This window comes from Papaver somniferum, chromosome 6 (genome assembly GCF_003573695.1).
Source record: "Papaver somniferum cultivar HN1 chromosome 6, ASM357369v1, whole genome shotgun sequence".
Taxonomy (NCBI): Eukaryota; Viridiplantae; Streptophyta; class Magnoliopsida; order Ranunculales; family Papaveraceae; genus Papaver; species Papaver somniferum.
In genome coordinates, this window is record NC_039363.1 from 70,711,031 (window position 1) to 70,774,784 (window position 63,754).

Genomic DNA, 63,754 nt, shown 5'->3' on the forward strand with positions numbered 1-63,754 from the left:
AAATGGGCTTAGGCCTTACAGTGAGTTCAGGCTTTTGGGTTAAGCCCACAATTAATTGAATTGGATTGGGCCTTAATGAATTTGGGCTTTGGTCTTAAACAACTGGGCTTTGGTTAAGCCTACAGATGACTGAATTGGGTTTCAGTTTGAAGTGAGCCTTGGGCTTGAGATGTATTGGGCTTTAGCTATTGAACTAGGTCTTTTGGGCTTTGGACTCAGTTGTTGAACTAGGCCTTTGCTTGGCTGCAGGAGTAGCAAGAACTGGACTTGGCTTGGCAGGAGAAGAAGTGGCAGCAACAACAGCAGCAGCAACCTTGGCAGCTACCTTGGCAGCAACAACAGCAGCTGCAACAAGAGAGTTGCAGCAATGCAATAGAATGTACAAGATGAGCAGTGAATGATGCAGCAGGAACTGCAAGAAGGCAGCAGCAGCAGCTGTAGCAAAACTGCACAAGCACAGCAGCTGCAGAGAGAGACAGCAGGGGAAAGCAATGTAGCAGTGCAGCAGTAGAAATGCAGCAGCAAAAGTGCAGCAGCAACTGCAGCACAGGTGCAGCAGAAAAAGGCAGTGCACAACAGAAAACAACAAACAAAATGAAAGATACAGCAGGTCAATAGCAAAAGCAAAGAACAAAACAAAGAATGAACCAAGGCCTAAGGCCAAGGGCAGGGTGGTGGTGAAGAAACTGAAATGAAGCAATACTAAGGCAGCATACAGGCAAACAGGAGGTATACTAAAAGAATGGAAGAGAACTAGCTTGCTATAAGCACTAGTTTCTCCCAATGCACAACCAACACTACCACCTAAGCATACACAGGGAATGGCAAGAAAATCAGCTTGCTTTAAGCACTGATTTCTTCCATTACACAATTAGCACAAAGCTTCAAAGATGTATCTAGCCTAGCATTCCCTCAAATGTAACAGCACAGTAAACACAACAGTGAACATGTAACAAGCATCAACAGGAATGAAATGCATTAACAGGACACAAGTATTAACAATGAACATTTAACTAACAGCAAGTTTAACAGCAAGTTTAGCAAGTTTAACATAACAGTGAACATAAACATCAACAATGAACACAAACAATGAACAGAATTGAAATTAAACAGGACATGAAATTGAAAAGTTAAAACTACTGAAATTGAGCTGTAACATGAAAATTAACAGTTTAACAGAACTTTGAGAGCTCTGGATGTTGGCTACTCCAAACATAACTATTACAACACACACATAAGGCTATTTATAGTCACAGACCCAAATTTCTCAAAATTATAAAATTAGGGTTTATAGAAAAATCCCCAAATTCCAACAGTGAAATTAGCTCACCTAATCGTCAAATTGACGTCGACCCATCCTTTCTCTGACTCTCCTGTATCACTCCATGCCTTCAATTTCACTCTAGCTCAACCTAATTTACCAATTTTGCACGCCTAGGGTTTCTGATAGAGAACGTGCAAAAATTGAGAAAATAGGTGGCTAAGGAGAAGGGAACAGATGGTATTGGTTGTTGGGTGATGGGGTGATGATGGTGGAGGAGTGGTGGTGGCAGTGGAGTTGGTGGTGATGATGGTGGTGCGGCAGTTGCAGGGTGATGGCTCTGCAGAGGGGGTTGGTGGAGGAGATGGCTCGACTGTTTGGGAGAAGGGGGGTGTTTGGGTAGGTGGTATAGGTTCGGTTGCTAGAGTGTGAGGCGGCTTCATCAAATTTGATGTTCTGCGACGCTTAGTCATTGGATGCGAAGCTGGTAGGTAGATCGGACGGTGATTCGGAGGCAAGCGATGATCGACCGTTGGATTATATGATACAACAAAATGAACGGTACTTGATGGGGTTAGGTACTGTAGTGTAAGGCGGAGATATCAAACGTTGATGAACAGCAAGGGAGCGACCGTTGGATTCAACTACCATCTAATCTGAAGGCTTGGAATTTCAGCGCTGTGGTGCTTGGCAGAGACTTCAGATTTTGATGCTCTATGAAGGAGCGACCATCGGATGCTTCTGGGAACTGATCTGACGGCTGAGAACGGAGGCGCTTTTGTGTGTAGAAAATGAGGTTGTGCGCACCATTCTTCGCGGCTTCCTTGCGTAATTTCTCCCGGCTTTTCACTACTTTTCTGCTCTTTTCGCTCCGCGACTCATCCGAACTTTATTTATTACCTAAAAATGCAAAATTAATTAATAAAAATATTTATTCTTGAAAACAATGAAAATACAGAATATGGGGTAAAATGTAGAATTACTGCACAAAAGATGAGTAAATGCCAACAAAAAGGGATAAAAATATACAATATTTGGCACTCATCAGATGACATTGAAAAGAAGAGGGTACCCAAATACACCGCAATCTTTTATTTTTCAACCTATAAGTCATTTACCAAGTGTGATCGTCTATGGACAGAGTCGAGACAATACAACAACTTTGGTACACACTTCGTTTAATCAGATTTATAATCAATCAATATAGATCTCAAAGAGAAACTATAAGGTGACGCCGATCTCACACAACTAGTCAATCAAGTCTATCAAAGATATACACGATTCTAGTTAGATCCCAGCCGATCAAGGTTTGTGCACTAAATCCACAAGATACGAAAACTAATAAGAATTCTTCTTCGTCTTCGAATCTTCTATTTCCTTCAATAACCTGCACAACACAACTTGAATCCTCCTGTGATCAATCACAAACAAAAAAAAGCATGTTAACAATGGATTATCACAAGATGTCTTTAGATCCGAAAATGGTTTTAAAGATCCCGTCAATATTTTGATCTAGTTTGAGTGAGCCTTATATCAGAAGAGAAGGTTCTCAAGAATAAACAAACTAGGTGCAATGGAAGTTTCAACAACCGTTAGTCAATCAAATCAATAATTGAAAACTACAATAATAATGCAATTATCTAGTTTCCCACCAACGGTACTCGTAAAGCTCCTTGATCCCACAGAAGTCTTTAAACGAACGGTCGTAAGATATTTCGCCTAATTATGGTACTTTCCTCTCCAAATAGACAGCTCCACCAGAAACAACAAGAATGAAGTTTTCCTCTAAGGATAGTTTGCAAGAAATGCAAACTCAAGTATTTATATACCAAGGTTGTTTGGACAATAAGGAAATTCCAAAACCGAAAATATTCTCAAGATATTCACATTAAAATACCTGATTTCGGTTTTCCTATTTCCACTTAAATGCCAAACCATATTTCCGAAAACTCTCGTAGAAAACTTCTATTATTAGTCTAGCACATTAACTAATAATATTTTTCAGAGGATATGCTTTAATTGCTGGTACTTAAAACATATATGATGAAAATCATAATTAAATGCTTTTCACTTTTTTCGGACCTGGGATCACCTTGAGTATTAAGGAATATCTTTGAACAATTAATGGTAAGAGTTATGTACATGTTCAAATAATGTCGACATCCAGAAGCTTCTCATCTTAGCAAACCCAAAACCCTAATTCACACACATCATGGAGAAATATGTGAACCATAGAAACTTGGTTTTGCTCATGGAACCGATTATACCATCACTCCAAAACATGTTATGACCGGATATAACATGATTCCTAAGATAGGCTGTAATCGGTTACACCTTACTCCGCAAAGTAGCTTGTGACCAGTTACACCTTGCTTCCCAAAGGTAGCTTGTGACCGATTACAAATAACTTCCCTTGTGACCGGTATACCTTGAATCCCAAAGTAACTTGTGATCGGTTACAACTTGCATTCCAATATAGATTTTGATTAGTTACACCTTGATTTCCAAAGTAACTTGTGACCGATTATAACTAGCTATATATATCATAGGCTATGACTGGTTATACCATAAATCTCAACAAGTTAAGATAGGTTCTACCTTGTCATCTTATATTGGTCATTCAAAATATATTCAATAAAGAACCTGACCAATCATGATTTCCTTTCGATTATGAAACAAGTTCATATATATACTTCCTTTAAACAAATGTTATAAAATATTGTTTTCTAGGGTGAAATCATACTCATGTACAGTACACATAATCAAGTAACTAAATATAATAGATTATGTCGATGTCTTATTTACAAAGTTCAAAATATAAGCGTTATACTTCATAATATAATTCCTTAATACTTTGATCATACTATATGACCAAGTCTAACACTAGATTATTATATATATACAGCTTCGCATGTTATGTTTTTAATATGATCCGATTTGAAAGTTACGTTAGGAATGGAAACAAGATCAAGTCAATATTACTAACCTCGAGAGGAAGGATGATGTTGTCGTTGCAGTCGTTACTTCTTCAGTTTCTTAGGGTCTTCGGAATAATACTTGTGCGTCTCAACATTCCTAAACTTTCTAGTCTAACCTAAACAAAGTTGACTATAGTATTTAATCAAGCGACTCTAGATGAGTTTTGATACTAAAATATGACAACCAAACTTGACATACCAACGCTTGGTGGGTTCAACCGAGCTATGCTCTAACAGACATAAATGTTATTTAATGCTTTTCACAATGAGATATTCATTAAGGACAACATTCTTAAGATATGATCGCATCTTACTTTTCAAATAAACCAACAAGCACAAGCCAAATTTGAATTTCCATGTCTTTTATTAGTGTTACTGAACCAGGAATTGAACCACTCCACGAAAATAGTATAGTTTAGGAATTTGCAGAGATGGCGAAGGTGTAAAAAGGAATTCTCCTTTTTCTAGGGGTGCAAATCAGGCTTTGACAACCATTTTTTTTTACCAAAAACATTCCCGGCATATAAATAACTGGTTTGGGAGCCAGCTGGGCAGGGTGTGCAACTGCACACCCATATTCTAAACCGGCTCCATCCATGGTAAGGTTTCCAAATTCAGTATTGTTTATTCCCAATAGTATTATCATACATCAAAGGCAAAGGGACAACTCATAAGAATGTGTCATCGTTTCCTCCCTACATTTGGATGACTTATATAGAGAGGATTAGCGATCTTGGCATTTGTTGGAAAATACCATGCGCATATTTCCACAAGAAAAGACTAATGAAGGAAGCCCGTTATCAAAACCATGTTCCAGTCAAAAATTTGGATATCATTCCTATATTTCTTGTTCGATTTATCCTGACATAGAGATCCGACAGAAAAAACGAACCTCGAAATTACTGCATGCTTAAATCGAAAAGAGTAATTCTCACTACAAAATACAGTTTGGTTTATTCATGTGGTAATTTTCCCTACAAAATTCTTACGACTACATCAAATATCAGTTTGGTTTATTCATGTAGTGGTTCTCCCTAAAAAATTCTGACGACTACATCAAATATCAATGGACAAAGATAACAAAATCACACTTCTTCAACCGGCCGCAACAAACTTTACAGCATCAGGTTTAACATCAACACTACCAAGATAAAGAAGACTAAAAGCAGATATCAACAGGATTTATTTAAGAAAAAATTACTAACCATTTTCAAGCTTTTTTTAAAAGACTTTATCCTTAAATCCCATTGATATCCCAGAAGAGGACTGCTCTAATCCTCTTCATCGTAGCTTTCCCAGTATTCTTCTCATAACTAATACTATTATTACTACCATACGGTGCAGGACTTACATCCTCGATAATACTGCTATCTTTAGTACCGCTTTCTATTTCCTTAGCATCCTCACCTGTCTATTCTTCCAACATCTTCTCCTCATCCTCATCAGTTGATTCACCCTCATGCATGGTCCTGGCGAAGATTGAAGAATTTGCTTTTTCACTTTCATACCTTTCATACAACTTATTTTCATAATACCTTTCCAAACGTATCTCCTCTTCATCAACATCTGAATCTTTCTCACTTGACTCTATTTCCTCAACATAGTAATCATACCCATCCCATGATGTTTCTGAATCGCTCTCAGTTGCACTGCCATACTTCTTCCACTGTTTTTTCTCAAGTCTCTTCTCTCTCTTGCGTGCTACCCTTGACGATATCTTCTCCCTCCATGCAGCAAATTCTGCAGCAGTCTCCTCTAAACTTATCTTTTTTGCAGCCTCTTTGTCGTCTATCCATCTCAATCTATATCTCATTCCTCAACCTTTTAAGTTCCCGATCATTCAATGAAAAAGACAAGTCTTTTGCTTGATCGTAATTTTCAGATAGAGATGGTGTTGGATTTGCATTTATATTGTTTGCCATATTTTGATGTTTTCTGTCTAATCTCTCTTCTTTCCTTTTTTGGTTTAATTCTCTGGTTTATTCGTATTCTGTCTCTAAACCTTTTTTATATAGATCTAATCAATAAAATTAATATTCGTTTATGGCATTGGGTAAAGGGTCGTGTCTCTAGGCCATGCTCTCCTATTCAACACACTATACACGACATCCAAAACTATCACGACGCTTTGGAAATTACCATTCATAATCAATTACATATAATCCTTCACTTATGGTTTAATTACACCTTCTCCAACCCGACACACAATATCCTATTTCTCATTTTCTTTTAAACCTACTCACGTCGGTTCCACCATTATGAGGGACATTGGTAAACCACCAAACTTAGATTTAGTTCCTTGGATATTAATTACTGCCTTTGATTTTATGCAGGTCCAGATAATGCAATACTTGTTGGGAGACACCATTGGCACTTTGAGTACTTTGAGTAGATACTTGAATATCCTAACCCTCAGTTCGACCTTGATCAAAACCAAGGTTATTATACCCACACCTATTTTAAACCTCATCAAGCCTAATCACGATTCTAATCCAACCCTCATAAATCGACCCCATCTTCTATTTCATACCACTTACCAGTACACCCCAGCTACCATTATCACCCTTGGACGTATCCAACCTTTGTTGTTCTCCTCTATAGGAAAAAACAAGAGAAGTAATAACTATAATATCTACTTAGATGACGCTTCATTGCACGTGCTACACGTCACACATTTTTTTAAGGACTCTAGCATTATTAACATTGTCTTATTCAACTATCTGTACCAGTTGTATATGACAATAAACTATCATCGTTAAAAAGATATCACGGGCCATGCAGATACTATTGATACTCTTTCCAATATCGTTGTAACTAAACTCCCCCAAAACATATCCCATTTGAAACTTTCACAAATTCATTCTCACTTTTTCAGCAAACGTTATATTCAACCTGTTAGAGCACTGCTGGGTCGAACTCGCAAGCGTTGCTATCTCAAGATTGTTTGTCAATGTTAGTGATCATAACTATAAGTCTTGATTTCTAGTCTACTTATAGTGATGTCTCATACTAAGATAGATTGTGTGGTTGAGCATTAGACTTCACGACGTTCATCAATTGAAGACGAAGAACTACTAAGGCGAGCTTGTGGAACTTCATCAACAAAAGGTATATGGAGAGTAAAACTAATCTATCACTCGAAAAGTCTATTTCTACTCTATCTCCTATATTGAGACATAAGTCGTATTATTATAGTTTTCGATTATGCACATTTGAGTCGAGCTGAGTTTAACTCTCTTACATATTTCTCGAAATATGTGTTGGTAAGCTTTCTCTTCAACCAAGTTCATCTTATATTATTGACGAAAGTCAAAATATGATCATGTGAAAATCGCCGAGTAACATCTTACATGGTTTGTGTGATACAATCATTTGGTGTAGACTTGGAATGTTTCGTTATGATTATTTCAATAACTTGAAAATTGCTTTGATGCTAATAGTGTGTGAAAACGAATATTTTCATCCTCTAAGAAAGTTTCAATGATTGAAATAATAGTTTAGAACACTTAACCAACATTGGATTATAAACATGTTGTGCACTCTTGCATATATGTGATCCATGTCTGGGAACCATAGTATGCATACCCGTATGTGCACCTGTTGGTTTGAGAAGTTCGGGAACCTAAGTGCGCGTACCCGTACGCATACTGGCGTAGGTTTATGCTGGGTTTGGAGGTATGCGTACCCGTTCGCATACTGGCGAAAACCAAACTTGGTCCGGCTATTCAAGTAAGCGTACCCGTTTGCATACTTAAGTGGTTAAAGTTCTAAAATCGGTTGTGATATGAACAAATACATTTATTTAGTAAGGAATGCATTCTTTGCGAACCGTGGCTATAATGTTCACGAACTGATTCAAGTGAATCAAACCTAGTTTGCTTCAACTGTGTTCTTATATACTTCTATGAGAATATAGCAATTGAACAACTCTTTAACTAGTTTCATTTGAGTCATTTGAACTAGTTATGGTTAAGATGAATAAGGTTGATATGAGAGTGTTCATATAGCTAACCTCCATTAACTACGATTGAGCCACACATGGTGTATACGTTTAGGTACAGTTACATAAACCTAAATGAGGGTACATTTCATTTGTGTATAACAAGCTAAGTTCAATCTAACAATTGAAAGATATTAGCTTGAATCTAATCAGGATTTCATCTAACGGTGAATCCAAAAGATGAGCGAGATGCTTCATGGTATCGTGAGGATGTTATTCGTCGTTCTCACCCGCAACTTTTTAATAACGAGGTAAATATAATTCCGGGGATGGAATCCTTTTTCTAGTGGGGTAGACTGTAATACTGATAAGCACGTAAGTGTGATACATTTACACCCATAACTGCATTAGCTAGGATTCATTATTTTACTAATAATATTGTTTTAAGGCTTTTGTAGGAAATACAAGTAAATCTGGTAACCCGAAGAATAAAACTGCTGAAATTAGACTTATGCGCGTATTTGACCAATCAGAGCTTGTCAAAGAAATATGGACGGTCGTGGCTAATGGAATGATATTAGGCTTCAAATTAATTGGGCATAATATTTTGTTCGTGGTGGAATTACAAGAATATGGCGACATTAATTAACTTCATTTCTACTTACTATACTGGTTTTGTTCCATTTCATTTCTTTAGTGGATTATACAATGCATGGAATGTGATTTACTACTGAGCACTAAATGTGGAAGATCTTCGAAGAGAGTATATAAAGAAATGGAAAAAGTCACGTGAAAGATTCTTTGAGATATGATTCAAATGGGTAAAGTGACGACAAAAGATATATACATTCCTTATTTATGATATTTTGGATGTGTAATAATATCTTTGGACTTTTGGGAAGTAGACAGTGGTTATTTAATTGGAGTGTCAACCATGTAACGAGGGATTCTCGGTTGGGTGTATTCGAGGAGATACAACAAGAGAGGAAGAAGATCATTTACCGGGTAACAACGGTGATATCGGTTTATTATTTCTTTCTCTTGTAATTTATTTTTATGGGTTTTGAGAAATCCATTTATATGGTGTGATAGATTTTGTAACTAGGGTTCATGGAGAAAACTACTTTGAGCGTAGACCATTGTGAATAAATTGGAATTATTTTGGTATTAGTCTATAAAAATGAATCTTGAAGTCTATAATTTTGTTTATTGATTTTATTATAATATGAGTTGTTGCACACCGGCTTGTATGATACATTAGCCTAAATTCATAAATTCATGTAGTTTGCAATTATATTTGTTAGTATTTGATACTTCATGCTTAGGTTAATCTTTTAATGGGTTATGCTTAGACGAAGCAAATAATAATTGTGAATCTATAAATTATGTTTTCGATAATTCTATCGTCATTATAATTTGATAGGTCATGCTTAGAAATTTGAGGGGCTATACTTAGGAGATGCGAGTTTATGATCGGAAATTATAACAATCATAGGTGTTGCAATAGAACAAAGCTATAAACACATATTTAGAATTAGAGTTCTTTTCGGTGCGTAATTATAAATAGTAGTGGAATCCATAGACCCTGGTTACCGACTCCTTCTCATTGCATTTTATTATTTTTCTTTTGTTTTCGTTCTTTTTAAATCCTTAATTCCATAAATCTCAAAAATATCATTTTTGATTAGTCGATTAGGAATATTGGTTACCGTATTTTCCACCGATCCCTGTGAGAACGACCCATACTTGCCTCTGTCTACATTGTAGACACCGTGCGATTGCGGTTATATACATATAGGTATCTCCGGATCCTATCAAATACCTCTAGATTCTATTTTCCTTCCGTATAAAAAAAAAAAGAAAATTATACTATAAAAATAGAGTAACGGTCACTTTAGTTATTGGTAGGTACCCGTATCAATTAATGGTATTTTACTTAGTTAACCCTAAAATTTTGACTTAGTATAATAAGGTTAGTGAAATCTGTTTATATAATCCTCGTATAATATTAGATTCAGGTTTTGAGATATATATTCTTCAAGAGTGGGGCGGCTAATAGGTAGAGAAAAGAAAGATCAGTGGTGTAAGTAGTAAGGATTTGATTTGGTTTAGATTATTTTCTTTTTGATGATCTTATCTTGTACTTAATATTATATATCTTGTCTGTTTATTATTGTATCATATTTTAGGGCTTGATGATTGAGGAAGTTTCTGCTTAGAGGAGCAATCTGGTTGTTTGCAAAATTGAGGCAAGTTTGTTTAAATCTCTTAGTAATGGATAGATGTAGAACTGGCAGCCGAATATCCCGTGATCTATATATATGTATAAATTTGTATTCTACAATTGGCTTGTGATTTAATCAATCTGGTAAGTGGACTTCGCTCTTTGGTTGTGTGATACGGTGGTCATGGTTGCAAGTATAGATAAGATTAGTAGAGATTCGGTGTAGTTTGATTCATTAGTTATTAGAGAACTTGTTTTGCACCAGATTAGTCACTGCTAGTAAATCATGATTTCAGACTGTTCAATTAATTAGATGTACGTGTATTGTTGAGCCAAAGTGGAGGTTAGTGGCTGTATGATTAATTTGGATTCTTTATACCTCTATCTAAATAATGGACCCAAATGTAAGTGGTATAGATAGTACTGGCTGAGGTGAAGATTTTAGTTTTGAGTGGGTTGATGATTTTTAGGAACGTCACAATGATAAATTGAGAGGGAAATGATGCTTTGTAAGTAGGTCTTGATATTAATGCCTAGTGAAACATTTGACTGGAGTTTGGATGTATTATATTGATTTCTAGAGAAGATTTTGGTATCTCTAATCATAACAAAATTTGTGAATGGTCGTTTAATGAATGAATAGTACCTATCTTTCATGTCAGGCTGTAAAAAGGGTAATCCTAACGAGTTTTGCTGCCATAAGATGGAGATGGGTTCGGAAATTGGTAATCACGAACCTGTAGTGAGACCCTAGGGATAAAGCGGCTTTATGTAATCCTTTGAAATTCAGTAAGCTAATATCATTTTTGAAAGGGAATGTGGCTCGGATGCATGACGTTGCAGATATGTCCCAGACGTAGCTAATGTGATTGCGGATAGGTTCCGTTATTGCATTGAGGTGTAGTATTTTTTATTTGGAATGAGTTTTCTTACATTGGACAGAAATTAATTTTAGAATGGGAAATTTTGGATATTATGGGGTGATTTTTTATTCTACTTGTAGTTAAATGGTAATTTGTGCTATCTCCCCCTGAAAAGATTCGTAATTTGCATTACCTCCCATACAAAAAGCCACGTGTAAGTTAGTGCTGGGTCAGCTAACTTGAAATAGACGGAATTATTGACAGGAGGAGGTTTTGCTAATTTTATTTCCGTAGGTGAGGTAATGCAAATTACGAATCTTTACGGGGGAGGTAAGCAAATTTCCCCTGTAGTTAATTTTATTTATTTTCCTTGTGACATGTTGGCGCGCGATATATTCGTATACCATTTTATATGTCTCCGTGACTCGGCGATTGAGCGAACTTGCTTGGAGTTTAACTCCCGTTGGTTATCTTTTTTAGGTGTTGTTAGAGATCGTGAAGGAGTTTGATTGATTCCAGATTCGATGGATATTCTGAAGATATCTAACTGAGGGTGGACAATTATATTTTTTCTATTTTTTTCTTTCGTTATGTAGTTGTGAGGCAGTGGGGATACTTTCTTTTGGGTAGACTTCCTTACTATTTTAAGGATGGATTATTTTTTTGTTGAAATCCAGAACACCATAACTATTCGACATCGTTATTTGTTGTTAAGAAATAAAATTCCCTTCTGCATATTCGATTGCAATGAAATTGTGTTCCTAGTTATCTGTGGGTTATGTATCCCTTTGCAGGAAATTTACGACCTACTTTCTATTTAATAGTCGGTCGGGGTTACATAGAAAGTAGGGTTGTTACATTGAATGCTTTGTTACCAAGGTAACTTAGATTGCAAACCCTGATTTGAAAACTATATAAAGGAGAACTCTAGCAACTGGGAAACCTAATCCCCACACCTTTTTTTTTTTTTTTGTTGCTAAATCACCATTTTTATTAAAACAAAAGGCTAAATAGTTTTACAAGAATGAAAAGCAAAATGAAACAAACAACCCAAGAAAAGACTTAGATATTAACTAAAAACAATTAACAAAATCTATAATATTTTCTATTGGGCATCTCTATTTGAATAAGATGAGTCGGTCATCCAGTGTGATGTTCAATTTCTCCCGGTTGCAGATTTACTCCCTTCTTGGCCAAGCTATCAGCAGATAAATTGATTTCTCTGTAACAATGTTCATAATGAATTTGAGATATTAAGGCTTTATCTCTGAGCCATCTTGATCTAAAACACCATGGAATTGCTCCTTTCTGAAAGTCTTCTACCACTATCTTTGAATTTGATCTTATGATAATTTTATCACAATGCAAAACTACTTCCCATTCAATAGCTCATATCACTGCCACATATTCAGCTATATAATTTAAAGATATTCCACCAATCCTCCTGAAATGGTTCCAATGACTCTGCATTCATACTCTCTTGCTATTATACCAAAGCCTGCCAAACCAGGATTCTCTGCTGCAGCACCACCACAGCAAAACAGAACAAAATCTTTTGGTGGACTCAAGCAAACATATTCTCTAATGGTTGTAAACTTAATCCTTCTATTAGCCAGCTGGAAAGCATTTAGAATTTTGGAATCATAGTCATGGCTCCGTCTTGTTCCTTCATTCTATATCCTCCTGTTGATGGTGGTTTTTAGTTCAGGGCTAAATTTGTAAAAGTCTATCTACCTGAACCGGTATCATATGTTGTAGACATTGATATGTCTATATTCCGCAGGGAATTTGGAGAATATATCAATATCTGATGAGTGCCTACGTCTCTCTTCATATTATATTGAAACTTTAGCTCCTTGATGAATTCTCCACTAGTATAGAGCCTAATGAGTGTATAAGATCCTAGCTGCATTACTCACAGATGTCGGAGCCTGCTGAGTAGTTTTCTTGTGCTTATGTTCCCCTGCAGAACCCTTAATATTGGTATGGCATAACGGATTTGTGTTTACTCGCAGCAGAGTAGCACGGACCTCCAAGTACCAAGGTTAATACCCTTGCACGAAATACTCGGTCAGAAAGCAAAGAATAAGCAGAGCCGCGGAGTAGGAGCAACAATGAGGGAAGCGTGGCCATGGCATAGATTAGGCAGCGCCACTTGGCCACGCCCCATGCTACCCAACCGACCCTTATTCCTTTGTAGACCAAATAGGTCGCTTTAAACCTGCCACACTCCCAATGAGTTGTGGTTGGGCCCATATTTGCCGGCTTTGTTCCCCATCGACCAATCAGGTCGCACTAAACCTGCCACTCGCACCAAAAGGGTAGCCACGCCTATTCTTGACCGTCTCCCTACTTTCATTGACCAATCAGGTTGCTCTAAAGCCGTCATGATCACACCAAAAGTGTAGCCACACCCGTGCTTGGCCGGCCCCTTTCCTTTCTACCGACCAATCAGGCCACTTTAAAATGCGCCACGAGCACTAGAGGTGTGGCCGCGACTTATGTTTGGCGGGACCCTTTTCTTGACCAATCAAGTCGCTCTAAACTTGACACCATACATTAAAGGCCAAACGCACCTTGCCGCGCCAATATACTAACTGGCCAGCCAAACGAGCCCTGCCATAAGAACATATTCGGCATGCCAACATGCCACTATGCCGCAGTAACATGCCAATGTGCCACAAGTGACGCTATTACGTGCTAATCCACTTTCTGTTCGTGGCCAATGCCATCAATTAGGATTTCATGATCGAAACAAGACTTTTTTCTCCAGTAGCGTTAGCCGAAACCCTAATTTTTGGTCATAGTCCACAATATGCATGAGCGACTTTAGCCTTAGCCATGACGCCAAGCCTTAACTTTGGCCACGACGCCAAATCCTAGCCTTGGCCATGCGGCCAAGCCCTAACTTTGGCCACGATGCCAAATCCTAGCCTTGGCCATGCCGCCAAGCCCTAACTTTGACCAATACGCCAAATCCTAGCCTTGGCCATGCCGCCAAGCCCTAACTTTGGCCACGACGCCAAATCCTAGCCTTGGCCATGCCGCCAAGCCCTAAGTTTGGCCACGACGCCAAATCCTAGCCTTGACCATGCCGCAACGCCACAGGCGTGGCCATGCCACAACGCCATGGACGCGTCTATGCCACTACGCCGTGGCTATGCCATTATGCCACTACGCCGTGGCTATGCCATTATCCCACTAACAGGTGCCAACAGAATGTGGCCATAATCAACGACCACTCTCTCCCCTGGATTACAATCTCAGCCATCCAAATTTGCCACCGAACCGACAGACTTGCGGCAACTTTTAGGCGATCCGCTGCCTAAATCTAGTGGTCATGGCTACGCCAGGCGCCACTTGCACCACCGTGCCACTGACATGCACGAGCCATGCCGGCCATGCTGCAATGCCGCTGGCATGCACCAAAGGTGCCAATGCGCCATTACCAGGCGCCAACAGAAGATATCCATAATCAACGGATACCCTTCCTCACGAGATGCGATCTCAGCCATCCAAGTTTGCCACCAAATTTCCAGACTTGTGGCAACTTTTAGGCGACCCGCCGCCTAAATCTAGTGGCCATGTCTACGCCAGACGCCACTTGCAACACCGTGCCACTGACATGCACGAGCTATGCCATCCATGCTGCAATGCTTCTGGCATGCACCAAAAGTGCCATTGCACCATTACCAGGCGCCAACAGAAGGTAGCCATAATCAATGGCTACCCTTCATCATGAGATGCAATCTCAGCCATCAAAGCTCGCCACCGAGCTGGCAGGCTTGTAGCAAGTTTCAGGCGACCAGCCATGACAAGCCTAATAGCATCGCATGCTATTTTCCTGCGTCAAGCCTAATAGCATCGCATGCTATTTTCCTGCGTCAAGCCTCTTGATTTTAACTTGTAACACGTAGCAAAGTGCTACATGTTTTCCATGAAAACAATCGAGATATCAAATATGTCACAAACTGGGGGATACTCATCAGGGTATTGGTCTGGCGGTTTACAGCGTGCGGCGTGCTATACGCCCGTTACAAGAAAGTGTCATGAAGAAAGGCGGTTAGGAATGGCAAGAAGTAATGGTGTAAATGTTTCCTTCATCATTGAAGCATAAATTCTGACATTACACGTTACTCCACTGTTCTACTACTCAATCGTTTCCACTTCCTACGAGACCAGAGTACGTTTTACTACGACGTGTATAAATAGGTTTCACTTATTTCCACCAAACGACAAATTTTTTGTCAGAGAAATCACCTACTAGCTTTCCATTCTGCTAGATAGTTCTACTTTCTATTACAAGTCGTAAACAACCACACCTTCAGAATCAACTATTCTGGTCTCAACACTTTCTTCGCTTCCCTCCCTAAGACCAACCATTTTCCTTTACTTTGTGACCGAAGCAATCCTGGAACGACCATTTCTTGGTTTAGTCAAGGATTGTACGGATTGATCTCTCGAATCAAAAGTACTCCCGTGTAGTACATTGTTTAGGGTTTAGACTCGTTTCTCACCCACACACAAATTTACCAAAACCGGCAGAAACAGTTTTCACCCACAAACAATTGGCGACCACAGTGGGAGATTAAATTTCCCGGTTGCAAATTTGATCCTCAATTTTTTTCCATCCCAATTGGTCTTAGGCCAAATTCAAATCCATTTTCAATTTCCTAAATTTCGCAAGATGGTTGATCTTAGGAATGGTTCTGAAACCCTCAATCCCAATTTAACTTCTCCTAGCATCGAAAATACTCCACATGTTATCCCTGAATCCGTTCTTTCATTCAAAACCATTGTCGAGGCTATGAAGTCTCGATATCTAACAACTATTCATGATTTGACGAAAATCCTGAATGATATTGTCGAGAATCAAGCTACTATTGTCAAGACGCAGGACGGAGTATTTACGCTTTTGAAAGCGCTCACATATCAACTGCAAAAGGAACCAACACGTATTCATTCTGTAGGAAACGCTATCAACCATTCATTTTGGATCAATGTTGATGGTGGTAGTCCTTTTTCCAAGATTCATATTCCTACTCCTAGTGAGGAGGATGAAGCCTATGGTCACGCTGAATGGAAAGGTATCCACCAAGCTAACTTGTCTGCTCATGAAGATCAAAAGATGTTTCCTCGAGATCAGAAAGAATACTCGTGGGATTTATCACGTTCTCATCAGATTCCTCGCAACGAAAAGGTGATTTCATTATGTGCATCCTTCCTTGAAAATATCAATTCCCATATTGCATCAAAAGCTTCTAAGAGATTCGCTGCTGCTTTACTCAGTCGATCCGAACCATTCCAGAATGAAGAAGCTCTAATAAAATATCCAGCCTCCAGTCAATCTCTAATGAAGGAAGAAAGAGAAAAACTCCAGCAACGGAACAACAACCCAAACGTGTGGCACCAGCGCATCAGATGGATTCACCCCAGAAGGTCGCGGCTAAGGTTCCTGTGTAACAACAAGAAACTGGATATGCTGCTCCAAACTTCCCGTTCTCAATCGATAAAGTAATCAAACTCCTGGAAGTATGGATTCAAGACGATGCCATCAAACTACCTCCCGTTAGGCGCCTACCAACTGAAGAACAAATGGAAACTCCCAAGTATTGCCATTACCACAGGTTCGTCAATCATCCTACCAGTGAATGAAATGCTCTGAAGCGCATCTTCCAAGAAAAGATAGATTCAGGGGAATTGCGCCTGGGGACTGGAGATCCCCCGTCTTTTCGCGGATTGGCATAAAGATGTTACACAGACAATAAAGGACGACTTGGGACTTCTCGCGGCCAGGATTGAGCAGTCAACACGTCCCATGGTGTTACATCCTCTACCACCGATACCAGCAGCACCAGAAGCATCCCCTCTGACGTGATGCCTCTTATCACCAGAGCCAGAGCCACCGCTACTCCTAATATTTCTTCGAGCATGATGCCTCCAATCATCACCACGGCTGCCACCACTTCTTAGTCAGGACGAGAGACCGGAGGAGCCAGATGAAACCCACCTTCTCATTAACATTATCGATTTAATGGAGAGACAGGAAGTTCTTGCCAAAACTCATACAGACATGGACACAACTCAGAAGGAGCCTCTTCAACGTTTTTCTCCAGAAGCCGCTCCGCTTCAACGTTCGCACCCCAAGTCGCAACATTCTCCCCTGTAGCCGCCACTCCTCCTTGCCAAGGATCGTTCTGTAGCCGCCACTCCTTTATGCCAAGGATCGTGTCGTAGCATCCACTTCTTCCTTCCAAGTATCGTGTCGTAGCCGCCACACTCCCCCTGTCAGTCGTGGCCACCTTTTGATCCATACCGCCAAAAGCTCGTGGTGGTGGACAGTTTACCCGCTCGTTTGTTGATACCAGCCAGAGCTTCAACGTAGCAACAATTACTACAAAGTCACCAGTACGGATGCAAGATGGCGATATCTTTATGATGGTCAACCCACCGACCATACAAGATAGAAACATGTAAACCACACTTGGGGACTAAGGTTCTACACGGAATCCATTCACTGTCAAAAGACACGGTCAACCAAAAGGTCAAAACCACGACAAGGTCATCTACTCTTGAAGGGTGTAGCATAAGAATATCATCACCTCTCTTTCTAGAAGGCGCCTGCAACACTTTACGAGGCCGCCGTGGATCCCAAGCCTGCTCGGAGAAAACAACTTCAGAAACTAAAGAGAAGTGCGACTGGGGACTTCTCATTGCAGTCCATACTGACAACCATCAAAGACTCCAAAAGCAATCCACAGAGATACATTCCCATATCCGGCCACACCATCAGATCTAACATAAGTATAACTGGGGACTGCTCGCCGCATCCCGTTCCATGCAATAGTCCAAGATTCAGAAGATGGTTCAAAGGATGCCGCTTGGAACGAAGTCCTTAAAGACTTGATAGTAGCACATCGGCAACAGAACGTCTCTCAACTCATCTATTTCGCCCAATGGCTCCGGAAGATTTCGACCATACAAGCATCCACATCATATCATCATTAAAGTCAAGGATGAACCAACAGCGCAACCACAATCTCCAAGATTATCCCTGACATTATTTCATCCATCCATCCCAAGAGCGCAATGGAGTTTGGTAAATTTTGAAATCCACCGGAGAGGTTAGATACTCGTTCTTCTGGAGTCAGAACCTTATTATACATTCTGGAGAAGATCGATGGTACTGTTGGGTGGATACATGCGAGATCACCTACCTTGAGTTCTCCTGTCTTGCCTTGCTATTGATTATAACTAGTGGAGATTGCTATGTTGCCATTAATGCTTGCTCTACCACCGCTAACAAATGACGAAGAGGAGCCAGATGCTGCAGATGAAAGCACGGAGCCAGACGAACAACAAAAACATAAGAGTTTCGATACCCCTTTTTATACGAACGCAGTTTCTAGAGTTTAAACAGAATAAGGATTCCTTATTGCTCCATGAACGAGAGTAAATGACTTGGCACACCACACCCATGCTCCATAGCCGAACAAGTAGTGTGCCAATATCTCTGTTCCACGGCTCCAGCATTCCGTGGTCAAGCCAACTCTCCATGGATCCAGCACTTCGTGGTCAAGCCAACTCTCCATGGCTCCATCACTCTATGGTTAAATTAGCGCCAATGCACCAGCATTCCGTGATCCAGCCAGCGAGCCTTCCAAGTGCCATTTCCACCATTCCATAGACTGAAGCCATCTGCGCCACCATCACCGTTTGGTAGCCAAAGTTCCAGCGCCATATTTTCACCATTCCACGGACCGAAGCCAATTTCACCATTCCATGGACTGAAGACAGTTTCCACCATTCACACGGACTGAAAGCCAGTTTCCACCATTCCACGGGCTGAAGACAGTTTCCACCATTCCGCGGACTGAAGCCAGTTTCCACCATTCCCCGGACTGAAGCCAGTTTCCACCATTCCCCGGACTGAAACCAAGCGCCATCTCTATATGTTCTGTGACCTATATAGCTAGCACCATCCACCGATCCGCGGACCAAGTTGCAGCGCCATCTCTGCCGATCAGTAGCCAAAGTCCTAGCGCCAGCACTCTATGGCCAAGCCATAATTACGCAAAGCCGCCAATGCAAGGATCACAGATTCTTCATGCCTCCCGCCAAAGGTTAGCCAAATTCTTCCTGGAAATCTCTTCATGACTTTCCCTTTTGATTTTTATCCTTGTCTGTCACCATCTTATGCTTACCCCGCAACAATGTCACTGTTACGAGCTAAGCAGGGGAATCAATGTTGATGGTGGTTTTTAGTTCAGGGCTAAATTTGTAAAGTCTATCTACCTGACCCGACATCAGATGTAGTAGACATTGATATGTCTATATTCCGTAGGGAATTTGGAGAATATATAAATATCTGATGAGTGCCTACGTCTCTCTTCATATTATATTGAAACTGAAGCTCCTAGATGAATTTTCCACTAGTATAAAGCCTAATGAGTGTATAAGATCCTAGCTGCATTACTCACAGATGTCAGAGCCTTTTGAGTACTTTTCTTGTGCTTATGTTCCCCGGAAGAACCCTTAATATTGGTATGGCATGACGGATTTTTGTTCACTCCCAGCAGAGTAGCACGGACCTCCAAGTACCAAGGTTAATACCCTTGCACGAAATACTCAGTCAGAAAGCAAAGAATAAGCAGAGCCGCGAAGTAGGAGCAACAACGAGGGAAGCGTGGCCATGCCATAGGCTAGCCGGCGCCACTTGGTCACGCCCCATGCTACCCAACCGGCCCTTATTCCTTTGTCGACCAATCAGATCTCTTTAAACCTGCCACACTCCCAATGAGTTGTGGCTGGGCCCATATTTGTCGGCCCTGTTCCCCATCGACCAATCAGGTCGCACTAAACCTGCCACGCGCACCAAGAGGGTAGCCACGCCATGCTTGACCAGCTCCCTACTTTCATTGACCAATAAGGTTTCTCTAAAGCCGCCACACTCACACCATAAGTGTAGCCACGCCCATGCTTGGCCGGCCCCTTTCCTTTCTACCGACCAATCAGGTCACTTTAAAATGCGCCACGAGCACTAGAGGTGTGGCCGTGCCTTATGTGTAGCCGACCCCTTTTCTTGACCAATCAAGTCGCTCAAAACTTGCCACCATACATTAAAGGCCAAACGCACCTTGTCGTGCCACCATACTAACTGGCAAGCCAAACACTCCCTGCCACAACAACATATTAATCGGCATGCCAACATGCCACTCTGCCGCAGTAACATGCCAATGTGCCACAAATTATGCCATTACGTGCTAATCCATTTTCTGTTCGTGGCCAATGCCATAACGGACTCCAATTAGGATTTAATGATCGAAACAAGACTTTTTGCTTCAATAGCATTAGCCAAAACCCTAATTTTTGGTCATAGTCCACAATATGCCACGAGCCACTTTAGCCTTGGCCATGCCGCCAAGCCCTAACTTTGGCCACGGCGCCAAATCCTAGCCTTGGCCATGCCTCCAATCCTTAACTTTGGTCTAAGCACCAAATCCTAGCCTTGGCCATGACACCAAGCCCTAAGTTTGGCCACGACGCCAAATCCTAGCCTTGGCCATGCTGCCAAGCCCTAACTTTGGCCACGACACCAAATCCTATTCTTGGCCATGCCGCCAAGCCCTAAGTTTGGCCACGGCACCAAATCCTAGCCTTGGCCATGCCGCAACGCCACAGACGCGGCTATGCCACCATGCCGTAGGCGCATGACACTACACCGTGGCTATGCCATTATGCCACTAACAGGTGCCAACAGAATGTGGCCATAATCAACAGACACTCTCTCCCCTGCTTTACAATCTCATCCATCCAAATTTGCCACCAAACCGATAGACTTGCGACAACTTTTAGGCGACCCGCCGCCTAAATCTAGTGGTCATGGCTACGCCAGGCGCCATTTGCACCACCGTTCCACTGACATGCACGAGCCATGCCAGCCATGTTGCAATTCCGCTGGCATGCACCAAAGGTTCCATTGCGCCATCACCAGGCGCCAACAGAAGGTAGCCGTAATCAACGGCTACCCTTCCTCACGAGATGTGATCTCAACCATCCAAGTTTGCCACCAAATTTCCAGACTTGTGGAAACTTTTAGGCGACCCGCCGCCTAGATCTAGTGGCCATGGCTACACCACGCTCCACTTGCACCACCGTGCCACTGACATGCACGAGCCACGCCAGCCATGCTGCAATGCCGCTGGCATGCACCAAAGATGCCATTGCGCCATTACCAGGCGCCAACAGAAGGTAGCTATAATCAACGGATACCATTCCTCATGAGATGCGATCTCATCCATCCAAGTTTGCCACCAAATTTCCAGACTTGTGTCAACTTTTAGGAAACCCGCCACCTAAATCTAGTATCCATGACTAGCTAGGCGCCACTTGCACCACCGTGCCACTGACATGCACGAGCCATGCCACCCATGCTGCAATGCTGCTGGCATGCACCAAAGGTGCCGTTGCGCCATTACCAGGCGCCAACATAAGGTATCCATAATCAATGGCTACCCTTCATTATGAGATGCAATCTCATCCATCAAAGCTCGCCACCGAGCCGGAAGGCTTGTAGCAAGTTTCAGGAGACCAGCCAAGACAAGCCTAATAGCATCACATGCTATTTTCCTGCGGCAAGCCTCTTGATTTTAACTTGCCACACGTAGCAAAGTGCTACATGTTTTCCATGAAAACACTCGAGACATCAAACATGTCACAAACTAGGGGATACTCATCAGGGTATTGGTCTGGCGATTTACAGCGTGCGGCGTGCAATACGCTCGTTACAAGAAAGTTTCATGAAGCAAGGCGGTTAGTAATGGCAAGAAATAAATGTGTAAATGTTTCCTTCATCATTGAAGCATAAATTCTGACGTTACACGTTACTCCACTCTTCCACTACTGAATCATTTCCACTTCCTACAATACCAGGGTACGTTTTACTATGACGTGTATAAATAGGTTTCACCTATTTCCACAAAACGACAAGTTTTGGTCAGAGAACAACACAGTATCCAGAAATCACCTGCTAGATTTCCATTCTGCTAGTCAGTTCTACTTTCTGATTCAAGTCGTAAACAACCACACCTTCAGAATCAACTATTCCGGTATCAACACTTTCTTTGTTTCCTTCCCTAAGACCAACCCTTTTCCTTCACTTTGTGACCGAAGCAACCTGGAACGGCCATTTCTTGGTTTAGGCCATGATTGTACATATTGATCTCTCGAATCAAAAGTACTCCCGTGCAGTACATTGTTTAGGGTCTAGACTCGTTTCTCACCCACACACAAATTTACCAAAACCGACAGAAACAATTTTCACCCACAAACACCTCCATAATGAACTAAGTAGACAATTCTACTTTTGAAAACATTCTCATTTGGATGTGCATTTTCAAAAAGGATTATATTCTTAAGAAACCACAGTTCTCTCATAGTAGAGAAAGCTGCTGTCAGCCAAACTTCTTTAACAATGGGACTTTGATTTTTTGCACACTGTATGATATTATCAAAATATGAAGGAGTGGGGAAGTTAAAAAATATTACCTATCCATTGCCAGATTTTCAAGTTGAAGCTGCATAACCACAAAAGATGGAGCATGCTGTCTTGTTCTTGTTTGCATACACAACACATGGAAACAATGGAATAGCCCTGAGAAATTCTCTTTTGATCATCAATAAAAATTCCTTGTTGTATCTTCCAAACATTACTTGAAATTCCAAGGTGAAGGAAAGACTTCCATATATGAGAGGGCCAATGAATTTTAGGTTCTTTATGTCTGACTTTATTCATTGCTACTGTTGTTGAGAAGTTCCTCTTCATGTCACTAATCCAAATAATACTGTCTTGAACACCGCTTATTGCAGGCAAAGGCAAATGAATGAATTCTTGTAATTCAATTGGAATCAGCCATTCACCATTTTGTATTAAGTTTTTAACTTTCATTTGTATGTTATCTTTAATTAACATACTTAGTAAGTCCAATTTTTTCAATTATAGGACTTTCACCAGTCCAAGTATCAAACCAAGATGAAATGTGCTCTCTATTACCAAAAATCCATCTGATATCATTTTTAAGAGACTGCCAAGCCTATTTTAAGCCAGACCATACTGAAGATAGTTTCCATTGGGATATCCATTGCCCATTTTTATCTTTGAATTTAGCTGCAAAAAAAAGTGACCATTCTTTCTTAGAAGTTAAAAGCTTCCACATAATTTTCATTAATAGTGCTTTATTCACATCTAATAGACTTCTAATACCCAAACTTCCTTCATTAAAGGGAGTGCATACTCTTCTCCAATAAATAGTTTTGAATTTTCTTACTTCTGCATCACCTGACCACAAGAAATTTCTCATAATTTTTTCACATTCCTCAATAACTGAGTTTGGCCATCTATAGATAGCCATGTTGTATATGGGAATATTTCTTAGCACATGTTTAATCAAAATTAACCTGTCATGAAAGGATAACAGCTTTCCTTTCCAAACAACCAAATACTCTTGTATCATTTCAACCATTGGTCATACGGTTGAAGATTTGATTCTTCCTGAATGAATAATGACTCCCAAGTAATTATCTGGGAAGGATGTTAATTCCATCTGTAAAAAACTTGATATCTGATGTTTCCTGACAACAGAACAACCATCAACAAAACATTTTCTTTTAACCTTATTAATGATTTGTCCAGAACACCTTTGATAATCATCTGTCAGTTTCATGAGATTTTCTAGACTTCTTTTTGAACCATTACTGAAAATGAAAATGTCATCAGCAAAAAGTAGGTGTGTGGGAGCAATACCATTTGTTATCACCATTGGATGTAGTTTACTTGTTTCTACAAGTTTTTTTAATCCTTTACTCAATACATCCTCCATAAAGACAAATAAAATGGGAGATAATGGGTCTCCTTGCTTGATCCCTCTGTATTGAAAAGAAACCATTTGGTCCACCACTGACCATAACAGAGATTTTGGAAGAAGACAAGAGCACCTGTAACCATTTACACCAAGCAACAGAGAAACCAAATTTTTGAAGGACTTTAAATAGAAACACCCAACTAACTGAATCATATGCTTGAGAAATATCAAGTTTCAAGCTCAAATTACCTCCCCTTATTTTCTTCTTCATCTCATTTACTAATTCAGAAGCTAACAGTATTTGTTCATGAATGCTTCTTCCTTTAATATATGTAACTTGTTGAGGAGAAACTAACTTGTTCATAAGACTAGCCATTCTTACTGAAATAATTTTAGTGAAAACCTTAAAACTAAAATTGCTGAGGCCTATAGGTCTGAATTGATTGGCCTTTTTTGCATCTTGAACTTTAGGTAGTATGGTTAAGAAGTTAGAATTTAAACCTTTAGGGATATGTTTCCTTCTCCAAGAGTATTGAACAACATTGATGAAATCATGTTGAATAATCTCCCAACATGCTTTGTAGAACATTCCTGAGAAACTATCTGGTCCAGGTGCACTGTCTCCATCCATTTCAAATATTGTTGCCTTTATTTCATCAGCTTCTGGAATGACTTCAAGCATAAATTGATCAGATTCAGTTATAACAATAGGTATAGCATCAAGAATAGTTTTATTAACTACCACTTCTTGAGATTGAAATTTGTTTTCAAAAAACTCCACTAGTGTATTAACAGTTTGCTTATGATCATATATCATATTTCCATTTTTTATCTTCCAATTCACATATAACATTTCTTGTTTGTCTGATTGACATTGGAGTGAAAGAAAGTTGTATTAGTTGAACCCTCCATTACCCACTTGATTCTAGATTTTTGTTTCATCATTGTGTTGTATTGGGTTTCTCTTGAGTTAAATTCATTATGAGCAGTAACCAAATCATTCAAAGCTTATTCATCATGAGGATTAGCATCTGAGATTAACATTTTTGCGTTAACATTTTTTTTCTGCTTCTTGAATTTTAACCTTCACATCACCCAAAACCTTCCAATTCCATTCTTTAAGAATGTGTTTGAGATTCTTGAGTTTTTTCATGAAAATATATGGAGCATCACCATGAACTTGTTCTTCCCGACTATCTTGCACCACTTTCATGAATGTAGGATGCTCCAGCCACATTTTTTGAAACCCAAAAGGAACATTTTTGGTTTTGGAACACTTGCAGAGCCACCTAACAATGGTGAGTGATCTGAAGCAATTCTAAGACCAATTTTTATCCCCAATCATTATACATTTGCAACCACTACATATTAAACACAACTCTATCAAGATTACATAGGATTCTTTGATTGTCTTGATGACAGTTGGACCAAGATAAATCCAAATCAATCTTAGGAGATTGCACTAATTCACAAGCATTAAGACAATTATTAAAATCTATCATTGATATCCTTGAAGGTGATCGACCAGCCACTTTTTCCTCCATAGATAAGATTGCATTAAAATCACCTAAAACAACCCAAGGCTTTTTGAATTCACTAATAAATTGCATTTCAGACCATAAGTATCTTTTCTGGACCACATTGACATGAGCATGAACACCAGACACCAGCAAATCACCTACAACCACTGTAATCATCTGACTTATGTTACTTGTGTGATTTTTAGCTTCATTATGAATTACCATATATTGCATTCCTGTTAAATTTAGTTTACTACAAAAATAAGAAGAACACTTGATTTTTGGTTTAGCAATCCAAACTAGAGTTGGATTGAATTGATTAACTAAAGAATGTAACTTTTGTTGAGCCCTAACCCTTCTAAGGCCCCTTACATTCCAAAAGAGAATTTTCATCGTTTGGTTTGGGTTTTTTTTGGACCCCCTTACCAACATTTATTGTAAAAGTATATTTATGTGCTACTGGATTACTATCCTTTTCCGTAGAACTATTACCTGGAATGATATTTTTAACAACTTCATTAGTATTTTTTGAGTCAGGAAGCTGCTTCTTTGAATTGTTGCTAGTATTGTTATTATTCACAGCTGCATCTAATTTTTCCTTTCCTGCAAATGTTTTAACCACTGAGGACCAAGTAGTAAAAGGAACAGGTTATGATCTTACCAGCTGTATACCAGCATCAATGAATTTAACAACAATATTTTCTAATTCAGTAACTTCAGCAATTTGAAGTAATTGTTGTGGATCTATCTCAACTGTGAGATCTTCTTTATGCAGCTGGTCATCTTCTACATTCCCTTCAGAATTTAACACACCAAATCTTCCTCCAACTAAGTTAGTATTGGAATTATTAACATCTTGCTGTGCCACTGGGGTTGAAATATGTATAATGAGAGAATCCCCTTCTGATTGTTGCTGATGAAATACAGTAGAAGTGCTAGCTTGCACCTTTGATGGAGAGCTCTCAACTTCTGATCTGTCACAAATATCAAAAGGAGTGTGAGGAATTTCACCACTAGCTTTAGGCTTCTGAGGAGCTCTGCTTGCAGTGTAACTTTTATTTTGTTCAATTCTACAATATGCAGTGAGATGGCCAATAATCTTGCAACTATGACAGTATTTTGGAATATAGTTTGAAAGAATCCTCCATATTTAGTACCAATCCATATTTCATTAGGAATTGATTGAGCAAAGTCCACCCCAGCCAAAAAATTTGCATAGTAACCAACTTCACATTTTGCAGTAGCAGAATCAATCTTAATGGGAGTACCAATCTCTTTGCATATAGTGAAAAGTATTTTTTCCTTCCAGAATCCTAAACCCAAACTAGGAAAACGAACCCAAACCTGAGCCTTCAAAGTACACTGATTTGGTGGTCTAAAATTTGATATCCAATGTGATGCCCTTAAATCCAGCTACTTAGAAATGTAAGTTAACATTCTACAATCTGAGGAAAAATGAATCTCAAATATCTACTTAAGAAAAAATTAACAAGTTCTAATAAAAGATTTACCCATAATCTAAACCCTATCTGAAAAAAAATATAGATTGCCTCTCCAATGATACATACACAATAATGTGTTGGTTTTTAAAACAATGTACATAGACAAAAGTAATATAGCAGAATCATCCAAACTTTATCATCTTCGCGAGCGTCACCGAACCTGTTATCTGAAACTGGAGTGCCGAAACGAATGAGCACATCATCCCCAAATGGGTGCTCAGAAGAAATATATAACAAACTTTCAAATATTCGTCAAAACAATAATGCATGTCGGATGAAGACTAGAAATCAAGACTTATAGTTTATGTATAAGTATACTTTCAAATATTCGTCAAAACGATAAGCTCAACTACACTTACTATCCTAATACGAGACTTAGCTATAAGTAGACTAGAAATCAAGACTTATAGTCTTGGCAACTAAACTTGACAAACAAGCTTGAGATAGAAACGCTTGCGAGTTCGACCGAGCAATGCTCTAACATAGATGCTTATATAATATTAAAGAGATGATTAAGCCTTTTATTTCCTGGATTATAGGAGATGGTAATTTTATAGACCCTTGGTGTGATAAATGGATCCCTAGTTTGGGATCTGCTACACCTAATCCTTTAGTTCCTCCAGACCCTAGTGTAAAAGTTTTTTACTTTATTGATGATGATACTAGATTTTGGAATATTAGCAAGTTAAATACCCACTTTGATGATGCTTCTGTTTAGAAGATCATTATTATTCCCTTAAGCCAGTTGTGCATTCCTGATAAGAGGGTTTCTGAGCTTTCAAAGAATGGTAGATTTTTATTTAAATCTGCTTACTTGTGACTTAGAAGGCATATGCCTTCCCATTGTAATAAACTTTGGAAGTGCATTTGGAAACTTCGTATACCTCATCGTATTCAACTCTTTACTTGGAAAGCTTCTAGGAATGTTTTGCCTGCTAAAACCGTCTTACATACTAGGATGCCTATGAATTGTGTTATTTGTAATAGATGTTCTGATCCTGATGAATATATCGTGCATGCTCTTGTTTTCTGTTCCTTTGCTAGTCATGTCTGGTGTCTGGCTTCTTTCTGTGCTAATACTTCTGCTTTGTCTGATAGTTCTATACTTCTATGATTGATTGGTTGAATTTCTGGCTGATTGACCCTGTTTCCAGAATTCCTATTGATAGACATTGTCTGTTTGTTGCTATCTTGTGTTCTTTGTGGACTGTAAGAACAATTTAGTTTTTAGAAACCTTTAGGAGAATCATGTTGCTGTTATCCATGGGGCTAAGGCTATGCTTCTTACTGTCAAAACTAAAAGCCAACCCCCTCCTAGTCATACTATGTCCCATAATGACTCTTGGATGCCCCTAACTTTTGGATGGATAAAATACAACATTGATGGAGCTTATGATGACATTAGTAAGGGCAATGGTGCAGGCATGTGACGAGGGACTTCTCCAACAAAGCTTCTTTCTGTGCTTCCATTGTTTTTGAAGTTGAATCTGCTGAAGAGGCTGAAGCTAGAGCTATCTGCGCTGTGTTAAAGAAAGCTGTGGACTTAAAGCTTACTCATATCATTGTTGAAAGTGATGCTCAAGACCTGATATCTCAATTTTCTTCTAGACGATTTGATGGAAATCCTAAAACTGATGCTATCTTTAAAAGACATTCAATTTTTTGCTTCCTCTCTTATTGGTTGTATCTTTACTTTTCAGCCTAGAACTTGTAATTTTGTTGCTCATGAACTAGTTAAGTGGGCAAAAACAACAAATCGTCTATGTATTAGTATGTCCCTCTTGTTTGGCTTATGCCTTTTGTTGAGGAGGACCATTAACCTTTTCGAAGGCTGCTGCTTATAAAAAAAAGAAAAAAGAAAAAAAAAAAATGGACAAAGATAACGCGTAAATCTGATTAGTGTGTGCAAAATCAGACTCACCCATGCACCCTGGGCTTGGATGCACCTTTTGAGATGAATTTGATAGGGAGCGGAGCCATGTACCTTCCGGGAGCAAAACTCTAAAGAATAAGCAGTCAAATACCAAAGAGCCTAAACCCTCACCCTCACTAGCTAAGCTGTATTACTTTCACAGAGAGACCGAGAGAGATGGAGTTCGAGAAGAGAAAAGCATCCACACTTGCAGAAATGGCTTCGACTGAGATCGACAAATCACCCAAAGGAACAATAGACGAACCTATAATTCCACTTCTCAAAACCCTAAATTTGCACCCTTCTTACTTCAGTACCAGTTCTTGTTCTGGTCGTATTTCAATTCTCTCACAACCTCCTCCCAGCATTACCAACACCAGTAAGAAGAAAGCTAAAGGGGGTTCATGGATTCTAATTTCCCATGAACCAGTTGATCCTGACTCAGTTATTAACCTTCTCTTCCCAGACTCAACAACCATTCAGACTACTCAAGAAGAAGGTGAACTTGTTTTCAGGTTTGAGCCTTTTATACTTGCTGTTGAATGTAAAGATATATCATCAGCTCAATCACTTGTTTCAACGGCGATATCTTGTGGATTTAGAGAATCAGGTATTACTAGTGTTCAAAAACGTGTGATTATTGCTATTAGATGTTCAATTAGGTTAGAAGTTCCTATAGGTTCAATTGGGAAGATATTAGTTTCTCCTGATTATGTTAGGTTTCTTGTTAAGACTGCTAATGATAAAATGGAACTTAATAGAAAGAGAACTGATGGGTTTTTACTGGTGTTGGAGAGCAAGTTTTTGTGTAATCGAGATTGTGGGAATGAAGATGAAGAGATGATGGATAATTGCCAGGAAAGGAATTCTGAGAATTTTGAGTTGGCTGAATCCATAGTTGATGGTGGTGCCAATTCTGGGGAAGCAGGACTTGATGATCATTCAGGTAATTATATTAGTTATCCAAGGTGGTTTGCTTTATGTTGTTTGAATTGCTTGGAGTGAAAAATAACTAGGTGGAATGGAGCTTCATATGAATTATAAATGGAAATGAAAATTATTAGATGTTAGATTGTATTCCTAGAATAATCAAGTGACCATGGAAACTGTCCAACCTTTACGCAACTTTGCGGATCCAGCATATTATGTACGATCTGGTGCAATTATTCTCCTCGATGAAAAAGAGCCTTATGGTTTTAGTAGCCCTTTTAAAAAAGAAAAAATGTAAGCAATGTTTGTGGTTTGGATTGGTTACCATAATGCATGCTTATTTCGTTGTTTCCAAACAAAATTTCTGATCGTCAACTAGCTGCCTGAAATGCCTGTAACTTAGAGAAGGGACATGCTGGTTGAGAAGATTAGGAACTTACTTCTACGGACCAGAAAATTTCATTTTCAGTGGTGTAGATTTTCCTGTAACTCCGGCGGTGACTGCAAATACTAAAATGCCACTCATTTATCTGTATCATTTCAGTTTTGCTCAGCTAGTGTGTCTAGATAGATTACCTTTCCCGAAAAGACAATCTGAAGTTTTTTTTTGGCAGGATTACCGAGAGATACTCCTTGCAGCATTTCTGTTTCCAAGATGACAATTACTGGAGAACCAGTTGACAAGCTTTTTGTATGGGGTCACTCCATGTGTGCTCTAAATAACATACACCTGAATGAAGTTCTGGTATTTGGTGGTTTTGGTGGTGTAGGAAGACATGCTCGAAGAAACGATACTCTAATTCTGGATACCCAAACTGGTAATTTGAAGGCAATAAACATTGATGGATCTCCTTCTCCACGCTTGGGTCACACATCTTTGGTAGTTGGGGAATGTATTTTTGTTATTGGAGGAAGGGAAGATCCTACAAAAATTCTTGATGAGGTGTGGGTCTTAAATACAGCTAAGAGCGAATGGAGATTGCTGGAGTGTACAGGCAGTACGTTCCATCCTAGGTGACTTTTAATACTTTCATTGTCATATGATTTAGTTCCAACAAATTCTTCCCCAATAAGATATTAGACTGTCAATTTTCATTTACTAACCGGTTTGCCATCTTCGGGTTATGACTGAAAGTCATTTGAACTTTAAACGTTTACTAGTTACTATACCATCTCATATATCCTTCCACCTTTCAGTTCAGTACTGTAGTTGTTCCTCATTCACTTTTATTAATTGAAAACTAATTAAATTATGTTACACAGGCACCGTCATGCAGCTGCAGTTGTAGGTTCAAACATATATGTATTTGGTGGTCTTAACAATGAAACAATATATTCTTCCATGCATGTTTTGGATGTGGAAAAACTGCAGTGGAGTGAGGTAAGCATCCAGGGGGAACTACCATCTGCTCGTCATTCCCATTCAATGGTCTCAAATGGGTTTCAGTTGTTAATGTTTGGTGGATATGATGGTGAAAAAGCATTAGGAGACCTTTACAGTTTTGACACTAAAACAAGCATGTGGATGAAGAAGAAGACAGCAGGGAGAACCCCATCACCCAGGTTCTCTCATTCTATGTTTGTCTATAAGCATTTTCTTGGCATTGTTGGGGGATGTCCTGTCAAGCAACATTTTGAAGAGGTCGCACTACTTGATTTGCATCTTGGTTTATGGAAGCATGTGACACTGAATTCTGTCGGCAAGGACCTCCTTGTTCGTAGTACAGTTAATGTTGTCGGTGATGATCTTGTTATCGTCGGTGGTGGGGCATCATGTTATGCATTTGGGACAAAGTTTAGTGAGCCAATGAAAATGAGCTTGCTACCATTTACATCTTCACATGGTAGTATTATGAGTTCCGATACAGAGCAATACCGTGTGAAACAAGGGAATAAAGTAGTAACAGAGAGTAATAACAGTAACCCACTAGGCACAAGTAGTGATGTACAGATTTCGGACAAAGCTTCTAATTTAATCGACAATGCTGAAGCACACGCTAGTTCTAAACACTGGGTTCTTCAGCTCGAAAGAAAATATGCTAAGTTAGCGAAGGACATGGTAAAAAAGTTTGGGTGGCTAGATCTTGGAAGAAAGGTTTATTCTTGTGAAGATGGCCTTCATATTTGTTTACCTGTTACTATAAAGTTCTATACTTTATTTGTTAACAAAAGAAAGCAGGCTTTGATAGATGGAATTGATTTTATTGATGGCGTTCATCCTTCGGAACCAGCTAAGGATGAGAGGATATCCATAAATGATGTTTCTTGTCCAGCTGCATTAAATCTTCTGTTGGTATATGGTGGCTCTATAGTTATAGATGAAGTAGCTAGTATCCGAAAAACACCAAAATCTCCCCAGAAGATAATGGTTGAAGCTGTTGGTTCTTTGATAAATCACAGGGGGTTACCAGAGAACTTGCTGGAGCAGATACCTACAAGGTTGGTCTCTAATAACTTTCAGTTTGTTTAAATTACGTTCCTCCAGGTGTAGTTGGTTAGCAAAAGGTGGATCGATGTCTATTTTATTTAAGTGGTAGTTTTCGCGTATTATAGTTCTTTCACTCTGCTAGTTTTCATGTGTATTACAGTTGCAAGTAACAACTTTCTTTTCAGATGGGAACGACTGGGGGATATTGTGGTACTTCCAGTTACATCATTCAAGGATCAACTGTGGGAGTCACTGGGGGAGGAGCTTTGGCTTACAATTGCTAAAGCAATTGGTACACGTCGCCTTGCTCGTCAAGTAAACCCCCTCAAAACTTAGATTGACCGTTCATTGTTGCACGACATAATTTCCCTATTTGTGTTCTACAACTTTTTATTGTGATTTATTGTGTTATGCTATCTTTAGGTTCAACTGGCTGTTTAAAGCCTTTAAAGCCCCAAATCCAACATATTCTTGTCGTGAAGAGTGTAGTTATAAGTTAATTTGCGAAATGGATTATGACATTATGTTGTTAATACTTCATTCAAGCTATACAGGAAAAACATTGTGATTGAAACTTGATTCTGGCTGAAGGTTATTGAGAGTATGATTAGGCCATCTGGAGTGAGGTTGTGTATGCTATAATCCGTCAAAATTGATTCTGCTGTTTTCTGATGACTCGTATGATTTTGTGCAACTTGTAGGGTCGAATTGTTCTAACTGGAACAAGGGATAGTACTTTGGAGATCCTTGTGGGAGACAGTGGTTGGGTAGATCATCGTGAAAACGGAATCCTGTATTCTTTTGATGTGACTAAGTGCATGTTTTCGTGGGGAAATCTTTCGGAGAAGCTTCGTGTGGCTCGTCTGGACTGCAAGGATGAAGTTATTGTGGACCTGTTTGCTGGAATTGGATACTTTGTGCTGCCATTTCTCGTTGGGTATAGCTCTTGGAAGCTCCTTTAAAATTTACAGTTTTGAATTTGACATGCAACCACAGTTGACAGAGATATTGAACCTTGGGAATGACTATTTGTGAACCAGAGCCAAGGCAAAACAGGTTTATGCCTGCGAGTGGAATCCCCATGCTATTGAAGCCCTACGGCGTAATGTTCAATTAAATTCAGTGGCCGATCGGTGTATCATACTCGAGGGAGATAACCAGGTCACAACACCTAAAGTATGCATCTCATGTTTGCCCTTTATTTAGTTAGCTTAAACTTTTTTCGTTGTAGTCTGGCCCAATGCCATTCATCAACTTCCTTCCCCTTCACCTATTCCCAGTAGGTACTTACTGGTTGTTCTTGCAGAGGGTTGCTGACCGTGTCAGTCTTGGTTTACTGCCTACTAGTGAGGCGAGTTGGATTACTGCTGTTAGGGCATTGAGGTTAGTGTATCCCCTTGATAATACTAAGACATCGAAATGACTGCATTTGGACATACTAATTGTCTTAATCCGCAGGATCGAAGGAGGGATGTTGCATGTCCATGGGAATGTGAAGGATTCGGAGGAGACTTCTTGGTCAGAATACGTAGCAAAGTCAATTAGTGACATTGGTATTTCCGAAGGTATGGACATCACTATATTTGCCTTAATACTACCTGTGCAGACAAATCCACTTCCAATTAGTTGATTTTATGTTTATTCTAGTGCGTTCATTCGCAAGAAAGACCAGGATTACGCGATAATCTAGTTGCAAGTAACTGTTCAAAAAACTAATTGCAAATCTGTTTTCATCCCCTTTTAGGTAACCATTGGAAGGTTTCAGTGCAACACATCGAGAGAGTGAAATGGTATGGACCTCACATCCGCCATCTTGTTGCAGATGTAAGATGTACACAACTTCAGATGTAGGATGAAGCTTTGCCTCTTGTAATATCAGAAAATTTTGATCTTTTTTGTTGCAACAACTTCTGAATTTACTCGTAGAATATCCTTCATAACCAAGGATACGACCCATCTTTAGGATTGTTGTTTCCAGGGTCCAAGAAAATGATAATGTTTTTAGGGAAACAAAAAGAGTTGTTATAATGCTTGTGATCACTAATTAAGTAGCGACTCTTAAATGTTAGGTTTGGATTAGTTGGATGTGCAGAAAGAGTTTGTTTGAGAGTCACATTTGCAGCCAGATCCACAGATCAGCAAATTATTGAAATAGTTTCTTTCACGTTTCCAATTTGGTTAACAGTGAAAGGTCACGATCCAGCGTGGTCCACCTTTGGATTTTAGCTTTCTCAGGGCTATCCTTTCAACAATCCAGACTCTAAACTGATTATATCACTATCTGTACGTTTCTTTTCTTCTATTTTGTGCTAATAATTTAATGGTGTGTTGACCTCTTTGCATCGTTCATTTCCTTCAATTCAATGTTGCTGTCGACTTCAATATTATTCAAGAAGACAACTGTTGCATATCCGGTTACCATTTTCTTTTACACTTCTGGGACACTTCTAATCGAACATCAGTGCCAACCATCACTGAGTCGAGGGGACAGACAAATAAAGAGAAAATCAAGTGTATCCCAGAATTGAATATAGAGTAGAAAATTATAGCGATAAGTTTTCACTCACATGGATGAAAAGGTTCTCCTTTTGCTCTGAAAACCGTGACTGGGCAAGTCGACACCATAGCTACCTCTACGATCAACTCACCAATCGGTTTTTTGTTTTCAGTCAAGCACGCTTTTACCAGTACAGATTCTGACATAGGCAGAGAGTGAAAGAATCAATCATATCCTCGCAAGAAAAAAAAAAAAAAAAAAGGATCGGGCGTGGTTGGTGGTTCACATCGGAGCGGTCCGTGTCCTGCATGATGATGCTACTATATTCGTGTCACACACTCATAATACAGGTGGGGGTCGCCTTACAAAAATCTAAAGAAGATAACTATGCTGGTGGCTCCCTCCCGCATTCAACTCTGTGTCACAGAAGAAGTAAAACAGAAGCTCAGTTGTGCACTCATGAGTCGTGTGAAGAAGACTGTCGGTGATGATGGTCACGGAGTAATTATTTAAAGAAAATTACACAACACCCCCTTAGCCGCCAGTAAATAACCACCGAGGTAAAATCCACAAGACAAGACTGACTTGATAGTTAGATGTTTATTCTTGTTGCCACTAAAGGTTTTCCATCGTTTAATACGTCTACCGAGTCACTGACAACTTGCCCTAAACTTTTTGTGGGTATTGTTCAAGTGGCCAAATGTTCAAGATGGCGCAGTGGGTGAAAAGATTGTAGTCATCATATTCAAGTCGAAAATGTTTAGTGTTCAATGCCTTGTTTGCCTTTTCAACTTAGCTACAATGGTGAGTGGTTTCATCTGAGTCGAGAAAAAACAAAGTGATTCTTTCATCTGATATATATAGTATAGGTGCAACTGACTAGGTAAGATCGGTTGGGAATCATGATTAGTCTCTTAAAAGATGCTCAAGGACAAGCCTAATAAATGGACAATTAACATACCCACCCACTTGGATTACCTCTCTACATTTCTAGATATATGCTCTTTTCCGGTAGGTTTTCTAAGTTATGATAAGAGCTAAAACTTGGATATATATATTTAGTAGTATTACCTTACACCATTTGAAGTACTATCCATCATTATTCTAGAAATGGCTCGATATCGAGGAGTACTATCATATTTGGATGCACTCAATTATTTCCATTCATCCACGTGAGTGTCATTATTGCTGAACCAGAAGGCAGGTTAAATTAATATGACTTCATAGTTAAGCTGAGTGGTTATTACCGTTGAAACCTTAAACGCTAAAATCACTCCTAAAAATTGTTTATTTTGCAGTAAGCACCATTATTACTACTCTCTGTGACAGCATCATATGGGTCGTAGTCGTGTAAGAAATGCGTGGAAGCCATAACAATCGAATTAGAAATTAGAAACTGTCAGCAACTAGGCAATTGCCCGCAGTTAAGAATCTACTTAAGGATAATTAAATCATAACGAGGAATCTTGTTTATAATATAATCTTATTACAATTCTTGACTTTCGTCGCGTCTTGCTCATTTGGCACTGGAGACCTTTTGTTATCTAGTCTAGTTAGATTGATTAGAACAGGAAGTGTCGACGAATTTCAAACTGCAGCCATCATCAAACTATTAAGGTGCAATTGCGTCATTTTACTTTCTCTTGCTGCCAGTGCCATGGTTTACGAGAAAAGCAATACAGATAGTTAGATTAAGAGCATAATTATATCAACAGTGTTATATTGTTCAGAGCTCCGCTTACTGAGATTTTTCAAATAAGATACTTTGATATTAAAGTTATCTTTAATGCTTAAAATTTAACTTTCTCAATAAATTAATAAGAAAATATCTGATCATACTAGAAATGAAATTCTACAAATAAATCTAGAATCATACAGTATTTGATACTGAAAAATATTTTTTCTTTCCCGATAATTGGACGGGGAGTCGGAGATGCTCTAACCATCCGATATGGCTCCATGCACTCCCCACGGGTTGCAACTGAACTTGCTATCAAACCGAGTCAACTATTTTTGGTGTTACATATCTCATCACTTCACCCAAAAGAAAAGTAAAATAAATAGCTAGGTGTAAACAAATGTAAGTATGTAACAGTAATGGGATCAGAATCTCCAATCCACATTTCACATTTTCCAATATTTTTACTTTAATTGTTTATTTCCCATCTCCCTTACATTATTTAAGAACCGTGGTCGTGTAGAGACTGAAAGCAAGAAAAGAAGAAAAAAAATGGTTTCCTCCAAAGTTCTCTTCTTGTTTGCTTTGTCAACTTTAGCTCTGCAAGTATCTGCTTTTGCAGACAATAATGAGAAAAATGAAGAAAACCCAGGACTTGTTATGAACTTTTACAAAGATTCATGTCCTCAAGCTGAAGACATCATCAAAGAACAAGTCAAGCTTCTCTACAAACGTCACAAAAACACTGCATTTTCATGGTTGAGAAACCTTTTCCACGACTGTGCTGTTGAAGTGAGCAAAGAGTTGGCTTAAATTTTTGTTTCATTTTCTTTTTCTTTGTTCTTGTTTGATCAATCTGATATGTAGTGTTACTTTTCATTTGTGGGTTTATGTGTAGTCTTGTGATGCTTCACTTCTGCTTGATTCAACAAAGAAGGAATTGTCTGAGAAGGAGACTGATAGAAGTTTTGGGCTAAGAAACTTCAGATACCTTGACACCATCAAAGAAGCTGTTGAAAGAGAGTGCCCTCGAGTCGTTTCTTGTGCAGATATCCTTGTCTTGTCTGCTAGAGATGGCATTGTTGCAGTAATTACTTTCTCACTTTCTTTCTCCCTAGATTTATCTTCATTTGCAGTTCTTTTATAAAGTTTCAGTCATAACTTGGGTATGCATGTTGCAATTTTAGATCAGGATTTTAGAACGGTTTTGATGGTTTACTTCATATGATTTTGATTTCAACATTGAATTTCCCACTTTTCTTCTGTGTACTGGCTAGTCAATGCTAATTTTTTTTCATCTGAAATTGTGTTTGTTTTCAGCTTGGAGGTCCACAGATCCCTCTAAAAACAGGAAGAAGAGATGGTAGGAAGAGCCGTGCACAAATCCTCGAGCAGTACCTCCCCGATCACAACGAAAGCATCTCCGTTGTTCTTGACAGATTTTCCTCCATGGGTATTAATACCCCTGGGCTCGTCGCCTTGTTAGGTACTTATATTATTTGGTCAATTCAATTTATCTAGGTAGATATGTTGTTATGTACTAATCTGATACATCCTATACAGGTGCTCACAGTGTGGGAAGGACTCACTGTGTCAAATTAGTGCATCGTTTGTACCCAGAGGTGTCCCCTGAAATCAACCCTGACCATGTTGAACACATGCTCCACAAATGCCCTGATGCAATTCCCGATCCAAAGGCCGTTCAGTACGTGAGGAACGACCGTGGCACACCCATGATCCTGGACAATAATTACTACAGGAACATATTGGATAACAAGGGTTTGCTCATAGTGGACCACCTGCTAGCTACAGATCCCAGGACTAAGCCGTATGTAAAGAAAATGGCAAAGAGTGCAGACTACTGGTCCAAGGAGTTTTCAAGAGCCATTACCATTCTTTCTGAAAATAACCCTCTTACTGGTACTAAGGGTGAGATCAGAAAGCATTGTAGTGTTGCGAACAAACACCACTCTAGTGCATGAAAAGGTTTTACTGGCGTGTTTGGCTCTAGAGTGAACTAGTCATGGTTTGGTTATGTAGATGGTGACTTTAGTGCTTGCAGCACATAATCACCTTTTAGTTTAGGTTTCCTTCTGTCAATGATGGGTATCGTAAATGATGATACGATGTACGCTTATGTATGGTGGTGACAGTGTATGTGCATTGATAATAATAACATGGTTGTTGGTGATTCATGTGAAACTCTTCTCATTCTAGCCGATGGAAACTGACATTGCACTAGAACCAAATCCCAACTGGTCAACAATTTTGTTGTGCATGTTGATTGTTTGCATTCAATCATAATTAGACATGAGAAACCAGAGGCAAAGTTCCTCTGGAAAAGAACACTAGATATGCACAAAAATTGCAGCTAATCAGAACTCTTATAAACTGCCTAAAATTGGCGCCTTTTTATTCTCAAATTGACATTTCATTTTGATGATAGAGAGTTGTTGCCCAACTTGAGAAATACGAATTGCACGTAATTAAGACCTACAGTAAGACTTCTCCAGGTCCTCTAAGACCATCCTTCCTAACAGGTCATGGAGTCCCTTATGCTGAAATCATAAACTAGTGAAGACATCATGGAAACCCGAAAAAACGAAAAATGGCCATCAGTGCACCTAGAAGAGCTTTGTCTGTGGCCCTCCACTTCTCATCATCGCACAAAACTCGTCGTAGTTGATCTTCCCATCCTGAAGTTTAAAATCATCAATACTTTCCACGACACAAATTATAGGCAACACTACAATTTTAATCATGAAAATTGAACTTACATTATCTGTATCCACTTCTGATATTATTTCTTTAATGCTTCCTTCGTCACCCATCCCATAATCCTTCATTGCAACTTCCAATTCATCTACTGTAATAAAACTGTTATAGAACAGAGGAAACAGATAGATTAGCAAATTCCACTTATACAAGAGAGACCAACAGTCAAGACGAAAAGTTCCCAATGGGATATGAGTAAAATGTAATTCAGAAAGCATTAAGCAGTCATGGCTAGTACTAGATAGAATTGGAATGTTAGGTTCACAGATAGACGAAAAATTAGCATACTGACCCGCTCTTATCTTTATCAAAAAATTGAAAGGCTTTGTACAGATATTCATCTCTTTCTAGCCGGTGTCTGTGCATAGTTGCGCTTACAAACTCGATATAATCAATTGTCCCGTTTCCATCAACATCAGCCTAAAATAAGAAGATACATGTTAACCCACAAATGCCATCTGACTCTAAATGGAGGAGCATAAATAAGTTAAAATGAACAAACTTTATATCTTACAGCATCCATGAGTTGCTTGACTTCAATTTCAGATAGCTTGGAACCAAGTTTAGCTAAACCCGTTTTCAGTTCTTCATAGGTGATTGTGCCACTCTCATCAGTGTCGATGTTTTTGAACATTTGTTTTAAGCCTTTGATATCTTCCTCGGAAAGGTTCTCAGCGATGACCTTTTCAAATAAATTCCGATTAATATGAAAATGCCATACTTTAATTCATTAACATCAACTATCCAAGAAAAGTACAGAAGGTGCATTTAGTTTGATATCCTACCTTCAGTGCAAGTTTCTTGAGCTTGTTCATCGCTCTAAATTGCTTCATCCTTTTCAGAACTGCACTGTTTATTGGTTGGTCTGATGCCTCTCCACCTTCTCTCATCCATGGGTGTTCTGAACCATTGATCAACCGGTCATAAATAGCAGAGGGTTAACAGTTAGATGAATCTAATACAAGGACACCAATTTAACATGAACTCAAAAAGAAACGAACAGCACCGAACGCAACAAACGAAAACTATGAAGAGAAGGAACATACCAAGAACTTCTGCAGCAGTAATCCGCTTTTTTGGATCCTGCGTCAGCATCTTTGAAACCAAATCTTTGGCACTATTCGATATTGTAGGCCATGGAGCACTTGCAAAGTCAATTTCTCCTAATAAAATAGCTTCAAATACTCCCTTTTCATTTTCTGCAAGCAAGGCATTGGAAGACATAAATATCTCCTATTTTTAAACTGGTGGTGACTTTTAAATTTGTTTTGCCACAAAAAAAAAAAAAAAAAGAAAAACACACACTAGGAACAAATTGGCCCAAATCATTTTGCTCATTACCTGCCCAAAAAGGAGGTACTCCACTGAGAAGAATATACAACATGACCCCTGCACTCCAAACATCGATTTCTTTACCATATTTACGCTTTAATACTTCAGGAGCAACATAATAGGCACTGCCCACGATATCCCGATAAACCATGCCTGCACCAGTTTCGTAACAGGTCAATTAACTAGTAAATGATACATCATATAAAAAAAACATATCAAATACGCTTCGTTAGAACACGCACAAGAATTAACACCAATTCCTACTACACGAATTCTTAACGAGCAAATATAGTGCTAGAGGCTAGCAAAGAAGTTCTACTGCAATATACAGCATACGAATCTCAATCTCTTCTAGCTTTTCTTGTCACCCAACTCCTTATAATTTGCTTTTCTTCTAAATGAGGAGGAAGATTATATGAAAAAATGAAAGACATATTCAGTTAACAGGGATACACATCCCAGAATGTTGGGAACGTTCCTTGTAATGGCTTAACGCTTAAACTTCTAAGCCTTTAACTCTGAATCTCTGGCATAGCCTTTATTCTTTAGAGCCATCAACCGCCATCAATTTATTTCTAATATATTTTCTCATTTATAACCTATCATAGCGAAGTAGCAATCAGGTTCAAATAAGTGAAGGAAGTGGCATTAAGTATAATTGTCGCTCACTAATCCCAATGCAATTAGAAAGATTCACACTCTAACTTACAAATACAACAAGAATCTAGATTACTTAGTTGCTTAAACATCTAAAACGCAGAAACAAAATGTCAAGTAATCAATGGCCATCAAAATGTAATTTTTAACTCTAATGCACATGAACAAAAAAATGAAGAACACAACTTGTGGTAGATAAGTACCTTCTTCAATAAAGACAGACAACCCAAAATCAGTAGCCTTCAATAATGCACCTTCATCCTTACTAGAGAGCAAGAAATTTTCTGGTTTCAAGTCACGATGCATAACACCCATGAAATGGCAAATATTCACAACACTTACAATTGACCTACAAATAGCTGCTGCAGCTCTTTCAGAGTAATGACCTTGAGCAATAATTCTATCAAAAAGCTCTCCACCTTCACAAAGTTCCATAACAAGATGAACAGATTGTTGATCTTCATAAGCTCCTTTAAATTCAACAATATTCTGTTGACCTGTTAAATGTTGCATAATCTGAATTTCTCTCCTTATATCTTCTTTATCACTAACTTTAACAAGCTTCCTCTTCAATATAGATTTGCAAGCATAAGATTGCCCTGTTGATATTTCAGTACAAAGATAAGTTATCCCAAATTGACCTCTACCTAATTCTTTCCCAAGTGTATACAGTTTCTTAGTGTCTTCATACGGCTTCCCCAGAATTGTTTCTGGTCCTTGAATAGGTATTTTTAATGGGTTTACTGTTGCAGGTTTTAATGGTGGTGGACATTGCTGGGTCTGCGCCTGTGGTTGAGGCCGTGGCTGTTCTGCTGCTGCAGGCTGTGGTTGTGCTGGTGCTGCAGGCTGTGGGTGTGCTTGGGAAGGAGGAGGAGGCATTGGAAGAATCTCTGCAACGGGAGATTTAGAGATGTGAATAATGGGTTCTTGAATTCTAGGTTTTGATTGCTGCTGAATTTGATACCCTTTATTAATTTCTGATCCCATAACCTTGTTATTCTTGTTAGGTTTTGTAACCTTGTTCTTACTTAAACAACCACCCATCTTTATCTAATACCAGAATCTGTCTATGTGTAACTAGAATCTGAGAATTTATGGAAATTTCTTCACAGAGAAGGAGAGGAAGAAACAATAACTATGGAAAATCTTGGATATGGAAAGAAAACCAGATAAAGAAATTTGGAATTTTCAGTGCTGAAAGCTCAGAATTTGAAAAGGTAAAAACAACAATAGGTCAAGGTTCAGTCTTTATCAAGAACGGGTCTTTAAGAATATAAAGATAAAACAGAAAAAACACATAAAGAAAGAATTTATTAACTAAATATGGTATTGAAGAAAATGATGACAAACTAATTCAGTTTCAGTTGATTATCTATTTTAATTGGAAAATAGGACCCAACTTTTAATATGCCGGTATAAACTCGGATCTACAATAGTTTAACAAAGACTATTAACCAGTAATGGAGTGCGTTTAATGACCCAAACACGGCAAAAAATCAGGTTGAGATTTGCCATTGCTCAGTAAATGGCCATTTGATGTTAGATTTTTCAAACTTTTAATCGGTATTGAATTATCAGATTACGCGGTTTTAATTTGATTTTTAGGGAGGGAAAAGATTGATATTTCCGTGTAAAGAGAAAATGTTTTCAAGGAAGGAAGATTTGAGGCAAGGGTTTAGGGTTTACTTCCATGGGTGCACTGCACGTTGAGTCTTGTTGAACGCGGTGTGTGTCAACGGTGAATGCAGACCCTGAACCACCCATTTCGCATCTAATGTCGGTTTTGGTTCCACGTATCTTTGTTCTCGAGTCGTTGTCAAAACCCCGTAGATTTTGCACATTCATGATTCGCATAGAAAACGCGAAGAGTTTATTTCTCCCCAGGGACAAGATAAGATTGGGAACTTGGGTACAGTAGCACACAAGGTGTGTTATGAAACTGGATGTAGGATCACATTTAGCGAATGGATATGGAATTTCCAAAGAAATTAGTAACTTGAACATGATATCTGTTAATGAAATTTAGAGAGGTTAGTTGCTGCTCGGTGTATGTGGGAGTAGTTTTATAGAAACAAAGAAACACGTTCATATGAATTAGGAATGGTTGTTGACCCAACTCTTTCGTATCTTATCTTTTCAACAAAACTAAGGTGGTGTTTGGTAGCCTTGATATCCTAACCTAGGTTGGGTTATCTTTTAAATAACTGTATATTGTGTTTGTGTGGGTGCTTATTCCATATCAAGATAAGGATAGTATATCCTACCTAAATTTTAGGAGGCTAAAAAGGTGGAGTTTTGGAATTCCATGTAAAACCTGGAATACCTTAATCCTTTCCTGGGTTAGACAGTTACTTTTATAACTAATTTTTTTATTTAAATATTTTGTATGCTCAAAACTAGATAATTATATGGTTTAATTTTTTATTTTCTTTTCAATTAATTAATTCAGCTTGTATACAAGTCTTTTGACAAACAACATACTACACTAACCCACAATGGAAAACAAACACCATTTAAAATAACCAATGCCATGATAGTCTTGGATAAACCAAAGAATTTTTTAACCTGGACAAAGTATTTTGTATCCAAGCTGCCAAACAGACCCTAAAGGACCAACTAATGTTATTTTCCTTCTTCACATAAGTGCTCTTTACAGAATTAGCGTACTCATTGTTATCCCAACATTTCTTTTTCTATTTTCTTTAATACAGTAGATGACAAAACAATGATTCATTATATCAGAAGCCTAATCAATGATAATATACGAAGGTACTAACTACACCATAATTTTTTCCATATCTCTTCATTAAGGAAATACGGTGGTTATGTCGTGGATAAAGACCAACGTTGGATTGGGAGAGTAATTCGTGACCGTCAGATTTTGTTTATTTTTCTTTTTATCGGGAGTAGTTCTGGGCCTTGGTTAGAATGATTCGGGTCCGTGGATTCTATTTCTCAATGACGACCATCAGGAGAATAAAAAAAAATTCATCGTCGTTTCCTCAACTGTCTTTTGATTTCGAAGAAAATCTTCGTCTCCTCAACTCTGTCTTTTGATCTCAACAACAACAACGATAAATAGCCCTAATCTTTAACCTTGCGTCAATCTCAAGTAGTTGTTTCGAGGAGGATTATTTTCAGAATCTAGGGTTCTCTTTCGAATCAACAGATAAATTGAATTCGGCCATGTTCTCTTTCGATCTCAACAGGTACACAAACGATAACTCTTAACCAGGTATGAATTTGATTTTTTACTATCCTCTTTGCTTTCGATCTTGAGACTGTAGCTCAAGATTTTGATGATTTTATTAGGGTTTAATCTCAGGATTTCTATTGTAGTCTAGGGTTTGGTTTTGGGGTAATCTAGGGTTTGGTTTTGGAAAGAGCAGCTGAGAATGAGTCTAAATCGGCAAGAATGAGAATGGGTTAATTGGAGATGGGGGTTTGAGAGTTCTTGGATGATGATATGAGTTGGGTTGAGATAGATTGGCAACCAGATGAAGAAATCGATCGAGAAAAAATATTGGTCTTTAGTACCATCCAAGTTATTCCTTGTGTTTGATTAAAGACTCGCTGATTTCTATTAGCTTGAGTAAATCAAAACAAGAGAGAGATATTAATTCCTTGAGATACTTTTACCTAGATTGATTCTGACTGTCTAGTTGATTCTCTAGAAAGTATTTCGGAGTTAGTCCATACAGATTGCTAAGCGAAATATTGGGTAGTGTTGTTAGACCCCCGTTTTTTCATTACTACACCAACAGATCTAAAGAAATTAAGAGAGAAAAATGGTGAGGAGAAAAAAAGATTACTGGAGTTGAGAAGAAGATAACAGCATTCGAGACGAATCTATCGGTATTTTAGGAAGAAATAGAGAGAGATTTAGTAAAAATATGGAGGTTTATGACCGAAAAATACTGAGAAATTGGGGGGTGGGTGTACGATACTCTCTAAGTTTTATTTTCCCTTTCTTCTTTTTTGATTTTCTTTGCTACTCCAATTAATTTCCATAGTGCAACCTAAATCTTTCTTTAATTTGTTTGACAAACAAATGTTCTTCATGACTTTGATGCTTGTGATGGTTTTACGTTCAACCCTGAGTCTCTTTCCCAGCTTTTGCAGTTTCCCTTTTGGTGGCATCTTGTTATTTTGGATCTGACTCGCGATATGAGTCTGACTCGGTTTGAGTTAGTTTTTCGGATGCTTGATTCAATATCTGACTCGACTCCTACTCGTACATCTGAGTCAGAACTATTTTGAGTCGTTACCATTTTATCACTGACTCAAGTGGAAAAATGTTGATTGGATTAATATTTTTTTGTTTTTGTTATTTAATAATTTTTGAATCAGATGTAACAAGTAAGATTTAAACGAGTCAAAAAAAGAAAAAATAAATAAAATTTGAGTCTAAAGTTACGGCGATAAGATTTTTAGATATAAAAAATACCCAAAAACTTAAGCCGACATCATTTACATATGTGTTACATATAATCCTTTGGGTATCTAAATTGATTTATGTCCCGAAAAATTCTCCCGATATTGCTCCCGCCACACTCTAATTATTGGCCCACTCCCTCATATCCTCTCTTCTTTCGCCCCCGGGCTGTGTGTCGGGAGAATTCCCCGGTGAATTCTTCGATCAGTGTAGCATCTCTGGGGTATTATTTAGAGCAATGTTGTCCCGCACCATTTTGCGGGTAGCTATCCCGCTCAAGCAGCCTCTTTATCGTTAGATCACGTTAAAATCAAGATCTAACAGCTTTGAACCCTTTAGAGAAAATGGTGGGTCCTTTCCTAAAAGTGGAGGGTCCTTTCCTGAATGCGAATCTAACCGTTGATTTGATCATCTAACGATAAAAAAGTCCGCTTGAGCGGGATAGCTTCCCGCAAAACGGTGCAGGATAGCATTTGTCTATTATTTACAGCGGGAGACAAGTATGCTAACCTGTTACCAGCCATATCTACCGACTACGGACCCATCCCCTTCTCTCTTTCAACGTGCATACAGGATAGGAACCTGTGTTTGGCGCCCGGTAAGATTTTTTCTTCAATCCGTATGCTAGAGTGACGACTTGGCATGATAAAACTTGCTGGTTTGGGGGTTTGGATCTGGGCAAGCCTTGGGACGTGAATATTGTGCGAAAATTGCCCCCATGGCGTCTCCCGGGCAAGGATTTTATCGGTTACGATCTACCCCGTTAGACTCAGACATGGTTAAGTCCAGCTCTTTGGAACCCTACTACCAGTTTCACACCCTAATCTTGGCCCACCTTAAGGCTAATAGTTTTACAGATACCATCTTGGTCCATATTCTAGGTTTTTTTTGTTTTTGTTTTGTTTTGTTTTGATACAAACCATATTCTAGTATACAATGTCACAATATGTACATATCCCAGAACTCAATTGAGAATGGAGGAGGATTTAATGCAGTATACAATTTGGGGCAGCTTACTTTTCTCAATTTAGTATACCAGACCAAAGCTTTAAATGAGCTTACAGTTTCAGCCCACAGAAGTTAGTATCCCACTCACCATCAGCACCTGGTTTTAGATGGTTTTCCTAATTCTGCCCATCTTCTTTCTTTGGCTAAATTACATCTACGTAATTTTCATAAATTTAGTTCTTGACTTTTCTACTCATTCTTTTTTAACTGCTGCTCATTCTATTCCCTTTCATTTGTTAATAGTATTAAGTTACTAGTAGTTATCATCTTTCTTTAATGATTAGGTTCATGCTCACCTCTTTTTAAATGCTCTCCTTAGTCCTTACACCTCTCTCTGTTGCACATTCTGTAGTTTACTTTAAAGCTCCTCATTTCAAGCTGAACTTCTGGTAAAATATAACAGGGGAAGTTTTGAACCAGCAGCAAAACAAAAGGTGGGTTTAAGAGTTAGTTGAGAAAAAGAAAGATGGGTGATTCTGGAATAAAGATTTTGTCAAGAATATTGGAAAGAATTTTTGTTTCTGGGATCACCTGTATTTTTGCACTTGGCAAGTTTTTTCTTTAGAACCATCTCTTTCTCACTGTGGGTTCTTATACATCCATGCATGCATGCGAAAGAAATTTATTCTCCAAGCTAATTAATCAAGTAGACAATAATTTTGTTATGCAACTATAGGAGGAGCAATTGTCGGAATGATTACACGAGCAATTACAGGACAAACAACAGAAACAGGGTTTGTTCGGGGAGCTGGAATTGGTGCTGTGGCTGGTGCTATTGTTGCTGTTGAGTTGCTGGAGTCCTTGCTCAATGGTGATTCATCGTCTAAGGTTAGATCATTTGTTTGACGTGAATCTCATTAGTCGTTGACAAATAACTAGTGATGATGATCAAAATGTTAGACTTAAGAATTTGGACATGATATAATAGAAGATAGAAACAGAACTCAGTGAGTCAGTAATCAGGTGGGGACTATAGTTTTTCCTCCTCTAGCTAGTTTGGTCCCCATTCCCATGCATTGTAATCAAGACCTAAATAAATGAAACTTGAATGAAAAGAACTTGGGGAAGAATGAAAACTATGGGGAAGAGGTATGTCAGTCGTATTCACGAGGTCAAACTCAGCTGTTTGGTAGTAGAGTATATTGTTGTTGTTGTTTTTGACAGATAACTCAGCTGTTCGGCATTGGCATGGACCAGATTACGATAAAAGGGAATACCAAATGCCCATCTTATTATGTTTCTACGAAAGTTTGACACTTGGAACTTTTGTACTAATCACATGCACACATAAAGACTTCTCTATGGATATTTCCACGTGGTTTTATGTGTGCATGTGATTAGATAACCTCGTAGTTGTTTATGAACTGAAAGGTCCTCTTTTCGTTTCGACGAAATAAAGATAGCATATGATATGATGGGATGGGAGATGGAGAAAACAGAAACAAGATACAAACTAACAACCAGAATTCTCTGGACAGACCAAAAAATCCGATCAGCTCTTTTAAGCCTCTTTTTGACATCAAAGCATCCTAGTATTCATTTAGCAGCCACAAGTACGGTGAGGGTGGCCGGCCCCTTAAAACTATATACTGCACCACAAGAAAATCTCGACGGCATCAAACCAATATAACTACTATTTAGCCAAAAGGTGCTAACTAACAAGTAACAATAGAACGTTTCATAACATGCTGAAAGACCTTCTCCAGTACGGATACCATTAAACTTTAGAATACTGAATGAGATTATGTATAATGCAGGTAGGAATGTTTGGAAGCTTAATAAATGGAAAGATATTTCGGGAATGGGTTTGCCCAGCAATGCTCAAGGCTTATCAATGGCAGGCAAGATTACACTGTTATTCAGAATAACTGAATAAGATTACTCAGGAAACGGTATTTATGATAATCATTTTGGTGCCTGGACTAACTTTTTGTCAGTTTTATTTCATTGCAGGTGGGGACACTGGAAACGAGTTATATGGAAATATCTGACATTTTCGATGTTCAAGGAACCAGAGGAATGCCTCCCGAATCTGTTGATAAACTCCCAAAGTTCAACATTATTCGCAATGGAACCGTGGATCACTGTGGCGAGAACAACTCTTGTTCAATATGCTTACAGGTATACCCACCTACATATTCTCTCGCTATCTAGTTAATTGCGATACTGAAATTAACCTGCTTTTTGAAATTTTAGCACATCAACTGTAGATAGGCTCGGGGTGCAGGGTTCTTAGCCATTGTTCTTGTATAACAATTGCACCAACTGATTCGGTACTTCGCTTCAAATCCAACTATGCAGGATTTCAACGAGGGTGAAACCGCGAGGGAACTACCAAATTGTAAACATCTGTTTCATTTGCTTTGCATTGACGGATGGCTAATTATTCAAGCATCTTGCCCAGTCTGTCGAAAGGATGTTTAATACTAATCAAGACAAAGAAAAGACACTTCGGTGATCCACAACACCCTTCATCGAGACAACAGAATATGGACAAAAAGGAGACGGGTTCGAACCAAAAATTCCTGGTCCTGTCATGTAAATTAAGCACCGTGATCCTAAACAACATGTACTTGAACACGAGAAAACAAACATATATTTGCATGGAGAATTTCAGTTGGTAGCTGTTTGAAGAACTTCTCAAGTCTGAAGTCTTCAAACAACCAAGCACCTGTAACATAATCTTAAAAAGTATGCATGTACTCCTCTTGCTTGAAAGAAATTCTGTTTGATCTGATAACCAAGAATTTACATAAAGCTGAAGTTTCCCAAGATATTGTTCTTCTTGTTAAGAGTAGATTTTTCCAAGTTTCACTACACCACAGTCCATGGGTCCAGTTCATATGTCATGGCATATCCAAGGAACAAATACTCAACATCCTAAATGGTAGAGAGGAGTACTTTTGAATGCCACGGCATATATATAGGTTCACTTTCAATGTTAGAATTAAGGTATGCATGGAATGATTCCTCCAACTTAAATGGCAAAGATAAGAGCTTTTGGTTGTCAAAAAGAGAAGAAGAATATCAATAGTAGGTTGAGTAAATAGATGGTTAGATTCTAGTATTCTGCAAACAAGGTAAGACATGAAATGTGATCATTCATTGGTAGAAGAATATTATCAAGAACCAATTCTAAACTTCTGTTTCCCAGAAGAGAAGAGAATAAGTGGCAATGAAGAAAGCTCGATTTTACCGATGAAATCAGAAATTTTACTGTTTACATTTATATTGGACTTCTGAAACATAACACAGACACTATAAGGCATACTTACCACATGAATACAGTTTTTAAAAGATTAGGTTCTGTTATAAAATGCTAATAACAGTTGGATATCTACTACAAATTACACACACACATACTATCTCATCACAAAGGCACGGACGAGGAGAATTACCTGGTTTAATGTAGATATACTTACCAATATCCAATTTCTCTTGTTTAACGAGATCTCGGCATTTGCAGAGAACTCCATAGCTTTAGCTCTCACATTTCACTTTGTCATGCATTTTTACTTTCCTGTACATTTGCAAGCCTGTATTTCCCGCCTCCCGAATTTTCAGAAAGTCTCCCCAGTCATTCTACTTTCCATTGCAAGCACAATAGGAGTTAGCAGTATTAGCTCCTTCCTTCACTTGTTCATCTTCGTCCACTTGTTGTGCACACTTGAGATGAATTCCGTACCCGCATTCAATACATTGATATGCCCATCCTGAACCTTGTTCATCGCATTTGCAACATATGAAAGGCCCACCTCCAGAACTGGCTGACACCAAACTCAGCTCATGCTTGTGACCACTATGAGAGATAGCTTTGGGATAGCTCTTAGCTTCTTCATCTATCTTTTCTTGTATGCTTAAAAGTTGAGCTTCTGTGAAAGGATAAGCCATGTCTAAGTGTAAGTTAATCAAGTTTCTTCCTTCTCTCGTAACGGTTTTTCCATCAGGTCCAATGATGATCAAACTTGGAATGGCTTGAACATTGAAGTACCTTAATAATACTTTAACCATCTCATCGCCATAAGGCAGAGCAAGCCATGGCATTGACTTGCAGCAGCTAAGATATCCTTCTTCATCTCGATCAAGCGAAATGAAAACAATCTCAAAGTCATGTTTCTTGTCTCTTAGACTATTATAAACACTAGCCAATCTCGGCGTAAACTTCACACATGGAGGACACCAGGAAGCCGAGAAGTATAAGCCGACCGTTTTCCCCACCAAGTGAGCAACAGGCACTTGTTCATTTTTGCTAATCACATAATCTCTAGCATGGGTTGAAAGAAGTTTTTCAATAGTTTGAGAAGCTTGATTAGCTTTCTCTTCCAGTTCCAATTCCGCTATCCTAACGGACGTAAACGGAAAAGCTTGAACTCCATATCGATATATGAGTTCCACTCCTTCTGTTTGAATTGGTTCGCCAAATTCGTCTACAATTACTAGAGATGGGATTCCTTCAATTTGAAACTTTTGCGTTAAACTCTTCTTAGATTGTAAATCAGAGAGAGGAATAGCTAACCACGGCATGGTCTTATAAAAATTGTCAAAGGAAATCTGATCTTCATCAGAAGATACAAATACTATTTCGAAGTTTGATCCTTGTTCTTTCAATTGGTTATATATATCTGCTAAAATTGGTGTAAAAGTTTGACACTGACTAAACCAATTTGCTGAGAAATATAGTCCAATTGTTCTTCCTTCTAATTCTTCAACTTTTACCTACATAGACTTCAGATTGTAAAAATGTTTGTACATATAAAAAAAATAAAAAATGATTTACTTACCCAATATATATAAAATAGTTAAACTAAACACCAAAAGAAGACTCTAATCTAAGGTGAAAACAGTGTAAAGTTACAAAAAAAAAATTAAGAAAAATTCTGATTTAGAAAGCCATAGAAAGAGACTCTAATCTCAGGGTCGAGATCGTCTGTGCCACTGCTTGTGTGTGCCCTATGTGCCATACCAATAGAAACACGCCACATCATTCCTCTCATTAACCATGACTAACTAAATAGATTTTCTATTTATACAACACTAATCGATTAGGAAAGATAATTAATTAGTTAAAGAAGATATTACAAATCCAAGAGAAAATACCGTGTTTCTATTGGTGTGGCACATAGGGCACATCCAAGCAGTGGCACAGACGATCTGGACCCCTAATCTCAGAGATATTGCTCAGCAGTTAGGCTTGTTTCCTAATCAAACATTCAAGTATTTTTTTTCAGTTCAGGGAAAAGACCCAAGTTAGAATTTAGTCAATTAATGCAAAAGGAACTGAAAATAAGATCTACACAACATAAAATCTAACTTTCTCAATTAAGCAAAATATAACAGAAATAGAAAAGAAAGTTAGAATAGAAAAAAAAAAAAAGAAATAAATAAATAAAACCATGAAGCCCCAATATGGAATATCAAAGCTCGGCTCATAAAATGATGCAACAAAATGAATCCACCATGAAATAACACAAAACAGAGCTTAAAGATGGTACCTGAGCTCCAGAGGAAGAAATAAAAAAATCTCTAGTAAAAGAGATTAACAAGTTATAATAAGAGCCAGTCCTGTTGATGATAGGTGAAGCAGCTTCCATTGCTGTTTTTGCTCACTGAAAACCTTTACTTTTTTTTTTCTCTGTATAAATGAATGAATGAATATCAAGCAAGGTATGATGAATGAGATATCGAGAGAGGAGAACATATAAGCTGGCACTACAGCAACAGTGGTAGTGATAATCAAAATTGAAGAGAAAAAAGGTACTTTAATTTTAGACGGAAATTACTACTACCTAAAAAATAATAATAATATTAGTACAAACAAACACACGCGTCGAAAATGCAAAAACCAAAAGTTTAGTAACAAGGATTAGATACAGGAAAAGAAAGAAAGAGTCATGCTCTATCTATACAACCAATCGATTGCGACGTTCTCCACTTTTTGGACCCCTCTTGCTTTTCTACGTGTTAACTATCAAGTCTTGCTACGTACTGTTCCAGAGATAACAGTTAGGAATTCCTTTATACTTTGTTGTGTTTGATAAATCCGGTGGGAATAGTTTTCATGACATTGGAGAGGGTCAAGCAAAAGCTTTTTATGCTGAAGCAATTTGCACTGTTGATGCGAATTAAAATAAAAAGAGACGAATGGCATTTTGTTTCGAAGACTTGAAGCCTTTTTTCTATGAAAGTATGCAAGTAAGACTAAGGGAGCCATTATCTGGGAATGATTTTTCTTGTCTTGATGTGGGAATGACACCTGGTGTTGTTTCTTTCCGTTGAAGAGATATTGTGTGTTCGTTCAATTATCGAAGTAATTTTGTTTGATCCAGTATATGGATGTGCCAGCATGACTAGTTAGAGTGAATGTCACGGAAGGACTCTCTATCTATCTATCAGATACACAATAAGCAAATAAGTAAAATTGTAATCTAATCTAATTGTGTGCATACTTACTTCGCTTCTTTCCTTTAGCAACAGTGTGCATATTCTTCTAAATTATACGAGTGTTAATCTCATTTAATCAGTTAACTAACTATTAGAAATGATCAAGAAACTGGACTTGTGAATTAAGAGTTTTAAAGCAAGTAAAATTGAAGGGAAAAGAAAATGATCATGATCACACGGTAGTATAGATATGGTTCTCATAATTTGGCCCAATATGTTTTAGCCATCACATAGGGGGTTTTGGGTCAAAATTCTTAGGAGTCAACTAAAACATGTATTTGGGAATTTCCCGCTGAGGTTTTTCTAACAGAAGGTGTTATTGGAAAGCCAAACCAGTGACAGCCATTTTGAAGTTACCTTTTTAATAAAATCAATATCATAATCAATTGCACAAGTCTACTTATAAGTTTTTTCTGTGACTAATGCGTGGAGCAACAAGCATTGTTTTCTTTGTGGCTATGAAAACCTCGGCTACTAGATGTTGTGGTGGCCTAACAATCACTTATCTGTGGGAAGATGCATCTAATTGAACCATTTTTTTTTAGGGACCATGGTTTTTTTTTTGGGACCATGGTCTTATTAGGTCAACCTCCCTATACTTATAAGGGGTGTCCTAAAATTGGGTAAATACATATTTACCCTTTATTTTAATTTAAATTAAAACTAACCTAATAACTATATAAATCTAATCATATATATCTAATCTAAATGAATCTATTAACCAAAATCAAAAACCAAAACAAAGTGGAAGCGAAAATTTTTAGTTTTGAAAAAAAAAATTATTCTCTTCTTCTTCTCTCTTTCATTGACGTTCCTCGTTCGATTGAAAAATGAGTATTAACCATCAAATGAGTTGAAAATGGAAGTTGCAGAGAGAAGTTCGGCTAGGAATTATGTGAAAATTTTTGTCGAACTAACCGAACCTAATGGAAATGATGAACATGAAGAACAGTTTGGCTATTTCGCAAAAAAATTTCCCAACGGAACCTTAGTTCGGTTTTTTCCCAACCGAACCTAATAGTTCGGTTAGTTGCTAAAACATTTCCCAACCGAACCTTAGTTCGGTTATTTCGCAAAATATTTCCCAACCGAAGCTAACAGTTCGGTTAGTTGCAAAAAACATTTCCCAACGGAACTGGTCACTTCGGTTACGTCACTTCGGTTAAGTTCGGTTTGATTGTAAAAAGTTTTAAATATTTCTGTAATCGAACTATTTAATGGTCACACCAAATATATAGTTCGGTTTGATCGCAAAAAAAATTTTCAATCTTTTTGTAACCAAACTTCTTACCGGTAACTAATCATTACTAATCATACTAATCACTAATCATTAAGTTCTTTTTTGGTCATAATTTGGGTAAACGAACTTAATTGCAAAAAAAATAAAAAATTCTCGCAAAGAAAATTTTCCACTTTTTGTAATAGAACTTATTAATGGTAACTAATCATTACTAATCACACTAATCATACTAATAACTAATCATTACTAATCATTAACTAATAACTAACTCATCATTAAACTAACACATTTAATTAAGGAGGGTAAGTTTGGTATTAAGAAAAACATTTAGATAAGGGGTGTCTTAGGATTACTTATAATGTCTTGCCTAAAATAGAATCATGGTCCACACAAAAAAACCATGGTCCCAAAAAATGGTTCATCTAATTTGTTTATGGATAAAACACCATCGGGCTAACTATCTTAAGCCTAACTTGTTAAATTGTTGGCATTACGACGTAAGATTATCAGGCCCAAAATAATAATATTCTTATTGTCAGACCCAAGATTAATTTTTAGTTCCGTGACATCCATAATTATATGAAACTTTGAAAAATATCTGCATAACGGGTTATGCATCAAGGGTATAATTGGCAACGCAACTTGGATATAACATATCTAAAAATCCGTGCCTTGAAATTTTACAAATTTTATATCATTGGAAATCTTTTTAAGAGAGCTACGCAACGAGTACAAACAAGAATATCAAATTTTTGTTTTTCACGAAAAAATCGGAGGTGATCATCAGTTTAGGCAAAATTTTCGAAAACTTGATACATAACCATTATGCAGCCACCAAAAAAGATGCATAACACATTTTGCAGATGCATAACGAATTAAGCAACCATTTTCTCCACTGCATAACAAATTATGCATCTATAACAAGTTATGTAGCCATTGTATTAGTGCGTACATAAAAAATTGATGCATAATGCATTATGCATCTATTTTCTCGATGCATAAAAGATTGTGCAACAATTTTCCCGATGCATTATGCAGCCATATTTTCGGATGCATAACAGGTTATGCTTTTATTTTCGTGACTGCATAACATGTAATCCAGATATTATTGTAGGTGCATGACAAGTTATGCAGTCTTTGTTTTTGTTGGTTTTAATAGTGACAAAAAAGTTGTTGCATAACATGTTATGCAACCGTTTTCTGGACTGCATAATAGGTTATGCATCCATTTTCACGACTGAATAACATGTTACGCAGACATTTCCTCGACTGCATGACAGGTTATGCAGTCATAACAGCACCATCATCATCTTTCCTGTTGCAATATCTCCCATACAAACCAAAATAGCATAAACACCCAATTTCAGTTCATTGTTGTTGAACTTCCGAAAACAATCCGTACGAAACCAGCCAAAAATTATCTTTCCCTAACTCCCATACAAGACATCTCCATTAGCATGATACAATTGAGGATTAATGGTCGATATATGATGCAACATGATTAATGGTCCATTAGAAAGTAAAAGAGTCGCAACAACGGTTTCTGATCTAGACTTTGAAATTACTTTTACGAATTTCACTACCCAAACTGCTCTCTATCCCTTCTTCTGCAACCTTCATCTGAGCCGCATTCCACCAGACCTTTAGCTTATCCATTCCTGCAATCAAGCTCAGCTTCATAACCAACAACACCAGCTGAACCTTCAATTACATCACCAATCCTTCTAAACAACACCAGTTCCACAGTTCAGTTCAATCTCCCTGCAACAACTGCTTGCAATAAACAACAACACCACCATTACCTCAGTCCATCTACTTGCAATTCAGCTCATCCACTCCTGCAATATCTTGTTAAATCTCTGCACTGCCTGTAACCATTCTCCTCACTATTCGATGTATCGAATTACACCATAATCAAGGCATCAACATTAGACCTCATTCCCAGTTCAGCCAATGGCACTGAGCTCCATTTATGAACTGCTCATCTCAGCAAACTCAAATCTCAGCCCAACTCTCCATTTCTCAAATTTGTGATTGTATCAAACATTATCTCCAATTCTGCCATTGCAGTAGCAACAACTGGAAGCAGCAACACAAACTTTCTACAAGGCCAACTTCATCTTCTTTCGAATCCAGTACTGCCACCAATAACATCTCTAATTAATCCTTCCTATCTGAACCACAACAGCATTTAAATCAACAGTATATGTCATTTCTCCTCGAATTTGAAATTAAATCCAACCAGTTTCTAACCTAAATCAGATGCATCTCTAACCCATCTCTGCCAACCAACACCATTTTTAATCGAACCCATTATCGGTCCTCATGAATCATTTGTTCCATGTAATCTTCTCAACCACCGGCTGCTCAAACCATGACATCAATTCTTCTTGAGACTACATCTTTTGATTTTGGGAGAGTGTCTTGAATTCCATCTGCCGAGTAATAATGAAGAAAACACCATCTCCATTAGCATCTAAAACCAAACCAATTTCAGTTCAAATGAACCCTCAATTGTTGTTGTCAGTCACTGCAATTATCTCCATTTGTTCCCTATCGGTTCTGCTTATTTCAGGGAGTAGCAATACCTTCCTTCCCTGAGTCTTCTCGCTAAAATCAACGGAAGCAGTCAGCTCCATCATCAAATCAAAGATAACCAATTAAGCAAGCACCCATTTCATCAATCGAGAGCATCCTCCAAATCAAGTACAAGAACCTCATAGTACAAATTTAACATAAACCCATGTGAACAAACTCATCAATCGAGTCTTCTTTCTCTCAAGAACAACTCCCGTTGAGATATAAACACCACTAATCACTTCCTTCTCTTCACTGTTATAAATCAAATCCGAGATACACCCATCAGTCCTTGACTTGAGTTCTAATTCACTTCCAACCCTTTCTTAATCCTTCAAAATCTTTAATAACGATTGAATCTTTAGATTTGTTGATAACGATTGAATCTTCAGATTCAACTTTGATAAAAAAAATTATCGATTCTTCTTCATCGATTTACTGAAAATCAAAGATTAAGATGGTGATGAATATATCTATATTAAGAGAAGAACATGGATATGAGATCTGACATGAATCACGGTGATATTAGGTTAGTTTGGAAAGAAGAAAAACGAAAATAAAATTTCTCAAACTTATGGGCTTGTGCATAATTCTATCACTGAGAATGGGTGCGTGCCTGAAGATTTCTGGGTATGGGTTTTACGGTGGAAAAAATCTGAAAAATTGGTTTGTCTCTAGTTTTCACAATTTGTAATTCATAGGATGAGTATTTGGGATCGAATCTGCGGATCGTATGTATTTTTTGTGGGTAAGTGAGTGGCAGTTCATAACCGCTAAGTTAATAGTTATTAATTTTCAGTATGCTTATCCAGCTTAGTTGAAGTATTAATATACAAATTTCATGACATCATCATATCAATTAAAATAAAATTAGAAAAACCATTATTAAACGAAATTGATGAATTTTGTATTAGTAGTCGTTGGGAGATGAGTTTACTTACTAATATTCGATTTGTGAGTAAAAAGAAGTGCTAGTAAGGGTTGCGTGCATTGAGTTAATATTAGAAATCATGATAATGATAGCAGGATCTTAATAAAGCCATTTTTATTAATTTTGTCTTTTATATTTTAAATATTAGTTATAAAAGAAATCCATTGGATCATCCGCATCCAACCCGTCGGATGTTGGATCAGATACGGATGTTAAAATTGAGAAGATACCAAGTACACCACCATTTTTTTCCATTCGGAAACCTGCATGGACAAACCTAACATAATTACATGTAGACCAACTTAACGACCCTTGAACAATATTTATATACAGTTTATATCTCTACCTCTTTACAATCAAAAAGTCAAGATAATAAAATCCGTGAACCTGATTGTATAGAAGAGTATTTAAACGATCTCAAAAATCAATATCTAAGATCAATCTAGTCACATACAAATAATTGAATCTAAATTCTTCCAAGTGTGAAACTTGTTATCTATCTTTCAACATACGAGTTCTACAAGAAAGAGTCTCTTAATGGGTCACAATTAAGATGGAGTTATCTACTAGAAATGATTACATACTACTTGTGCTATTCTTATTTTAAAGATAAACAATATAATACAGAAAGGGAAAAACAGGAGACACCAGAAGTAGATTTGTATCCATTATTTTTCTATCTTCTCGCCAATTACAAACAAAGAAGTTAAAAACAACGATCTTAATGTTAGAGGCACCAAGATACATTATTTTCGTGAGAAAAATAATCATCGACAAAAACTATTATCTAGGGAAGTTACGAACAAAGAGGACAATTTATGCGATATGACTCAACATAAGAATTATATCTTCCACAGCCATGTACAGAGGTAGATAATAAAGTTCTCGAGCTTATTCCCTGGCAGGCGAATTCAAGGTGGAAAGACGATTATAAGAGAACATCTTAAAGAGACTATGCATATATTTACAATAAGTGTAATCGTGGGAAAACAATATTGCAATTCTCAAAATAGTTTACTCTTCTTTTAGTCAGTGAAGAACACAAAGAGTTAAGAGCTTAACTTATGAGAACATATGAGATATCCTTTCGATTCACCAGACATATGATAGGAAAAAACAAATCTTACAAAATAAGCAATAAACATATATAATGAATAAAGATTAGGAATTGCGAGTCATCTTCAAAATAAAATTTAATTAAATATATTGTAATCATTGCAAGATGATAGTATTTGGAATAGCTAGTAACCACATATAAACGCTACTCTAAAAACTAGTGTTCCTCCTTAAAAAAATAAAAATAAAATTTCTATAAGGAGTTAACTAGTGAAAATAAAAAAGAACGTCCAAAAAACATGAAAAGGGAATCAGACTTCATTGATCTCCCCATACCTTTCAAGAACCCCGTCATAGAACATGTCGATGATGTCCTTGACTCTTTCTGCGATGGAAAGGCCTTGTTCGTGTGTTAATACTGACAACATAGGGGACACCAAATACACCCAAATATTTCGTTCGGCAATCTGTATAGAGAAAACTTAATACAATTACAAGTATACCAACTTAATAATCCTTGACAATATGTATATAGAGTTAATATCTCAACTTCTATTTAATCAATATGTATATCATACAAGGTCCGTGAACCTGATTGTTAATCAGAGTACTTGGACGATCTCAAAAATAAATATCCAAGATCAATTTAGTCGTATCCAAACAATTCAATCAGAATTCTCCCAAGTGATTAAACTTGTTATCTATCTTTCAAGATACGGATTCTACAAGAAACTGGTCTCGTAATCGGTTACAATTAAGCGGAAGTATCCACTTAGATTGAATAAGTACAACCTGTGTAAATTCACTTATAAAGATAAAAAATATAATGCGGAAAAGGAAAAACAGAAGATACCAGAAATTATTTTTAACAAGGAAACCGCAATAGCAGAAAAACCCCAGGACCCCGTCTGAATTGAACGCGACACTATATGAAGCTGCTACAGACACTAGCCTACTATCAGGCTTCAGACTGGAATGTAATTGAGACCGGATCCACCCTCTAAGCGATTTAGTTACAGTCGCGATCCTTACGTCTCTTGAACCTTGCACGGTTCTAAGCACTTGATTCTCTTAGCTGGCGTCCTTTACAACCTAAGAGTTGCTTTTGCCGAAGTGAAGACTTTTGATACCAATCTTCCTCTAACAGATAAGCTTATTTGATTTCTATTTAGATCAAGGTTCAAGGTGTAGAAATCTATTTGCAATAGACAAGTTATCAAACTTCAAAAATCCATAAATTACGACTCCCGAAGAGCGGCTTATATTCTTAACCACTTATCAAGAACAATCATCCAAAGATCAAATAAGATCAGTCTTTAGATATCTATCTTGTGGAATCAAAAATTCCGAGATGAAGAGAACTTTACGATTACTATGTATCTTGCATGAAAGAGATTACAAAAAGCTCGATAACAAAAAAGCAAGATCATGATTCACGAACTATCAAGGTAAAGATAGTCGGACCTGGCTTCATGAATCCCAAAGAGAAGTCTTTTAGTCGTAGACCTTAAAGGTCAATAGAGGACGACTCTATAATCAACTAGGACACAAAGTGTCAGGGATTGATTTTCCCAGTTGACAGAGATTCTCTATTTATGTTTTTCAATGACCAGATTTAGCTTAGAATTCAAGCTAAGATAACTTGAGAATCAAGCAAAAAAATTAGGTCTTCGAACTACAATAGAAGACTATACACATAGGTTAGGTTACGAAACCGTGTATGATGAATGTTTCGGTTTGGAAAGTTAGCCAAATAACTAAAACCTATTGGATGTTCATTTAAACACCTAAGAAGTTAATCATGATTCACATACATAAGTGTTTAAGTGATCAATGAAGTCTTAGAAGTGTTTAAAAGAGTTCTAGCAATGCTAAACATATTAAAATAATAAGTCTTTAAGCATCTGCTAAACATTGTCAGGACAGTTAGTACAATGGTTTGCAAACCGTAGGGATTCTTCACGAGTCAAGGTACTACGGTTCGTGGACCGAGTTCGCCAACCCTACTAAACTACCGAACACATTTGACCACGGTTCGTGAACCGGGTTCTCCAACTGCTAGCCTATTTATCCAACATGTAAAATTCAGTTCACCATGGTTCATTAACCGGGTTCGTGAACTATTCCCAACAACTTTTGGTTTGCGAACTGGTTCGCCAACCTTCCTATATTTATGTATCTCAGATATCTATGGTTTACGAACTAGTTCGCCAACCTACCCTAAGTAGAAATTTCAGTAAGTTCATATTTTTCTCTTATGATGTTTGAAACATTCCCAAGTGATATAATCATTTCCATGGGAAATTTTCAATTGATCCAAAAATTAATTCATAGAACTAATATTGTTATGGACGTTTGAATATCTAATCGCCATATCATATTTTGAGATTTTTCACAAGACAAGCTTGAGTCGACACATCTTCTTTTCAAATATACTATAAGTCTTACGACATAGTCTCAATAGATACAATGATGGTATAGTGAGTAAAATATAACAGTTCAGTCTTCATATACCTGATAAAGAAGTTAGCCAAATTTCTTTGTCGATTTTCAGTCTTCAAGGGTGATCTCTGATACTCAACTACAATTATAACATATCTGAAACTTGACTTCGCAGACTAGAAATCAAGATATAATTTTGATCACCTAACTTTGAGAACAATCTTGAGATATCAAAACTTGTGGGTTCGAATGAGAAATGCTCTAACAATCTTCCCCTTTGTCAATTTTAGTGGCAAAACTATTCAATACTTATGGATACAATAAATAAACTTTTTAGATCAATCCATTGTGCTTGATTTCCTTCGTTCTTCAACATACTCATTGAATTCTTCGTACTTCAAGTTCTTTTAATTTTCTGCATGTGTTCGTTCAGCACTTTGTTGTTCAAGTTCCGTAACGATAACAACTTATGAAAATAATCAGCTAGAGCTTTTATAGAATGAGATAAACACACTCTACTCATTAGTCGTTATACATAAACATAATATTGTTACTTTCCTCAAAATTCAATTGCACCACAATTTTGAAGCAATACTACGGTGATATGTTCTTCCCTTAGTCAATACATACTACTTTTGCAAAATAGGTAAAACCTATAGATAGTAATTCATCCCCCTTACATGATGCTCTGTAAAGCCATATGTATGCAGTAAGATACTACTTAATAATTCTCCCCCTTTTTTTCAACAAAATTGTCAAAGGTGAAAAATCGCGATAAACATGAATTAATCAAAAGAGTTTCAAAACTAGAGAACACATACCAGCCTTTAATTTAAACGATTTCAACCAAGAAATCCTGGTTTGCGTCAAGGAGGCATAAGGCACAAGCATATCCTACAATTCCACATCTCTCCCCACAAACATAATTCATTAAGCACAAGTTCAAAAGAACTCTCCCCCATTAAATTCATTCCCGAAAGAACGACAATGCGACCTTTACTCTAATCACAAGAGAAGTATTTTCTTGGACTTTAAATTAATTCGTCAGTTACAAACAAAATAAATTTGTATCCAATATTTTTCTCTATTCTCGCCAGTTACGAACAAAGAAGTTAAGAATAACGATCTTAATGTTAGAGGCACTAAGATACAATATTTTTGTGAGAAAAATCATCAACGCATCTCTACGCCAGTCATGAACAAGAGAACAATTAGTGCGATATGACTCAACATAAGAATTTTAACTTCTCTAGCCATGTAAGAACGTAGCTTCTTCCCCGGTGTGACACAATCAAGGAAGTAAGTAGATCCGTAAATAACATCTTACGGAATCCTGTAGCAATTTATTCAGAAAAGTGTAATCGTATAGAAATCAAAAAATGCCTTCTCAAAATAGTTTACTCCTCTTTTTGCAAGAGTGAAAGAGCTTAACCTATGAGAAAATATGAGATATATGTTCTAATTACCAATAATGATAGCAAAGAATTTTTTTTACAAAATATGCAATACATATATATAATCAATAAAGATTAGGTATTGTGCGAGTAATCTCGAAAATAAAATTTACTAAATATACATTAATCATTGCAAGATGATAGTATTTGAAATAGCTAGTGTAACCACATATAAACGCTACTCTAAAAACTACTGAAAAGAACATCCAAAAAACATGAAAAAAGGAATCGAACTTTATTGATCTCCTCATATATTTCAAGAACCCCCGTCATTGAACATGTCGCCGATGTCCTTAAATATTTCTATGGTGGAAAGGCCATGTTCGTATGTTAATACTGAAAATGCAGGGGATACCAAATACACCCAACTATTTCGTTCGACAACCTGAATAGACAAAACTTAATACAATTGCAAGTAAACCAACTTAATGATCCTTGAAAATATGTATATATAGTTATTATCTCAACCTCTACTCAATCAGTATGTATAAATACACAGGGTCCGTGAACCTGATTTTTAAGCAGAGTACTTGGACGATCTGAAAAATCAATATCCAAGATCAATCTAGTCAAATCCAAATAATTCAATCGGAATTATTCCAAGTGATTAAACTTGTTATACATCTTTCAAGATACGAATTCTATAAGAAACTAGTCTCGTAATTGGTTACAATTAAGTGGACGTATCTACTTAGATTGAATACGTCTGAACCTGTGTAAATCCAATTATAAAGATAAAAAATACAATGCGAAAAAGGAAAAACACAAGACACCAGAATTTTTGTTAACAAGGAAACCAAAATAGCATAAAAA

At 37.8% G+C, this 63,754-nt stretch overlaps 5 protein-coding genes across 9 annotated transcripts; 3 read left to right on the forward strand and 2 right to left on the reverse strand.

The window, feature by feature from the left end:
- The first annotated feature begins 29,164 nt into the window (after positions 1-29,164).
- Positions 29,165-34,739, forward strand: LOC113287932 (tRNA wybutosine-synthesizing protein 2/3/4-like). 3 transcript variants are annotated; one of them, XM_026536820.1, is made up of 10 exons: positions 29,165-29,670; positions 29,856-30,006; positions 30,605-31,004; positions 31,254-32,429; positions 32,604-32,733; positions 33,120-33,355; positions 33,459-33,594; positions 33,725-33,801; positions 33,877-33,983; positions 34,163-34,739. In XM_026536820.1, the coding sequence occupies exons 1-10, from the start codon at positions 29,482-29,484 to the stop codon at positions 34,267-34,269; spliced, it is 2,709 nt and encodes a 902-aa protein (XP_026392605.1). In that variant the 5' UTR covers positions 29,165-29,481; the 3' UTR covers positions 34,270-34,739. The 3 variants fall into 3 exon arrangements, with proteins under 3 accessions (XP_026392605.1, XP_026392606.1, XP_026392604.1); XM_026536821.1 differs by having other exon boundaries at positions 29,862-30,006; XM_026536819.1 differs by having other exon boundaries at positions 29,165-30,006.
- A 2,355-nt stretch (positions 34,740-37,094) lies between these two features.
- Positions 37,095-38,795, forward strand: LOC113287935 (peroxidase 42-like). The gene is made up of 4 exons (XM_026536823.1): positions 37,095-37,385; positions 37,492-37,680; positions 37,914-38,079; positions 38,157-38,795. The coding sequence occupies exons 1-4, from the start codon at positions 37,146-37,148 to the stop codon at positions 38,573-38,575; spliced, it is 1,014 nt and encodes a 337-aa protein (XP_026392608.1). The 5' UTR covers positions 37,095-37,145; the 3' UTR covers positions 38,576-38,795.
- Positions 38,796-38,948: 153 nt separating this feature from the next.
- LOC113287934 (calcium-dependent protein kinase 2-like) lies at positions 38,949-43,371 on the reverse strand. The gene is made up of 8 exons (XM_026536822.1): positions 41,561-43,371; positions 40,710-40,853; positions 40,415-40,567; positions 40,154-40,269; positions 39,883-40,050; positions 39,661-39,788; positions 39,371-39,470; positions 38,949-39,289 (listed from the first exon to the last, which is right to left on the reverse strand). The coding sequence occupies exons 1-8, from the start codon at positions 42,399-42,401 to the stop codon at positions 39,218-39,220; spliced, it is 1,722 nt and encodes a 573-aa protein (XP_026392607.1). The 5' UTR covers positions 42,402-43,371; the 3' UTR covers positions 38,949-39,217.
- Positions 43,372-46,936: 3,565 nt separating this feature from the next.
- On the forward strand, positions 46,937-49,567 carry LOC113285757 (NEP1-interacting protein 1-like). Of its 2 annotated transcripts, none has more exons than XM_026534530.1 (5): positions 46,937-47,234; positions 47,477-47,628; positions 48,558-48,641; positions 48,754-48,921; positions 49,102-49,567. In XM_026534530.1, the coding sequence occupies exons 2-5, from the start codon at positions 47,494-47,496 to the stop codon at positions 49,222-49,224; spliced, it is 510 nt and encodes a 169-aa protein (XP_026390315.1). In that variant the 5' UTR covers positions 46,937-47,234; positions 47,477-47,493; the 3' UTR covers positions 49,225-49,567. The 2 variants fall into 2 exon arrangements, with proteins under 2 accessions (XP_026390315.1, XP_026390316.1); XM_026534531.1 differs by lacking the exon at positions 46,937-47,234 and adding an exon at positions 47,267-47,348.
- A 403-nt stretch (positions 49,568-49,970) lies between these two features.
- Positions 49,971-52,622, reverse strand: LOC113287936 (probable nucleoredoxin 2). 2 transcript variants are annotated; one of them, XM_026536827.1, is made up of 3 exons: positions 52,293-52,622; positions 51,898-51,998; positions 49,971-51,516 (listed from the first exon to the last, which is right to left on the reverse strand). In XM_026536827.1, the coding sequence occupies exons 2-3, from the start codon at positions 51,928-51,930 to the stop codon at positions 50,383-50,385; spliced, it is 1,167 nt and encodes a 388-aa protein (XP_026392612.1). In that variant the 5' UTR covers positions 51,931-51,998; positions 52,293-52,622; the 3' UTR covers positions 49,971-50,382. The 2 variants fall into 2 exon arrangements, with proteins under 2 accessions (XP_026392612.1, XP_026392611.1); XM_026536826.1 differs by lacking the exon at positions 51,898-51,998.
- Positions 52,623-63,754: the final 11,132 nt, after the last annotated feature.

Coding starts and splice junctions, on each gene's coding strand:
- LOC113287934 (XM_026536822.1), bottom strand. CDS start 42,401: ATGGGTGGTTGTTTAAGTAAGAACAAGGTTACAAAACCTAACAAGAAT. Junction 40,854..41,560: donor GTCTGTCTTTATTGAAGAAG/GTACTTATCTAC, acceptor AAACTGGTGCAG/GCATGGTTTATCGGGATATC. Junction 39,290..39,370: donor CAGAAGTGGATACAGATAAT/GTAAGTTCAATT, acceptor TTTAAACTTCAG/GATGGGAAGATCAACTACGA.
- LOC113287936 (XM_026536826.1), bottom strand. CDS start 52,391: ATGGAAGCTGCTTCACCTATCATCAACAGGACTGGCTCTTATTATAAC. Junction 51,517..52,292: donor TTTCTTCCTCTGGAGCTCAG/GTACCATCTTTA, acceptor AAGTCTATGTAG/GTAAAAGTTGAAGAATTAGA.
- LOC113285757 (XM_026534531.1), top strand. CDS start 47,267: ATGGGTGATTCTGGAATAAAGATTTTGTCAAGAATATTGGAAAGAATT. Junction 47,349..47,476: donor CACCTGTATTTTTGCACTTG/GCAAGTTTTTTC, acceptor ATGCAACTATAG/GAGGAGCAATTGTCGGAATG. Junction 47,629..48,557: donor ATGGTGATTCATCGTCTAAG/GTTAGATCATTT, acceptor TGTATAATGCAG/GTAGGAATGTTTGGAAGCTT.
- LOC113287935 (XM_026536823.1), top strand. CDS start 37,146: ATGGTTTCCTCCAAAGTTCTCTTCTTGTTTGCTTTGTCAACTTTAGCT. Junction 37,681..37,913: donor CTAGAGATGGCATTGTTGCA/GTAATTACTTTC, acceptor GTTTGTTTTCAG/CTTGGAGGTCCACAGATCCC. Junction 38,080..38,156: donor TGGGCTCGTCGCCTTGTTAG/GTACTTATATTA, acceptor CATCCTATACAG/GTGCTCACAGTGTGGGAAGG.
- LOC113287932 (XM_026536819.1), top strand. CDS start 29,238: ATGGAGTTCGAGAAGAGAAAAGCATCCACACTTGCAGAAATGGCTTCG. Junction 33,356..33,458: donor GTGCTGCCATTTCTCGTTGG/GTATAGCTCTTG, acceptor TTTGTGAACCAG/AGCCAAGGCAAAACAGGTTT. Junction 33,802..33,876: donor ACTGCTGTTAGGGCATTGAG/GTTAGTGTATCC, acceptor CTTAATCCGCAG/GATCGAAGGAGGGATGTTGC.